This window comes from Strongylocentrotus purpuratus, unplaced genomic scaffold, assembly GCF_000002235.5.
Source record: "Strongylocentrotus purpuratus isolate Spur 01 unplaced genomic scaffold, Spur_5.0 spur5_scaffold_21, whole genome shotgun sequence".
Taxonomy (NCBI): domain Eukaryota; kingdom Metazoa; phylum Echinodermata; class Echinoidea; order Camarodonta; family Strongylocentrotidae; genus Strongylocentrotus; species Strongylocentrotus purpuratus.
Window position 1 is genome coordinate 10,190,079 of NW_022145607.1, and position 62,444 is coordinate 10,252,522.

General features: G+C 38.4%; 6 protein-coding genes across 7 annotated transcripts in view; all 6 read right to left on the bottom strand.

Annotated features, from left to right (window-relative positions):
* The window catches only part of LOC592282 (alpha-ketoglutarate-dependent dioxygenase alkB homolog 3), a 13,000-nt gene extending 6,202 nt beyond the window's left edge, over positions 1-6,798 (bottom strand). The window contains exons 1-5 of one of the 2 annotated variants that reach the window (XM_030995315.1): positions 6,737-6,798; positions 5,249-5,363; positions 4,084-4,283; positions 2,664-2,711; positions 1,448-1,551 (exon numbers count right to left, since the gene is read on the bottom strand). In XM_030995315.1, coding sequence (XP_030851175.1) covers positions 1,448-1,551; positions 2,664-2,711; positions 4,084-4,283; positions 5,249-5,317 — 421 coding nt within the window. In that variant the 5' untranslated portion in view covers positions 5,318-5,363; positions 6,737-6,798. The remainder of the gene's footprint in view (positions 1-1,447; positions 1,552-2,663; positions 2,712-4,083; positions 4,284-5,248; positions 5,364-6,736) is intronic. The other variant, XM_030995314.1, reaches the window with a different exon arrangement.
* Positions 6,799-15,115: 8,317 nt separating this feature from the next.
* Positions 15,116-17,828, bottom strand: LOC105439388 (toll-like receptor 3). The gene has a single exon (XM_030995242.1). It carries the CDS (start codon positions 17,759-17,761, stop codon positions 15,179-15,181), a length of 2,583 nt encoding a protein of 860 aa, XP_030851102.1. The 5' UTR covers positions 17,762-17,828; the 3' UTR covers positions 15,116-15,178.
* A 6,781-nt stretch (positions 17,829-24,609) lies between these two features.
* On the bottom strand, positions 24,610-28,310 carry LOC105445616 (toll-like receptor 3). The gene has a single exon (XM_011681372.2). It carries the CDS (start codon positions 27,014-27,016, stop codon positions 24,692-24,694), a length of 2,325 nt encoding a protein of 774 aa, XP_011679674.2. The 5' UTR covers positions 27,017-28,310; the 3' UTR covers positions 24,610-24,691.
* A 7,891-nt stretch (positions 28,311-36,201) lies between these two features.
* Positions 36,202-45,868, bottom strand: LOC105445615 (monocarboxylate transporter 12-like). Its single transcript, XM_011681371.2, has 4 exons — positions 45,533-45,868; positions 42,145-42,285; positions 40,607-41,524; positions 36,202-36,329 (listed from the first exon to the last, which is right to left on the bottom strand). The coding sequence occupies exons 1-4, from the start codon at positions 45,702-45,704 to the stop codon at positions 36,202-36,204; spliced, it is 1,359 nt and encodes a 452-aa protein (XP_011679673.1). The 5' UTR covers positions 45,705-45,868.
* Positions 45,869-50,496: 4,628 nt separating this feature from the next.
* Positions 50,497-53,256, bottom strand: LOC115927853 (toll-like receptor 3). The gene is made up of 2 exons (XM_030994129.1): positions 52,428-53,256; positions 50,497-51,899 (listed from the first exon to the last, which is right to left on the bottom strand). The coding sequence occupies exons 1-2, from the start codon at positions 53,254-53,256 to the stop codon at positions 50,596-50,598; spliced, it is 2,133 nt and encodes a 710-aa protein (XP_030849989.1). The 3' UTR covers positions 50,497-50,595.
* A 4,763-nt stretch (positions 53,257-58,019) lies between these two features.
* On the bottom strand, positions 58,020-60,593 carry LOC582609 (toll-like receptor 4). The gene is made up of 2 exons (XM_011681360.2): positions 59,637-60,593; positions 58,020-58,793 (listed from the first exon to the last, which is right to left on the bottom strand). The coding sequence occupies exons 1-2, from the start codon at positions 60,591-60,593 to the stop codon at positions 58,020-58,022; spliced, it is 1,731 nt and encodes a 576-aa protein (XP_011679662.2).
* Between the last annotated feature and the right edge of the window lie 1,851 nt (positions 60,594-62,444).

Sequence of the window (62,444 nt, forward strand, 5' to 3'; positions counted from 1 at the left end):
GCCATTTGTTTTCTTTCATAATATTTCACATATTTTTACAAACAAATTGATGCCATGTTGGTCTCTTTGTGACCATTAATAACAAGATGAGCGTCAATTCAAGATAAATGTCCGCGCGCGCGAGCTCTTTTAATACATAGTATATATGAGAAAAAACATGCCTATACAAAATCCATTGTAGCTCTTTAGGCTGCAAGGTGACCCCAATTTCGTTTTCATATTTTGATAGAGAATAAATTGGAGATATGATTTCATGTTTCATTTGACCCTCAATTAAATCATGACGTCATCATAATGGCCTCCAAACTCAAAATTTAAATTTGCATATTATGATGTCAGCATATTTATGGAAAATTGATTGTAGCTCTTTAAATATTGATCGGTTTTCTTCCAAATTTTGATATGTTCTAGCTGAGACAATTTTCTACAAATGCAGTAGCTATTATTCTTCATTTTAACAAAGGCATCATGGCGTATTTTTGCGATTAAAGGAGGCATGTCAATTTTTCACATTTTGCGTGTATTCTCTACGGGACATGACTTTTTCTCAAAACTGGATTCTACATTCCCGTCTTTCGCGAGCAATATCTACGTCCTTTTAGCTTCGATTACGCTGAGCTTCGAGTATGTTGTAGCTGAGACAATGAGATATATCTTAAATGTGCCCTTTATTTTGTCTCGATTTTTTGTTGGATCAGCCCACCTATACTTGTTCCAAACAAGTATTACAAATCTAGTTATTTTTGAAATCATCTATGAACAGTAGATTATTATACATCTTATAAAAGAGTGTTTTATCCCAAATCATTTGGTACCATTTTGTGTGTATTGTGTTCACGCTTGGATGAACAGGTGGCATTGTTTGCGAGAGTGCAAAAATCGACTTGCGCCAAAGTGATGCCTTCAGTATGTATTATGTTGGGATTAGCGGGAGAGAGAATGAATTGAATGTATCAAATAAAATGCATTGCATATGTTTTTTTGCAAAGGGCAAAGTCACACACCCACATACACGCGCACAAATGTTTGTTGATATTTAATATTCGATATTTAAAATGTGTGGCATGATTAATTTTGTTAGGGGTGTTATTTGGATCTGCAAAGACCGAATTAATACCCAAATCCCAATTGTTTTATTCAAACATCACACAGGCAACTTTGGCGCAATTCGATTTTTGCACTCTCGCAAACAATGTCTCCTGTTCATCCAAGCATGAACACATACCACACAAAAATGGTACCAAATGATTTGGGATAAAACACTCTTTCATAAGACATACAACAGTTTAATTTTCATCAAAGATTTTTCAAATAATTGGCAATTTTCTAGGTGTAAACTTTTTTTTGACTCACACTGTATACAATGTGGCACGGGGGGTGATAAGCGTGGCATGTAAAGGGTTAATTGTCATTCAAAAATGTAGAATAGTTCCCTCTTCTCACTGACCTTGTATACAATTCTGTTTCTGAGCCCATGGGATCTCATCTCTGAGTGTAGCAAACACATAATCAGCTTCTTCAGACAGCAGAAAATCCCTTGTTAAAGTGATCCTAAAAATAGAACATAAAAGTATACCACACAAAAAACGTTATGTTGCATGTACCTGCAACCTGGCAACCCTAACTCTTTATTTTAGCTGAAAAAAAGCATGGAGATACAAGCTGAAACAGGAGCACATATTGTCATTTGTTTCTATTCCAGTTTTGAATAGTATTAAGTATTTGGCGTCACCTGTGCCTGAGAGGGGTAGAGCGGACCTAATTACTGTAACCCTTGGGTCTCTCCTCCAGGTAAAACTGATTGGGGGTGTGCAGCTCGACCATTACACCGGAGTTTCCCTCTACTCTTATACGAATTGTGCAGTGGGGTATTGATGCGCAAAGGTGATGACTCTCCTCTACACAGGGCCTCCACTTAATCCTATCCGAAGGAAGGAGTATTTTCCACTGTTACCTGACCTGCATCTATGAAACAGGTTAACACACAACGCAGTCATCCATCTGGCTTAGATTCGAACCGCCTGATCTTTGGTTCGGCAGGCAGACGCTTTACCGACTTACCAACTTGCCTCCTCTTAGGCAACTTCATTTAGTGAATGCGAGGGGGGGGGGGGGTGCATGTTCTCAAGTAAAACCCCACATGTTCTCCCATGCTCAATATTAAAGGCGCTACAAATCATCAAAACTCATTTCAAAGTCAAGTTATCTAAAAAAAACTACACTAGTAATAGCTTAGCAAAAATAGTGGCACAAAATGATGCATCCAGTACGCAATATTTGAATTGTAAAAATCAAATTTTGAGGAAGAAAGATAGAAGGCTAGAAGCACCTCATTACGACATGGAGCTTGTAAAATAACTTTGATATATTAAAAGTAATGACATTACAAAATATTAAATGACTATTAATTCACAGATATCACTAAAATTATGCCTTTTGCATTCTGGACTCCTCTCTTTTTGCCACATTTTTGCTAAGCTACTTTACCATAACCAGAGCGAGCCTGGTTTCATGAAACATGTTATCACTATCACATTAGCTGTTATAAGCTACTGAAACCTTGGCATTTGATTGGCTGAGAGCAAATTTGTCATAGAAATTTAGCATTTGTTATTGATAAAAAGTTTTCTGAAACAGAGCCCAGATTTGATCATTTTAGTTACCTTGCCTCTCCACCAGGCTCCATACTGATCACATATGACCCGTCTTTTCTGCAAAAGAAAAAAACAACAACAACAGAGTGAGTTTTTGTACTAATTCTACTAAACACAAGTATTTTAGAGGACAATAACCTTGTTGGATTTATAAAACTAGGTCTGAGATAACTTAGAATAAGACCCACTGATAATTAATGCAATTTAATGTACATGTACAAGTAGTACATGTAGCTAATTACCATAATTGAGTGCAATTTCTTATTTGTCAAACTCAAAGGTTATGGTTCGTTCAATGATTATTCATTTGTGAGATTCGTTTGCCTTGAGTTTTGTCCTAAGGGGCTGTGCGATGGCCAATAATTCAACCTGCATGACCAGTGGCGTATCCAGACCTTTGCTCCAGGGGGCGCAAACAAAAGTCAAATTACTGTGATCCATAAAGATAAGCATACGCTTTTAGGTGGCTAAGCGAAATGTAGTGGTACTAAAAGACGCACACAGAACGCAAAAGGCATTATAGTTACCGGGGGGGGGGGGGGGGGGGGGGGTCACGCCCAGAAAAAACGTTGAAATGGTGTCTTTTCAGCTATATGGCGACATCAACGCTTTCCCTAAAAAGGTTTTTTTTTAAGTACTGATTGCTCAAAAACCACAAAAAGGTACCTTTTCAGGTTCATAGGTTTAGAAAATTTGCGATACATACACCATTAGGGTCCATTTCAGAGGTTGATTGACACGGGTGGGCAGCACTTACATGTATGTATGAGAGTGATCCCCCCAGATATAGTTAGTGATGTTTGTTAATTAAAATGTATTTTTGACAAATCTCAAGGAATGGCAAGGTACATTTGTAGTTCTACCTCTTATGTGATAAAATTATAATTTATACCAATCAAGCATTTTGCGTTATTTACAGGTTTTGTGCCACTACAGCTACCTTCGTAAGGAGCGCCCTGGTTTGCTTTACACGGGAAGGGGGCATCACCTAAAATAACTTATTTTAGGAAGAAAAATTTAAGAATTTTGAGAATATGTCTACACTTGGAGCCTTTCTTGAAATACAGTGATTCCTAAGTTGATTACTTCTAGTGTGGCTGTACTTCTCGTTCGGGGTCAGATATCAGTCAGAAGGGGTGCATTGTCCCGCTTGCCCCTCCTTCAAATACGCCACTTTATATGACAGAGAGAGACTAAAACCATGTGATTAATCTCACAATCTGTGGGAATTTACAATCTATTTCACTATCCCTCACGAACGTCAGTGGATTAACTGGATTTAAAAGTGAATTTGAGTCCTTTGTGATGTACTGAATGGTCATACTGAAGAGTCAAGAGTTAGCACTCCTACACAAATTTGATCTGCTCATGTCATGTGTGAGTGCTTTAATAGCAAGAACGATATTTCACTCTAAGCTTTGATACTTACGCAATCTCCTTTGGTTCTGGGACCCTTCTTATCAGACCGGTCTCTGTAAATGTTAATGTCTGTTGCAGACAATCTGACTGGCCTGATGTCAACTGCGACGTTGTAGACTCTGGGGTCTTACGCGTCAAGGACACTGCATTGGGATTGGGTCCTGTTCTATGTGGAGGCTTGGACCCAGGTCCTGCACCTGATCCTCTGGTCTGTGCATGGCAAATTTAAAAGGAGAAACATGCACAGTTAACTAGAGACATCACAATTAATCTTACCAGTACCATTATGGAATTGTACATGAGGTGTTGTCAAAAGTTGGAGATGACTACTACCGCACTAAACTAATCCAACTTGTTTTCTCTTCATCCTCTTTATCATTATCATCATCATCATCACCACCACGCGCACCACCGTCATCATCACCACCACGCGCACCACCGTCATCATCATCACCTCCACCATCATCATCATCATCATCGCCATCATCATCACCATCATCATCACCACCACCATCATCATCATCATCACCATCATCACCACCACCACCATCATCATCATCATCACCATCACCACCACCACCACCATCATCATCATCATCATCATCACCACCACCACCACCATCATCATCACCATCATCATCACCATCACCATCATCACCACCATCATCATCATCATCATCACCATCACCACCATCACCATCACCATCATCATCACCACCATCACCATCACCATCATCACCACCATCATCATCATCACCATCATCACCACCCTCATCATCATCATCACCATCATCATCATCACCACCATCATCATCATCACCATCACCATCATCACCACCATCATCATCATCACCACCATCACCATCATCACCATCATCATCATCATCATCATCATCACCACCCTCACCATCACCATCATCACCACCATCATCATCATCACCATCACCATCATCACCACCATCATCATCATCATCACCATCACCACCATCACCATCATCATCACCATCACCATCATCACCATCATCATCATCATCACCATCACCACCATCACCATCATCATCATCATCACCACCATCACCATCACCATCATCACCACCATCATCATCATCACCATCACCATCATCACCACCATCATCATCACCATCATCATCATTATTATGATTATGACTACATACCTTTGATACGGATGGTTGGCCAGCCCATGAGCCTTGAATTCTTGCTCTCTGTCTTTTGTTATCTGCCATTATAAGCAGTCAGATAACATTTCTGGTTGGAGACTTGCGTTAAACCCTAATAGGAAAACAAAACAAGAGAGTTAGAGAGAGAGGGCGTGAGAAAAATTACCTAAACATGCTAGACCATAACCTCATAGATTTGAGTATGAGAGATGAAAAAAGGGGAAATGTATTTTTAGTTATCCAAATCAAATGGCATGTTTCTGCAGGATTGTCAATGGGATATAGAGGCGGAAGACTTTCCCATTAATTAGCACATATATGCACGTAACTTGCAAAGTAGGCCTACACAGGACAACGTGCTTCTAAACTGGTAGCTACCTCACACACAATCAAAAGTAGACTAATTCAAGTTGATCGACAGCGTCGAGATGTCGTTGACCTTGTATTTTGGGCGCTTGTTCAGAAAGGTATCCAAAATTTGACCCGTAACTCCGGCGTGGAGATACCCTACTAAAACATACCCAAAATGAAGTAAATATTCATTAAATGTCCAAATAAAGATCATGAGTTAAAAGTTGATATGTTTATTACCTGTTTCGTGTCAATTTTCTTGTTATTTTGGGAGTATTTTTTGGAAAAACAATATTAGTAGACTACACACTTTTTCTCAGGTTTCACGGCAAACCGCTGCACAATACAAGTGCATATCGATGGTGGGTTGCGGGCGGACGCGCGCCTGTGTGAAGTTTTCTACCGTAATGTCTCAGATCCTCATCATGCAGCGGTTTGCCGTGAAACCTGAGAAAAAGTGTATAGTCTACTAATATCATCGTTTTTCCGAAAAATACTCCAAAAATAACAAGAAAATTGACACGAAACAGGTAATAAACATAACAACTTTTAACTCATGATCTTTATTTGGACATTTAATGAATATTTACTTCATTTTGGGTATGTTTTAAAAGGTATCTTGATCTCCACGCCGGGGTTACGGGTCAAATTTTGGATACCTTTCTGAACAAGTGCCGTATTGGGCAAGTTAACTTTGGATGGTTTTGTGAAACGTCCCGCAGGCCGGTCTCCGGTAAAGAAATGTGCTGAAAGACACATAGGTCTAGATCCCCACACAGCCAGTCCGGCTCCCTGAAACTCATATATAGACCTAGTCAAACACATATTAGATAGAGATAGATAGAGATCTAGATATATATCATCTAGTCAAACACACAGCACATCTGGCATGCGAGGTTTTGAGGTGAATTCAAGTCAACACGCAATGCAATGTGAATGTGAATCATTGAAAGTTGACTTGAAACATTTAGATCTAAGTCTATGTTCACTTCATTTTCCGCCCGGTGTACAGTCCTATTAGGGTTTTTGATCTATACTATACTTTTATTCAAGTCTCAGTTATACTATATGAATCAATCTACTTCCAAAAAAAACCCCAGAATAATAGACAACAATTAAAATAAGAAAAATCACCTTACTTAAGTGACTGTGTTGTTGGCCAAGCTCCGATCGATCCGATCTCGAAATCGTAATCTATTTTCAGTCGAAAAAGGTCTTTTTTTATCTAGAAATGAATTAAAAAAATAGAAGATATCTTATAAATTCATCAGTAAACATAATATAAAAATAATATTATCAAACATATTTAAAGCTAGTTAGTATTTGCACTAATTTTTGTCTCAAGTGCAATTTGAATTAAAAATAATACAAAAAAACATCTTAAATTACGCTAGGCAAAACAGAAGCAAAATTATTAAAAAAAAAAAAAAAAAAAAAATTGAATGACACACGCCCTTAAGACTAAAACAACAACAACAAAACAGGCGCATGATAGGTAGGTAGGGTACTTTGGTAAATATTCACTTATGAAAGATAAACGCCTAGTGTGTGGCAAAAACAGTCAACTGTGACTAGACTAATTGCCAAACAAAATTAAAAAAAAGAAAACACTAATAATACAGGTACGTACTACATAAAGAAATGGCAGGAGGAGTGAAGGGGTGTGAAAGGGGGCGGGGGCAGGGGCGGGGGGGGGGGGGGGAGGATCAACGGGGGAGGCGCGGGCGCGGGGGGCGAACACTCCTTTTTTTTTTTTTTTAATCACATTTGTTACTTTTTTTGGCCAGTGGGGAGGGGGGGGCCGGGCATTTTCATTTTTTGTTTCGGAAAAAAAAAGGTAAAATGAACGGTACCATCTTTTTAAAACCTGTTTTGTGCCAGGGGCGCCGGGCCCGTCGCCTCCTCCCTGGTAATTGTATTAGGAAAGAGAAAGTGTAAAAGGAGTAGGAAAATGGGCATGAGGAGAGATGGTTGGGAAAGTGAGAAAAGAGGAATGAGGGACTAAAGTGATTAAAGTAGAGAGGGAGACGTGTTAAAGAAAAGAGGAGCAGCAGGAGAAGCAGGATCGAGGAAGGGAGATAAAGAGAGAGAGAGAGAGAGAGAGAGAGAGAGAGAGAGAGAGAGAAAGAGTCATACAGAGAGAGCATGATAGAAACAGAAGAGAGAGAAATGTGGTATAGATCGAAGTCTCAAAAAAAATTACTTGAATATTGGCAGCAGTTAAATAAATTAGATAATAGTAAAAGAGTTATTATATATTTGGAGTTATGTTTTCTTTTCTGTGAAGTTTAAATATTTTGCATGTGCAGCCAAGCCCCCTACCCGACCGCTTAAACATTCAAATTATAGTCCTCTTCTATCTCTCTCTTCGTCGACCTCTCCCCCACTCTCTATTTCTCTCTCCCTCTTCACCATCTCTCTCTCTCTCTCTCTCTTTCTCCACCATCTCTCTCTTTCTCCATCATCTCTCTCTCTCTATTTTGATAATTATCTCCCGCTCATAATATCGATCTCTATATTTCACCTCCATTTTCTCTAAATCTGTTTTCCTCTCCACCATGATCCTCCCCTCTCATTCCCTTTCTCTCCCAATCCATTTCTCTTTCTCTTGATATCATGTTTCTATCTCTTCTAATTTATGCTGATCAGGCGCGGATCCAGGATTTCTTAGGGGGGGGGGGCCCAAATTTGAAATTATGCGAGCCAAATATTGGTACGTTATGGTGACCAACAGTGACGTAATGCGGGGGGGGGGGCGAGTTTCCCCCTCCCAGGCTTTGACGTTTCATTATATAATTAGAGAAAGAAAACGATCCTTTGTACAGTTCTCGAAAATAATTCTCGTCTGAATTTAGTTTTTCTCCTCCCGCGCGAAGCGCGGAAAATTTTACGATTTATTAAATTATTAGAGAAAGAAGACGATTCGTTGTACAGTTCTCGACTCTTAATCCTTGTCTAAATTCAGTCCCCCCCCCCCCTCCCCCTCCTGCGCGAAGCGCGGAAGCTTTGACGTTTTATTAAACTATTAAAGAAAGAAGACGATTCGTTGTACCGTTCTCGAAAATAATCCTCGTCTGAATTCAGGTTCCCCCCTCCCGCGCAAAGCGCGGAAGCTTTTAATCTTCATTTAATCATTAGAGAAGAAGACGATTCAGTGTACCGTTCTCGAAAATAATCCTCATCGGAATTTAGTTCCCCCTCCATCCCGCGCGAAGCGCATAAGCTTTTACGTTTCATTAAATAATTAAAGATTCATATTACCGTTCTCGCCTCTGAATCCTCGTCTCAATTAAGTCCCCCCCCCCCCTCCTCCCCTCCTGCGCGAGGCTTTGACGTTTTATTATTAGAGAAAGAAAACGATGCGTTGTACCGTTCTCTATACTCTTAATCCTTGTCTGAATTTCAAAGATGTTCTTTGTCTGCTCCTTTTTCTTCCTACGTCCTCTTCCGATTGGGGGGGGGGGACCGCCCCCACCCCCTGGCTACGCGCCTGCGGTCAGATAAACACATCTTGATACCTTGTCCGACCCCGCAAGCTCAGGGGTTTAAGGCAATAAATTACGGTCAGATAGGCATTCAGGGGCCCGCCTTAGGGCCCCTGGTGGGGTCGAGGCGGCGGAGCCGGCCACGGAAGCTGAGGGGCTTTAGGCGTTTAATTAAGGTCAGATGAGCATATTTTTGTGTATACCTTATTATTTTGTGACACTGGCAAGTCACTATTTGGCGTGGGGTCCAGGGGGCGGAGCCCCAAAAAATCAGGGGTTTTAGGCATTAAATTACCGTCAGATGATCATCTAAGGGCCCGTCGTAGGGCCCTAGATGGAATCCAGGGGGCAAATCCCCCGGAAGCTTATGGGTTTTAGGCATTTAATCACGGTCAGATGAGCATATTTTGATGCCTCGAGGCTCTCGATCCCCGCCGTACATCGGGCCCTAACATGTAGGAATCTCAAGAATCATATTTTTTGCCCGGTTGTAAATTTAGGATTTTTTTATTTTCCAACAAACACATACAAACGTATAATTTACTCAAAAGTGAGGAAAAATTTCGGAAATTATGTCATTCAGCATTTTTTGTAAGACACCGTTGTGGAATCAGAAATAAACCACGTTTGAATTTGATTTCCCCCAAGCCCCCCTTCCCCCCCCCCCTCTATCAGTACGCCAGTATCTCCTCTTTTCCTTTTTTTTTCTTTCCCTTTCCTTCCTTCTCTCTTATTTTGTTTTGATTGGGGGGGGGGGTGGGGGGGGGGGGGGGTTAACAGCCTGGGAGGCAAGGCCCTTTCGGCCCCCCCCCCCGATCTCCTTCTTCCCCCTTTACTTTTCTTCTTCCTCTTCTTTCTTTCCCTTTTTCTCCTTTTTCCCTTTCTCCCTTCTTTTCCTTCTTCTCTCTTTTTTTTTTTTGCGGGGGGGGGGGGGGCCAAGGCCCGCTCGGCCCCCCCCCCCTGGATCCGCGCCTGATGCTGATAACATTCACGAAAGGATATCATAGCCGCCATGGCTCTATAAGAGACCTACAAAGAAGGGGGTGATGATGTTAATGCCTCCCCTTCCCCCATGGCATTTATGGTAATATTTCTGCGTAAAAATAATGTCCTAAATTTTTCCTATAGTAAAAGAGGAAAAATCCCTCTCACTCTATATCCTTGAATATCTTCTGTAAGTTCGTTTCGAAAAGGAACAGATTGCTCGTTTTCAAGTTCTCGTGTTTCTTTCCAATATTTTCAGGTTTCCTTCAAGTGCTCACATCAATAAATAAAAAAGGGAACCAGGGCATGTTTCATTAAACTTGTCATCAATAACAAGTTAAAATAACAGTACTGTTATGAGCTACTGAGTCGTGGCATTTGATTGGCTGAGAGCCAATTTGTCATAGAAATTTAGCATTATTTTGTTATTGACAACAAGTTTTACGAAACGGGGAATGATTTAGCGCTTAGGTCAGTTTATTCGAAAGTGACTACAACGCTGATTATGATTTTAAAAAATACTCAAATTGGACGGGGACACCCCCCCCCCCCCACTCGGGGTCAAAGAGACCGCATGCGTGTTCCCAAAATCTCCGGTAAAGGGGTACTTTTTCGCGTGACAAAGTCCGGCCCTCCATTGACTTTTTACGGAGAAGGGGGGGGGGGGGGGGGGGAGTAGTTTAAAAAAGAGGGAACGTGCATACGCGTACCCTAAATAACACTGAGTGGGGAGGGGGGAGGACACCCCATCCTCTTCCTTTCTCGCTCCGTCCATCTATAGTTGTGACCTTTTCGTCTAAACTGTGAGAAACGCAGGTACGTATTCATTTTGCTGTAATAGGCCTACGATTCCTTTGACACAGCGCCTTACACTGAAAAGGTGAACTATCATACAACAATGTGAAGGTTTGTGTGAATTATTATTTTTTATATTAAAAACAAGCAAATGTTGTTGTGACTGGCATAATTTACAGAAAAGTACAACAATATATACATTTATAAAGCACTAAGCTATTCTACACTCATATTTACAGATATCGGTATTCTTGAGGAAATCTCATTGACACCGAGAGATTTAAGATTCGATTTTGTAAAATAGCAAATGAGACAATGAGAAAAGCCCTTAATTTTACCTCGAATTATCAATATAACTCCTTGTGATTTGTTCTAAACCGTAGTCTACAGAAAATGTTAAAGAGGTTTAATGGACATGGTATTTTGATTACCTTGTAAAGATTCACTTCTCTTTCTTGAAGAAATGGCAATTATATTAGTTATGGAGATGTTTTTCTGATTTCGATTGTAAATAATAATAAGAATATACTAACAACAATCAATGTAGTGCTTTTGAACCGTGCACAATTAATTCCGAATCGGCTTTAAATCGGAGACAATCGTCTTAATTACTGGTATTAAGATTCTGAGCCGATTTATCCTTTCCTCCGTCAAGTAAGCTTGAAATCTCCTAGAAGTTAGATTTGATTCATTTATGACTAAACATAGCCTCAATCATAAAGATTTTACATGCAGGAATGTTTATATTAAATGCTGTTGTATAAATTTTTCCAAATTCGGATCGCAGTCAGATCGTTTTATGTGCGCTTAGCCTTAGAGTAATAGGAATCAGTCAAGGATGACCACCCCTAGGATAACCACCCTCTAGGGCAACTACCCCCTCGGACAACTACCCCCTAGGGTAACTATCCAAGGGGGTATTTGTCTGGGGATAGTAATTGTCCTAGGGGTAGCCATCATAGGAGGGTGGGTGCCCTAGGGGGTTGTTGTCCTAAGGGGAGGTTGTCCTAGAGGGTGGTTAGCCTAGGGATAGTTATGCGGGGTGGATGTCCAGGGGTAGGTGTCCGGATACGCAAGAAGACAATTATGATTATATTATAATATAGGTTTTCCCGTCCAATTTCACCAGAGTTGCATACGTATTAAAAAAATAGTCGTTTAAGTTCGAACGATTTTTGTGAAGGCTCTGCTCTCAAGGTTCATTTTCATTATTTGAGCACTCAATTTCGTGTTATATGATTTGATTTGATTTCTGCATTTTTCCAAATATAATAACTGAATAAGAAAGATCATATAAACGTAAGGTTTAATACAAAATATACAAACAATTATAAATTCATGTCAAAATGTGTTTTTACATATCTACATATAATCAAGAAACTTCATATTTCTATAACATATTATTATAAATTTAAAGTATTATCCAAACATCTGTTGAAAAAGTGCTATTATAGGTAAAGTAGAATGTGGGGAACCTATTAAAATGCAATGCTTGTATAATACAGGTTCCTGGAAAAATCAGTAATGTATAGATGAAACACAGTAGCAGTAGAGAAAGACGAAATTTAGAAGGGAGAATTTAAACAACAAAGGACATTTGTATACAAAATAATGCATTGGCACCATTACCCAGAGTCACCCGGTTAAAATGCGTAATCACCCGAGCAATTTATTTAGCATAGCACAAAGTAGTTTATTTATAAAGGTATAGGCCTATACATAATAAAACCAGAACAGGCATCATTAATTAACATTAAGATTAGCATTGAAGAAAAAGGACTGTGGGAAGGGCAATACAAATTAAAATTAGATGTAAGAACTTAAAAGAAAAACTCGAAGTTTGCGTTTAAAGCAATTTAACGATGGTGCTTCCTATAACCTCCAAATCCAAACCATTCCAAAAAGTGAGACCGGTATACATGATTGTTTTTTGGGCAAACACTGTCCGGATTGGGGGAGATGGAAATTGTCTCTTTGTCTTTCGGGATGGGAGTGAATAACGTTGTTCAAAGCGAACATGGAAGGGATTATATTGGGCAAGTCATCCTTACTTAGCTGATACATGACAATTCCGAGGAAATAATTGCATAACTTAGATGCTTTCAGAAAACGATTTGCAAGAAATAAAACGTTAGTGTGTGCCTGTAAATCTTCCAGATTTGTTATTCTTATTGCTCTTTTTTGGATCATGAAAATCGAATTGAATTTTGTTTTTGAACAATTTCCCCACGCTACCACCCCGTAATTTAGATAAGGTAGCGACCGAGTTAAATATAATATTAAGACATGAGATGGAAAAAAAGATTTCAACTTATTTATTACACGTACGTTCCTAGACAACAGTTCGCATAAATGATCAAAATGAGTATTCCATGTTAGTTTACAGTCAATAAGATTAGAAGACCAATAAATTTAGTGGAGTTTATCTGGGTTAAGGGTAAGCCATTAACCAGAACTTGTCCTGGTAGCTCAAATAATAGTGTATTGCTGAAAATTATGAAATTAGTTTTGTTAAAATTCAGGGACAATTTGTTTGCTTGTATCCATTCAACTACAAACAGCACCTTGAACGTTCGGATCCCGGGGTTCGGATTAAATTAACATAAACAAGTTCTGTAGCTCTATGTAATTCTTACCGCAATTTTTTTGCCATAGTCATGTGTAAATGAAAGTATGCGGATGAAAATGGAGTTATACGAGCTCTTTCTTTTATGACGGTTTGTCAGAGGAATGAGATATTCAATATAAGGCAAAGGTCCCATTTCAAGGTACATACGGTTTGCATAATTTATTAAAACAGATACAGATTGCAAAGAACATAAACAGAAAAAAAAAAAAAAAAAAAAAAAAGACTGCCAAAATGCTATTAATGCTTGCCTATTCGAGAATCGTGGCGGTGCGGGTTGCGAATTTGAAAGCATTTACGTGCATTTTTAAAATTTGAACGCGCTTTTTTACACGTTTATGTGAGGAAAAAAAAAATCATCAAATCGCATGGTAATGCAATTAAATTGAATGAACTAATTAGCTTTTTGAATGTTGATCTCGGTTATCATTCAAATTCGCTCGAAATAGAATGATCGCATCGTTAAATCGGATGCAACTCTGATGAAATTTGGGCGGGAAAACCTATAGTAACAATATAAGGTAGCGCGATTATACAGTGCGTCCCAGAAAAAACGAAACCGAGAAGTATCGATGTTCTATCATAACTTAATCACAACTATAATTAATGAATGATACATATTTGGAAAGCTTAGAGTCTCCTCTTTCGTGTGATGCTACTCAGATATTGCATATTTCACGCATGAGTGATTAAAAGCAATTTGAAGGAAGGAAACCAAAAAGACATTTGGCGGGCGGTATCTGAATTTCAAAGAAAAATTCACATTTCTAGAAAGTTGAGTTTCTGCCCTTTCGTATGACACCTCAATCAGGAAAATGAGCGAGGAATGACAAAGTTCTGTTTGTTTAAAGTGGTGCTTGCATTTCCATAATTTTATTAAACGAATTCGTTTTCACTGGCTGCCTGCTGTATCAATAAACGAAATTAACAAAAGACTTAACTCCGTTTCGTTAACAATCAGCCGTAGACGAGAGTTTTCATGCATGGCTGATTGTCAACGAAACAGAGTTAAGTCTTTTGTCAAATCTGCTTTTTGCTACGGCAGGCACACAGTGAAAACGAATTCGTTTGTTAAAATTATGAAAATGTAAGGGCTACTTTAAACAAACAGAACTTTGTTATTCCTGGCTCATTTTTCTTGATTGAGGTATCATATGAAAGAGCAGAAAATGAACTTTCTAGAAATATGAATATTTCTTTAAAATTCAGATATCGCCCGCCAAATTACTTTTAGTTTCCTTCTTTCAAATTGCTTTTAATCACTCATGCGTGAAATATGCATCACGTGAGTAGCACAAACTGAAAGAGGAGACTCTAAGCTTTCCAAATATGTATCATTCATTAATTATGGTTGTGATTAAGTTATGATAAAACATCGATACTTCTCGGTTTCGGTTTTTCTGGGACACACTGTATACTACCACACTACTACTACTACTACTACTACTATTAAAACTACCAATATACTACTACTACTTCTACTACTACTACTACTACTACTACTACTACTACTATTACTGCTGCTGCTGTTGCTGCTGCTGCCACTACTACTACTACTACTACTGCTACTACTACTGCTGCTTCTACTACTTCTACAACTTTTGAAACTGGTGCTACTACTACTACCACTACTTTCATTACTGATAACCATCACACGTATCTCTAGGTTCCTATATGACTGTTATGCTACTCGTTTGGGATCAAGTCATTCGTCCTTAGATTAATGGTCAGATTTTTGGTCAATTTATCCCAGAAATATTCCTGTCCTCTCACGTTCTCATTCCAGTGAATATAGGGTCTGCCATCATTTAGGTACAACCTCGCCAAGAATGGCATTTCATCATCTGGGATGTCTTCGAGAAAGACTACGACTACGAATTCAGTCAGAGTGTCACTCACGTGGTCCATGGCCGTCCGGAACTTGAGTATGAACCAGTGGTCTTGCACTGCAGCTCTACTAAGCACTATGATGGTCTTGTAACTGTGGCTCACCACGTAATCGACGGAATCTAAGTAATGCATACCCAACACAAGGTCTTGGTCACCATAGACGTTCCTCTGAAACTGTGGTAGCCGTTCTTTGAGAGCCGGTCGGAGCTGTTCGCGAATCCATTCTTCGTCATCTTCGTCATCGTCGTAGAAAATGATGTTCACGTCAAACTCGTAGTCGTTGTGGTCTCGAGCGTTTCGCATCTCTTTATAGCCCACTGCGGCCAGTTTCAAGAGGAATAGTTTGTACCTCAACTGCCATCGGTAGTGATACAACAGCACGCTGATTACAACCAAGCTAATGGAGGCGAGGGGAATCAGAGAGAATAGACCATAGTTTATTATACAGAGTTCATTTGGATCAAAATCAAGCAGGAGTTTCTCACGAAGAGGCTCTAGAGATGCTGGCGAACAGATAGTGTCTTGCTTGTTTTTCAGGCGTGTAGGTCCATTTAACCAATCAATGAGCCACTTTAGATCACAGTTACAACTAATTGGGTTCGTTGATAGATCGAGTGATAAAATGGAGGAAAAGATCGGCTTGAAAGTGCTTTGATTAAGGCCCGTTAATCTGTTGTTGGCCAAGGAAAGATTTGTGAGCTTCAAGTTATTTGAGAACATTTGTTCCTCCAAGAAGTCGATACGATTTTCTTTAAAACTAATACTCTTTATTTGACCCAACCCCGACAACACATCATCATGAATATGCTGGATGAAGTTTCCCTCCAAAGTCAACTTCTGAAGCGATTCCAATCCCGAGAAGACAAGAGGATGTAGATTTCTAATTCCGCAATAGTCTAGATTTAGCCATTGTAAAGCAGAGAGTTGCCGGAATATCCCTGGCGGTATATCGCGTATAAAACTCAGGTGAGGGTTAATACTCAAGTCCAAATGACTAAGATCAAATAATCCATCGAATAGAGACGCGTTTGTAGTTGCATTCCATAAAATCAGGACGTAAAGGTCAGAGTGTCTCATGGTTAAATTAACAAGAGATTGTAAATGTTGAAACGATTCTCCTGGTTGAAAAGGAAGGAAGTCTGTAGGAAGAGAGTTAAGGAAAAGTGACCTTAATAATGGGGCGTCCAATTCAAAAACAGTTAATCGACTTCCGGTCAAATCAATGGTTTGAATATTGTCAAGTCCCGAAAAGGCCGTCAGCTCAAAGACAGAGAGGAGATTGTTCGAGCTCATGTCTAATAAAGTTAAATTTCCTAAACCGCGAAATACAGATGCAGATATTTCTGTAATCAGATTACCGGATAAGTCGAACTCCGATAAGTCCACTGTCCAAATCTGATTGTGAGTATTTATTTGTCTTACTTTGTTGTCGTTGATTGCCAGTACTTTTAATGCATTCATGCCGTCGAAAAAGTCTGGTTGAATTTCGAATATGGGGAGTTTGTTATCACTGAAACTGAGTTCTCTCAGTTTTGTCAAATTTGAGAAGACTAAATGATGGAGGCTATTCAGGTCGTTGAATTTTAGGTCCAGAACAGAGAGAGAAGAATTGCGTAGAGGATCAAAGAAACCTTTAGGAAACGCACCAACAGAACCATACTCGATTGTTAGCTGTTCGATGTCAGATTTTGAGATTCCGAGGACGATGTTCGCTAGCACCTCGAAACTTAAATTGTAGCGACCTAGCACCAAAGAGCGAACATGTAGTGATGCGATCACATCAGGGTCTACTGATTTGATATGGTTTCCTCCAAGATCTAGAGTATCAGTGTGGCACACAAAGGTGAAATCTCTCGACGTAAGGTGTTGTATCCGATTGATCATCATGTTTACAGTGCCGACCATGCCACAAGAACTTAAATTGATGAAGGAGAGCGAGTTGTTCAACAGATATGCAGTATCTAGATGTGGACTCCACTTTAGAGTGTCATTGGGGAGCGACTTCAAGTTTGATGACGTTAAATCGAGAATGGAAAGCTGTGCAGACATCATAAAAACGCCTGTTGCTGGAAGCGCAAGACGCTGGTTGTAGGATAGGTCCAAGTGCATCAAACCCCTGAGGGGGTAAAAAGCGGCGGATTCTATCGCTCTTATATCGTTAAAAGAAATGTCCAAGGAGTTGATTAGAGGGTATACTTCAAACGAGGAGTTCAAGAGTTTGGTGATATTGTTATGAGACAAGTCAAGCACCTCGGCATCCCCAGAAAGATTCTGGGGAACCGTATTCAGGCCTTTATTGCTGCAAGAAGCTTTTTTCAGTTCAAGGTTCTGATCGCATCCATGAAAAGATTTGTCCATGTCCAGACTTAATGATGTCATCGCCGAATCTCCATCGTGTCGATGTAAAGATTGAAAGGACGAGCTGACGAGGAGACAAGCGACAAGCAATGGGTACAAGATTGAGCCTTTTGCCATGACGTCAATAAATCACCTCTAAAAAAAAAAGGAAAGATACACCTTCGTAAGATGATAATATATCGCTCTTGAATATAATGCTAACACAAGCTCATGGAAGCATAACAAAATTGCTATCCTTTGCTGCAAACAGTCAGCCTCATTTTTGAGCTGTGCAAAGGCGCTCAGATTTGTTTTCCTTAAGAAATTGTGGCTATGATGTTCTTAATTTGTAATTAAATATAGGTTCGGGAAACAATTATGAACGTTTTCAGACGAAACTAAAAGTAATATTGCATTTCCCTTAAAACAATTAAACATTTACAAGTAATAAAATCCCACGCAAAACCAAATGAGATATTATAACGGTTATGTGTTAAAGAATACAAAGGAAAATATTTGATATCAAATGGAAGTTAACACCGACATTAAATATAATTGGCCTACTAGTAGGCAATTAAAACCTGAAACTCTTTACACAGAAATAATACAGAAATATCAATATCATTACACGCTCTTTCTACTTTCAGATATGTTGAAGTGGTATAATGAAATACCACATTTCTTAACATCGCAAATATTAATTAACATAATTATATGATTAATGTGATAGAACGGACAAAGTTCCTGAAGTAGGTGTTCCCGTCTTACGCTCATATGACATACCTGATCACGCTCACGAAGGTGAAGAAATGGTAAAGTTGTGAGAAAGTTGTGAAATGGTGGGGAATTATCCAAACGTATTCTGGGATAACTATATTTATCCATCACCCTTCTCCAATTAAATAATGAACTGGTAATCACAACGCAAGAATTCCATTCATATTAATTTAAAAAGCTAGCCCATTTCGTACACGACAAGTATGAATATCGAAGACTGGTATAGTATATAGTATCGCCCACATATTGAAAAGCTGCTACGATACTGTAATTTTACAACTCTAAAAACTGTTACACGAGTTATCCTATTGATGCAAGTTATTGATATGTTCAAAATGAAGTTTAATTGAGTTATATTAATCACAGAAACTAATCATGAAAACAATTGATGAAAGACATCATAAGGACAGAGCTGAGACTCGATTATAAGGTTTCTGATGGCCAGGCTGAAATGAAGTCATCTTCAAAATTATAATTTTAACAGGATTACTCTGCCCAACAAGTGCGTGCTTGGTAGCTAACATCTGGGCTCTCAGCTTGTAGTAGTATACTCCGTGTGATCGTGAATCAAGCGTCTTCTCTAAAGCTGCAGACGGCGAGGGACGTGCTCTGATTACTCAAGCTCAGTGGCGTAATGAGCAAAACTTTTTTTTTGTGTGTGTGAGGGGGGGGGGGGGGCAGACAATTTTTTTCTCGCATCACCCCCACTCTTACATGCAGGCTCCGCTGAACGTTATTCAAAGTGGGGTCTAGGGGCAAAGCCCCGGCGGGGGTCAAGGGGCGGAGCCACCGAAGCTCAAGCAGGAGTGGGAATCAGTAACAGTTCCAGGAATTTCTTACGAGGGGGGGGGGGGGGCACAAAATGGTATGGGGTGAAATATATGTAAAGCGATGAGCGACAGAGCGAGGCTTTAGCGGCGAGGGAGCGGAGTGACCCAGCAGGAGTGGGTCTGGGAGGGGGTTGCTGACCCCCTCTCAGAGTAGGAAGTATTTGCAATTTTCAGGCATTTCCTGGAGTAATAAGACGTAAAATTGCTTTTTCCTTCCCCCTCCAAGAGAAGGGATCTTTTGCAAATTGAGAACCACATTTGTCGCATTAATGTCCACCGGCACTTCCCGGAAAAAACGAGGCCTTCTAATTGGTTAGAAGTTAAGAGAAAAGTGATCTGTCACGTCGTGAGACGTTGTATATGCTTCGTTGCCGTACAATGCTTATTGGTCCGGCTCTTCACCAGTAGTACTTGCAAGCATTATCTCGAGTGTATAAACTGTGTTGTTATCAGGGGCGTCGTTACACCTTATTCATTGGGGGAGGAGGGGGGGGGGGGGGCGGGGGGTGTAAAGGTCACCGATTACCGACAAAACTAGCCATCAATTACCGTAAAATATATTGATGCCAATGTTCCAATGTCTGTAAATTTAATTTTGAAGCTTCGACACTTCATTAAATTATTAGAGAAGGAAGACGATCTCCATTCTCTCTGAATCTGTTTTCCTCTCCACCATCTACCTCCCCTCTCATTCCCTCTCTCCCCCCAATCCATTTCTCTTTCTCTTGATATCATGTTTCTATCTCTTCACGTTTAAACTAGGGGCGGGGGGGGGGTGTTTAGAGAGAAAATATCTTTGCAAGGAGAAATTAGGATATCATAGCCGCCATGGCTCTATAAGAGGCCTAAAAAGAGAGGTGTGATGTTAAAGATACTATGTCCCTTTTGCAGCCAACATCAAATTCTGTAGAACTTTGCAGGAGTATATGAATATTTCATGTAGGCCTATGTCCTATCTGTGAAATCAGTGTCCTAATATTCAAATTATGCAAGGAAACCTGTTTACTTGCTAGACTTCACTATCAGACACTATTGAGTGACTGACAGGCCTTTTTCTTCTTTGGTAATAACATACATAACATGAGCTGTAAATGGTACATGGGCATTTGTCTATCAATAACCCACTTCTTGTAATGGCCAAAATCATACTGATTGAATCTGTGCGCAGCAGTAAACGTACGACCATTCCGTACAATTATTGGCTGAAAATCAGACTATTAATTATTGGCTCTATAGCTCTTAAGTCGATTCGACAGCTGTAAGTCGTTATTTTCCCACTTAAAGACATTAATGTTCATATTTCCGGGTAAAAATAATGTCCTAATTTTTCACTGGTTGTAAGAGGATAATCCCTCTCACTATATCTATGAATATCTTCTGTAAGTTTGTTTCGAAAAGGAAGCAGATTGCTGGGTTTGAAGTTCTCGTATTTCTTTCCCATATTTCCAGGTTCTCAAGTTTCCTTTAAGTGCTCACATTAATAGTTAAAGAAAGGGAACCAGGGGCCTGTTTCACTTGTAATCAATAACAAGCGCATAGCCAGGATTTCATTTTAGGCGGGGGGGGGGGCGGTAGTACAGTGAGCACTTACAGAGACGATTCGTTGTACCGTCCTCGACTCTTAATCCTTGTTTGAAACAAGTTCCCCTTCCTCCGCGCGTAGCGCAGAAGCTCTGCCGCTTCATTAAATTATTAATGAAAGAAGACGTTGTACCATTCTCAAACGACTCTTATTCTTAATCCTTGTCTGAATTCAGTTTCCCCCACTCCCGCGCGGAGGCTTTGACGGTTTATAAATTATTAGAGAAAGAAGACGATTCGTTATACCGTTCTCGACTCTTAATCCTTATCTGAATTCAGTCCCCCCCCCCCCCCCCCCCACCCGCGCGAAGCGCGGAAGCTTTGACGTTTCATTAAATTATTAGAGAAAGAAGACAATTCGTTGTACCGTTCTCGACTCTTAATCCTTTTTCTTCCTACGTCCTCTTTTTTTTTTGGGGGGGGGGCGACCGCCTCCACCGCCCCCCCCCCTGGCTACGCGCCTGATCAATAACAAGTTGAAATTGCTGTTATGAGCTACTGAAATCGTGGCATTTGATTGGCTGAGAGCCGATTTGTCATAATTTTGCATTGGTTATTGATAACAAGCTTTACGAAACGGAGAATGATTTAACACCCAGGTCAGTTCTTCGAAAGTGATGACAACACTGATTATAATGTTAAAAAATACTCAAATTAGATGGGGACACCCCGCTTCCTCCCACCACCCACTCGGATTAGGAGGGACCGCATGCGTGTTCCCAAAATCTCCGGTAAAGGGGTACTTTTTTTGCGCGACAAAGTCCGGCCCGCCATTAACGCGTCCCGAGATAGAGGGAGGGAGGGGGTTAGTTTCAAACAGAGGGAACATACATACGCGGCGTACCCTAAATAACACTGAGTGGGGGGGGGGGGGGGAACCAAATCCTCATTCTTTCTCGCTCTGTCCATCCATAGTTGTGATTTTTTCGTCTAAACTGTGAGAATCACATAGGCACACCTTAATTTTTCTGAAATACGATATAATAATAATAATAATAATATTTAATTTTTATTTAGCGCTTAATGCAAAATCTCTAAGCGCTTTACAAATATACTATTACGCCGGTCAGTGCTTTGACACAGCATCTTACACTGAAAAGGTGAACTATCATACAACAATGTGAAGGTTTGTGGGAAGTATTTTTTTTATTTTATTGCAAACAAGCAAATTTTGTTGTGACTGGCATAATTTATAGAGAGTACAACAAATGTATACATTTATAAAGCACTAAACTATTCCCCACTCGTATTTGCAGATATCGGAATTCTTGAAGATCCTCAATCAAGATTTTATATGTTGGAGTGTTCATATAAAATGCTGGTGTTAATTCTTCCAAAATCGGATCGCAGTCATATTGCGTACTGTGCGCTAATCCTTAGAGTATAATAGGAATCAGTAAGTAGAAGCCCTTAAATGCTAATTCTCTTATTCAGCAAATATGAAATAATCATGATACAGCTGCAGTCATGGTGATTGCAATCCTTATATTGAAAGAAGAAAGAAACTGCCGATACAAGTACTATAAAGATTTGTGTTCAACCATTTCATAAAGTCATCATACCACTATAATGTCCTAAATTGTCCTAGCCGTAAGAGGGAAATCTCCCTCACTCCATAACTAATTTCATAATCTCACTTTCTATCTCATATTTTCAGGTTCTCAAGTTTCTCCAAGTGCTAACGTTATTAGACAAAGAAGGGGAACCAGGGGCCTGTTTCATAAAACTTGTCATCAATTAATGATAAGTTACAATAACTGGTATGAGCTACTGGAATCGTGGCATTTGAATTGCTGAGAGCAAACTTGGCATAGAAATTTAGCATTTGTTATTGATAACAAGTTATATGAAACAGGGCCCAGGTCAGTTATTTCGAAAGTGCAATACAACCCTGATTATTATGATTAAAAATGTTCAAATTAGACGGGGACATCCCATCCTCTTCCTTTCTCGCTCCGTCCATCCATAGTGTTGTGACCCTTTTGTCTAAACTGTGAGAAACACAGACATACATTAATTTTGCTGTAATACGATATTATGTTCCTTTGGCACAGCGTCTTACACTGAAAAGGTGAATTACATGTATCATACAACAATGTGAAGATTTGTGTGAAGTATTTTTTTTATTTTATTGAAAACAAGCATTTTTTTCTTGTGACTGGCATAATTTACAGAAATTACAACTAATATATACATTTATAAAGCACTAAGCTATTCCACACTCATGTTCGACATGTTCGATGGCGAGAATTTCTATATTTTCAGATATCGGTATATTCTTGAGGAAATCTCATTGACACCGAGATATTTAAGATTCAATTTTGAAAAATAGCAAATGAGACAATGAGAAAAGCCCTTAATTTTACCTCGAATTATCAATATAACTCCTTGTGATTTGTTCCAAATCGTAGTCTACAGAAAAAAATCACCATTAAAGAGGTTTAATAGACATGGTATTTTGATTACCTTGAAAAGATTCACTCCTCCATAAACACTTACACTTACAATGTACGTTTGCCGGCGCACACAACATGATCCGACTGCGAACCCATTTTTGAAGGACTGATTTCATTTATATTATTTATTGAAATGTAAACAAAGAACGTTTGGCTGATTTCGATTGTAAATGATAATAAGAATACTAACAACAATAACTGTAGTGCTTTTAAGCCTTCTAGACACAATTAATTCCGAATCGGCTTCAAATCGTAGACAATCGTATTACTGGTATGACGTCACTGAGATTCTGAGCCGATTTAGCTCTTTCTACGTCATCATCATCTAGTGCCGTCCCTTTAGAAGGGGTTGGCGGCTATGCACCTCCAAAAAGTCCCCTAAAAGTTAGATTTTATCAACTACATGAATAAAAAGATCCTCAATCATTAAGATTTTACATTTCGGAATGTTCATATAAAATGCTGTTAATTGTTAATGCTTCTAAAATCGGATCGCAGTCAGATTGTGTAGTGTGTGTTTATCCTTAGAGTAATAGGAATCAGTAAGTTGAAGCCTTTACATGCTAATTTTCTTATTCAGCAAATATGAAATAATGATGATACAGCTGCAGTCATGGTGATTGACATCCTTATATTGGAAGAAGATAGAAACTGCCGATACAAGTACTACAATATACATACATACATACATACATATTGGTATTTATTCAGCCCCTTTACATGAACATGCTCAAGGCGCTTTACATTTTAAAATACAAACATAGTAGTTATATACTCTCCAAGTGCATTACACTCTAAAAAATGACAATTACAAAGAAAACAAATGAGTTTTTAAATGTTTCTTAATATATACAGATTTTTCTTCAAGCATGCCATAAAGTCATCATATCACGAGGATAAACGCTACGTCTATGATTGCCAATTATCTTACCGATTTTCTAACCGGAACAGATTTTATTTTCAATGTATACCTAATAGCAGAAAGAAGAACAACAACATCAACAACAACAATGGTGATGATGATGATAACAACAATAATAATAATAATAATAATAATAATAATAATAATAATAATAATAATAATAATAATAATAACAATGATAATAATCATTAATGATCGTGCATATAAGAATATTAAGATGACAATTATTATTGTAACAATATTATTAGGGCGATTGTACTACTACTACTACTACTACTACTACTTCTACTATTACTACTTCTTCTACTACTACTAATACTACTAATACTACTACTACTACTACTACTTCTACCACTTTTATTACCGATTACCATCACACGTATCTCTATATTCCTGCATCATGCTGCTACTCGTTTGGGATCAAGTCATTCGTTTTTAAATTAATGGTTAGATTTTTGGTTAATGCATCCCAGAAATATTCTTGTCCTCTCACGTTCTCAGTCCAGTGGATATAGGGTCTGCCATCACTGAGGTACAACCTCGCCAAGAATGGCATTTCATTATCAGGGATGTCTTCGAGGAAGACCACGACTACGAATTCAGTCAGAGTGTCACTCACGTGGTCCATGGCCGTACGGAACTTGAGTATGAACCAGTGGTCGTGCACAGCAGCTCTGCTAAGTACTATGATGGTCTTGTAACTATGGCTCACCACGTAATCGACGGAATCTAAGTAATGCATACCCAACACAAGGTCTTGGTCACCAAAGACGTTCCTATGAAACTGTGGAAGCCGTTCTTCGAGAGCCGGTCGGAGCTTTTCGCGAATCCATTCCTCGTCATCTTGGTCATCGTCGTAGAAAATGATGTTCACGTCAAACTCGTAATCATTGTGGTCGCGAGCGTCTCGCATCTCTTTAAAGCCTAGTACCGCTAGTTTTAAGAGAAAGAGTTTGTTCCTCAACTGCCATCGGTAGTGATACAACATCACACTGATTACAACCAAGCCAATGGAGGCAAGGGGAATCAGAAGGAATAGACCATAGTTTATTGTACAGAGTTCATTCGGATCAAAATGAAGCAGGGGTTTCTCACGAAGAGGCTCCAGAGATGCTGACGAACAGATAGTTTTGTCCTTGTGTTTCAAGCGTATTGGTTCATTTAACCAATCAATAAGCCACTTTAGATCACAGTTACAAACAATTAGGTTCATTGATAGATCAAGTGATAACATGGAGGAAAAGATCGGCTTGAAAGTCCTTTGATTAAGGTGCGTTAATTTGTTGTTGGCCAAGGAAAGTTGTGTGAGCTTACAGTTATTTAAGAACATTACTTCCTCCAAGTACGCAATACGGTTTCCTCTTAAATTGATACTTGTTATTTGACCCAACCCTGACAATACATCCTCATGAATATGCTGGATGTAGTTTCCTTTCAAACTCAACTTCTGAAGCGATTCCAACCCCGAGAAGACAAGAGGATGTAGAGTTTCAATGTGGCAGTAGTCAAGATTTAGCTCTTGTAAAGCAGAGAGTTGCTGGAATATCCCTGGCGGTAGGCCTGAATATATTTCCCAAATGTTACCTATCCAACGATTACTACTCAAATCCAAATGATTGAGATCCAATAATCCATCGAAAAGAGACGCGTTTGAAGTTGGATTCCATATGTCCTCCCAGTCAAGGAAAGATTCTATCATGCTTAAATTAACAAGGGATTGTAAATATTGAAACGATTTTCCTGGTCGCAAAATAAGAAACCATGAATCAAGAGAGTTAAGGAAAAGTGATGTTAATAAAGGCGTGTTCAGTTCGAGATGAGCTATACTACTTCCGGTCAGATCAATGGTTTGAATATTGTCAAGTCCCGAAAAAGCCGTCAACTGAAAGACAGAAAGGTGTTTGTTCGAGCTCATGTCTAAGAAAGTTAAATTTCTTAAACCGCGAAATACAGATGCAGATATTTCTGTAAGCAGATTGCCAGATAAGTAAAACTCCGATAAGTCCACTGTCCAAGTGTGATCGTAAGGATTTAATAGTCTTATTTGGTTGTTGTTGATTATCAGTACCTTTAATAGATTCATGCCGTCGAAATACTCTGGGTGAATTTCGACTATGGGGAGTTTGTTATCACTGAAATTAAGTTCTCTGAGTTTTGTCAAATTTGAGAAGACTAAAGGATGAAGGCTAGTCAGATTGTTGCCTTTGAAGTTCAGAACAGAGAGAGAAGAATCGCGAAGGGGATCAAAGAAACCTTTAGGAAATGCACTAATAGAACCTTCTACGATTGTAAGCTGTTCTATGTCTGATTTTGAGATTCCGAGGATGATATTCGCCAACACCTCGTAACTCAAACGGTAGTAACCAAGTATCAAAGAGCGAACATGTAATGATGCAATCACATCAGGGTCTACTGATTGGATAGGGTTATCTTTAAGATCTAGAGTATCAGTTTGGCACACAAAGATGAAGTCTCTCGCCGTAAGGTGTTTTAGTCGATTTTCAGTCATGTCTACAGTGTCGGCCATGTCACAAGAACTTAAATTGATGAAGGAGAGCATGCTGTGGGACAGATCTGCAGTATGTAGATGTGGAATCCAGTGTAGAGTGTCATTTGGGAGCGACTTCAAGTTTGTATACGTTAAATCGAGAGTGGAAAGCTGTGAAGACATCCTAAAGACACCTGTTGCTGGAAGCACAAGACGCTGGTTACCGGATAAAGACAGGTACATTAAGCCTTTGAGGGGGTAAAAAGCGGCGGATTCTATCGCTCTTACATGGTTAAAAGAAATGTCCAAGGTGTTAGATTAGAGGGTATACTTCAAACGAGGAGTTGAAGAGTTTGGGTATCTTGTTCACAGACAGGTAAAGCACCTCGGTATCCTCAGAAAGATTCTGGGGAACCGTGTCCAGGTCTTTATCGCTGCAAGAAGCTTTTTTCAGTTCAAGGTTCTGATCGCATCCATGGAAAGATTTGTCCATGTCCAGTATTAATGATGTCATCGCCGAATCTCCATCGTGTCGATGTAAAGATTGAAAAGACGAGCTCACGAGGAAGCAAGCGACGAGCAATGGGTACAAGATTGAGCCTTTTGCCATGACGTCAATATATCACCTCTGATAAAGGAAAGGTACACCTTCGTAAGATGATAATATAACGCTCTTGAATATAATGCTAACACAAGCTCAAGGAAGCATAACAAAATTGCTATCCTTTGCTGCAGACGGTCATCCTCATTTTGAGCTGTGCAAAGGCGCTCAGATTTGTTTTCCTTAAAAATTGTGGCTATGATGTTCTTAATTTGTAATTAAATATAGGTTCGGGAAAAAATTATGAACGTTTTCAGACGAAACTAAAAGTCATATTGCATTTCCCTTAAAACAATTAAACATTTACAAGTAATAAAATCCCACGCAAAACCAAATGAGATATTATAAAGGTTATGTGTTAAAGAATACAAAGGAAAATATTTGATATCAAATAGAAGTTAACACCGACATTAAATATAATTGGCCTACTAGTAGGCAATTAAAACCTGAAACTCTTTACACAGAAATAATACAGAAATATCAATATCATTACACGCTCTTTCTACTTTCAGATATGTTGAAGTGGTATAATGAAATACCACATTTCTTAACATCGCAAATATTAATTAACATAATTATATGATTAATGTGATAGAACGGACAAAGTTCCTGAAGTAGGTGTTCCCGTCTTACGCTCATATGACATACCTGATCACGCTCACGAAGGTGAAGAAATGATAAAGTTGTGAGAAAGTTGTGAAATGGTGGGGAATTATCCAAACGTATTCTGGGATAACTATATTTATCCATCACCCCTCTCCAATTAAATAATGAACTGGTAATCACAACGCAAGAATTCCATTCATATTAATTTAAAAAGCTAGCCCATTTCGTACACGACAAGTATGAATATCGAAGACTAGTATAGTATATAGTATCGCCCACATATTGAAAAGCTGCTACGATACTGTAATTTTACAACTCTAAAAACTGTTACACGAGTTATCCTATTGATGCAAGTTATTGATATGTTCAAAATGAAGTTTAATTGAGTTATATCAATCACAGAAACTAATCATGAAAACAATTGATGAAAGACATCATAAGGACAGAGCTGAGACTCGATTATAAGGTTTCTGATGGCCAGGCCGAAATGACGTCATCTTGAAAATTAGAATTTTAACAGGATTACTCTGCCCAACAAGTGCGTGCTTGGTAGCTAACATCTGCGTTCTCAGCTTGTAGTAGTATACTCCGTGTGATCGTGAATCAAGCGTCTTCTCTAAAGCTGCAGACGGCGAGGGACGTGCTCTGATTGCTCAAGCTCAGTGGCGTAATGAGCAAAACTTTTTTTTGTGTGTGTGAGGGGGGGGGGGCAGACAATTTTTTTCTCGCATCACCCCCACTCTTACATGCAGGCTCCGCTGAACTTTTTTCAAAGTGGGGTCTAGGGGCAAAGCCCCGGCGGGGTCAAGGGGCGGAGCCACCGAAGCTCAAGGGGTATAGGCATCAGTAACAGTTCCAGGAATTTCTTACGAGGGGGGGGGGGGGGGGCACAAAATGGTATGGGGTGAAATATATGTAAAGCGATGAGCGACAGAGCGAGGCTTTAGCGGCGAGGGAGCGGAGTGACCCAGCGGGAGTGGGTCTGGGAGGGGGTTGCTGACCCCCTCTCAGAGTAGGAAGTATTTGCAATTTTGAGGCATTTCCTGGAGTAATATGACGGAAAATTGCCTTTTCCTTCCCCCTCCAAGAGACGGGATCTTTTGCAAATTGAGAACCACATTTGGCGCATTAATGTCCACCGGCACTTCCCGGAAAAAAAACGAGGCCTTCTAATTGGTTAGAAGTTAGAGAAAAGTGATCTGTCACGTCGTGAGATGTTGTATATGCTCCGTTGCCGTACAATGCACAAAGACTCTTTAACCCTATAAACCCGGGGAAAGGAACTACGTTTTTTTTTCCTCACTTTTCCCCCGGAAGCTTTTGACACTTCATTAAATTATTAGATAAAGAAGACGATCCGTTGTACCGTTTTCGACTCTTAATTCTTGTTTCGCCCCTCCCGCGCGAAGCGCGGAAGCTTTCTCGTTATTAGAGAAAGAATTACGATTCGTTGTATTGTGTCATTGTCTGAATTCAGTTCCCCCCTCCTGAGTGAAGCGCAGAATTAAGCTTTGTCTGAAATCATTTTCGCCCATCCCGCGCGTAGGGCGGAAGCTTTCACGTTTCATTAAAATATTAGTAGTCAGATGAAGGTATGGTATGACCCCAAAAAATTGCAACAAAAGGTGTTTCGACGGTTTCTGGTAGTATGTGACCTCGGAAAAAACATACTAAAAGTATACGGAAATCGAAGGTTCAGAAAGCTGTTATTTTCGAAATGGCGTCCAAGATGGCCGCCGACACTTTAAAATGGCCATAAATCACTTATTATCCATCCTAGAGACATAATTTTGGTGTGTATCCCATGGTTTCGGGGGTCAGAGAATCCATTAGGATAAGTTAGATGTTAAGCAGTGGTTCAGGAAACCACAAAATCCAATATGGCGTCCTAAGGACCACAAAACCACTAAGATTTCTCAATAGAGGGCACTTTTAATAAACAGGAAATGAACTTATAATGTTTCTCTCTCACCCTTATGGTGTCACCGACCCCCCCCCCCCCCAGGAAAAGGGACAATTCAACTAATGAAAGGTCATTGTCAGCACTGAGGTAGTGGCCGAGCGGGGGGGGGGGGGTGACAAAGACAAAGTAACAACTTAAAAATAATATCTAGACACACATTCCGTCCTTGTTTTCACGAAGTGACGGTAGTGAGGAAAATCGTCACGCAAAGTGAATGCAATTTTTTTTCACTACCGTCACTTCGTGAAAACAGCGACGATTCATAATACCTACCATACAATTACAAATGCCTAAAACTTTGTGATGTTCATGTCATCTTATAGCGAATACAAATGCAGATCTTCATGTTCCTTCATTTTGATGAAGAATGTACTTTAGTAAGGAAAAATCATCTTCTGCTTCACTATCAAGTGACTCGTTATATGGATTGTGGCATACATCAAATTGGCAAGGTCCACGCACACATGGTTTAAATACATGATAGTCTGTAACATCTGCAGGTACAGCAAGGTGTGCTACAAGCAGTACAGCAGTTGCAATGAATAAACTTAAGATTATAACTTATAATTCACTCTCCATCCATGCCATGACTTGGTAGTATGTTCTGAGGGAGAGGAATTTGGTGGAGGCTGGCGTAGGAGGGAGTCGCATTGGCAATTTTTTTGACAAACAAGTTGTATCGTAATGATGCAACTGAGTCATTACAGCAGCAACCAAACATGAAAGACATTGCTTTGATACCAAGTTCCTCTATTAGTTCGTGTGGCTGACTTGGAAGAAGGAAAGTACTAGCACTGGATTTTTAAGTGGGGCTGTATTTCACAAGCTTCTGGAAGACTGCTCTCTTTCCGATTCCGAATATCCTGGAAGTCGAATCGCAACCAGTGTAGGCATGTCGGAAAAGTAGTTGTGAGCATAGATCTTTACCCAGGTCCACTTTCAACTGCTTAATGTTCTACACCTTCAGAGCCTTGGCTGCATAGTAAGAGTGGAAGTATAGTTCCCTGCAATCTGCATCCGCGTAATGCAAGAGTAACACCAATAGGTCAGTGCCTCCTCAAATCAGACTAGTAGTCTGACGGCGAGAAGAATTCAGAGGGTGTATAACATTAAGCAGTTGAAAGTGGACCTGGGTAAAGATCTATGCTCACAACTACTTTTTCGACATGCCTATACACTGGTTGCGATTCGACTTCCCGGATATTCGGAATAGGAAAAAAAAAGCAGTCTTCCAGAAGCTTGTGAAATGCAACCTCACTTTGGAATCCTGTGTTAGTACTTTCCTTCTACCAAGTCAGCCAAAGTAACTAACTTAGAGGAACTTGGTATCAAAGCAATTACCGTCATGTTTGGTGGCCGCTGTAATGAATCAGTTGCATCATTACGATACAACTTTTTCGTCAAGAAAATTGCCAATGCAACTCCCTCCTACGTCAGCCTCCACCAAATGCACTCCCTCAAAACATACTACCAAGCTCGGGTTGGGGGGGGGGTTCGATTAGAAACCCCTACCTATTTTTAGGGGTAATTTTTCTCTATGTAAAGCCCACTTTTCACAATTTTCACAATGCAAACATCCGAAAATTTCGGAAATTTTGAAACCCATGTTTAGGGATTCTTGGTGACTCATTAGAGCGGCACACGCCTATATGTCTTAATATGTGAGTACCCCCCCCCCCCTCCCGGGCTACCAAGTCATGGGATGGGTGAAGAGCGAGAAGACACGAACGTCACAGACTGGGGCTGGAAATTAGACGACAATCATCTGGTTCCACTAATGTCAAATACGGAGGCTGCACCTAGTAATCTTCTTAATTTGATTCATTGCGACTTCTGTACTGCTTGTAGCACACCTCGCTATATCTTCAGGTGTTACGGACTACCATGTAATAGTGTGTGTGTGGACCTTGCTAATTTGATATATGCCACAATCCATATAACGAGTAACTTGATAATGAAGCAGAAGATGATTTTTTCCTTACTAAAGTACATTCCTCATCAAAATGAAGGAACATGAAGATCTGCCTGTGTATTCGCTATAAGATGACATGAACAACACGAGGTTTTAAAGATTATTTTTAAGCACTGCAACTGCTCCGCTCTTACGAATCGCCTTTATACATGTATGTGGCGTGTTATTGGATTAAAAAAAATGTATTTGCTGCACGATAAAAGGGCCGATACAAGAATATTATAATAATAATGTTATTTAATTGTTGTGTTCATGAATGAACATGGGAAGAAAAAAATCAGATGTAATTACAATGTTTTTTGTTTGTACGTGTTCATACGTGGCAATTAAATTCATGATATATAATAATAATAGCTACTCATAATACGAGAAGAGGGCTCGAACCTATTCAAAATATAAGTAGAGGTTCTCCAAATTTTTGAATTACTTAACACACAAATGATCCAGGACATTAACAAAGCACATGCTGTACAAGTTACAAAGAAATACAAGAATTATATCCTAAAACAACACAAAAATATGACAAAACTAAGAACACATAATGGAAGGCGGTCACGCAGGGCGTTCACTCACTCTATGAGTAATGTATTATTTTTGTTTTAATTAGGGGAAAGGGAAACTTTTTATTTCTTAAAAGGGTGCCGTGAACATGAAAACCCAGGTCGAAAAACCAGTAGGCTACTAGTCAACTGGTACCGGTTAAAATCAGTACATTCAACTGGTCTTTCATATGGAATTTAAAACAACGCTCTCTGGGACCAGTGAAAAAACCAGTTGACATCTGAAGATTCTGAGACCAGTTGAAAACCAATTGAGTATCAGATGAGACCATAACCAACTGATAATATATAATCAATACTGGCATCTGGCCACCAACTAGCCATATATACAGTGCGTCCCAGAAAAAACGAAACCGAGAATTATCGAGGTTTTATCATAATTTAATCACATTTATAATTAATAAATGACACATATTTGTAAATATCCTCCTCTTTCATTTAATGCAACTCCTATGATGCATATTTCACGCATGAGTGATCGAAATTAACTTGAAGAGAGGTAACCGAAAAGTCATTTGGCAGGCGGTACCTGAATTTCAAAGAGAAAATCACATTTCTAGAAAGTTGGGTTTCTGCCCTTTTATATGACACCTCAATCAGGAAAAAAGTGCAAGGAATGAAAAAGTTCTGTTCGTTTAAAGTAGCCCTTACATTTTCATAATTTTAGCAAACAAATTCGTTTTCACTGGCTGCCTGCCGTAGCAAAAAGCAGAATTGACAAAAGACTTAACTCCGTTTCGTTGACAATCAGCCATGCATGAAATTTTTCGTCTACGGCTGATTGTCAACGAAACGGATTTAAGTCTTTTGTTAATTTCGTTTGTTGATACGTCAGGCAGCCAGTGAAAACGAATTCGTTTAATCAAATTATCGAAATGCAAGCACTACTTTAAACAAACAAAACTTTGTTAAACCTGGCTCATTTTTCCTGATTGAGGTGTCATATGAAAGGGCAGAAACAGAAACACTTTCCGGAAATGTGATTTTCTCTTTGAAATTCAGATATCGTCCGCCAAACAATTTTTTGTTTTCCTCTCTTCAAATTGATTTTAATCACTCAGGCGTAAAATATGCATTATATGAGTTGCATCAAATGAAAGAGGAGGATCTAAGCTTTACAAATATGTGTCATTTATCAATTATAATTGTGATTAAGTTATGATAAAACATCAATAATTCTCGGTTTCGTTTTTTCTGGGACGCACCGTATAAACTCTTGCAATTACCCCATCACAAAGATCATATGAAGTGGATTAAAAATGAGTATCTTATTAAGTAAGCAGTTTAAAGCTCGTACATATAAAGCTCGAACATGTTTCCTGATTAGTAATTACATATATCAATATATATATGTTTACGTCTTAAATTAGATGTAAAATATGATCAGACATAATATATTTGTCAACGATTGACTAAGAAAATATAAACCAGAAAATTGATGTACATTGTCACATTTGCTTGACTTATCATGATAATTATATTTTCTGTGAAAACATGCAAATTAATCATGAATATGCATAAGATACAATGAACTGGTTTTTCAACTGGTGTATCAACTGGTATTCTACTGGTTTTCAACTGGTAAATCAGCTGGTAATCATCTACTGGTTTTCAACTGGTAAACCAACTGGTAATCATCTACTGGTTTTCAACTGGTAACTCAACTGGTAATCATCTGTGGTTTTCAACTGGTAAATCAACTGGCCTCATTATGTCAACTGGTAAATCGACTGGTCATCATATACTCGTTTTCAACTGGTAATCATTTACTGGTTTTCAACTGATAAATAAACTGGTAAACATTTACTGGTTTTCAACTGGTAAATCAACTGGTAATAATCTACTGGTTTTCAACTGGTAAATCAACTGGTAATCATCCGAACTGGTACCAGTTAGATACTGGTTTAAACTGGTACTGGTTTTATTTTCTACTGGTTTCCAACTGGTACCAGTTGATACAAGTAGTCTACTGGGCCAAGTATCAACTGGTATTCTATTTGTCCGACATTCAAATTGGTATTTCTACTGGTTTCCAAATTGTATCAATGGGTCTCAACTGGTACCAGTTGAGACCAGTCCAAACCAGTAGATACCAGTTGGAAATCTTTACTGGTTTCAACTGGTATCAACTGGAATTTCGACCTGGGAAATTTAAAAACGCTAGTTATCATGGAATCGTTTCAATTACTTTTTTTTGTTGAAAAAAACTTTCCACGAAGACTGCGCTATGGCTCAGTGGGAGAGCAGTGCAGGGATTGAAACCAAGTTGATTTTTAGTGCCCTTTGATAAAGCATTTAATCCTCATTAATACCAAGTCCCTCGGAGAGCACTCAATGCCGTTGATCCCCTGGCTGCTTATTACAAGCAGTGGCATTGAAGTAAAACAAACCATTAAACCCCAAGCGGTCACCATGCGTACTAACCACGGAGTTACAAAGTTTTATCTTGCAATGCTTCTTTGGATTATGATCTAAGATGATGAATCTTCCCATGGAGTAGGCTAAGCAAAAGAACTACGACGCTGAATATATCTACGCATCCGAGGAAAAGAAAGGAAGTGTCCATGGAACCAGTTAGGTCAAATATTCGTCCTGTAGAATCGAATAAAAGAAAATGAATTGTGAGAGACTCGATCCCGCGTTTTTAAAAATTATGAATTAAAGCATTTTTTCTTTCATTCTTTCATTAGATTAGACTTGTGCTATACACATGAACATATCTACTATTATATCCTGCATCAAACATTTGTTGGCTTTTGATTGGTTGAGAGCTCGTCACATGACCAGAAATATTTGACCTATTTTTAGAAAGTACTATATGAGAATACTATTTTGGTTTACTATTTGGGAGTTGAATAAAAAAATGTGAATTTTTATTTAAATTGAATCAATTTTTTTTCTTCAAATCGTAATTTAATGAAAACAAAATATTTTAAATCTTTTTAGATAAAAAAATTGAAATTTTTTTTTGTTCTAAATTTTTTCTCTCCCAAAAATGTTTTTTTAACTTGTTTATAATAAATGTTTGATGCAGGATATAAAACAAATAGACCATGCCTTCTATTCGATGTACTGGTTAAAATATGGGCCTCGGTGACTCCAAAAGTACCATTTGCTTCAGGGCTGGGCCCCTCAGAAAATAGTACTATTGGAGTCACCTCTTGCGCATAGTTTTAACCAGAACCTCTCAAGGCAGTGTATATTTGTATACTATAAATAAAACAACAACAACTACTAGTACTTCTATTTGTATTACTATACTACAGTTACTACTACTATTACTACCACTATACAGTGCGTCCTAGAAAAAATGAACCCGATAATTATTGATGTTTTATCATAACTTAGTCACAATAAATTATAATTAATAAATGACACATAATTGTAAAGCTTAGATCCACTTCTTTCATCTGATGCAACTCATATGATGCATGTTTCACTCATAAGTAATTCAAAACAATTTGAAGAGAGGGTACCGCCCTTTCATATGACACCTCAATCAGGAAAAATAAGCCAGGAATAACAAAGTTCTGTTTGTTTAAAATAATGCTTGCATTTCCATAATTGTATTAAACGGATTCGTTTTTAATGGCAACACACAGAGTTGACAAAAGACTCAACTCCGTTTCATTGACGACCAGCCATGCACAAAAATGACGAACAACCTGACGATAAAATATCGATAATTCTCGATTCGTTTTTTCTGGGACGCACTATATTACTACCTTATGATCTAAGATGATGAATCTTCCCATGGAGTAGGCTAAGCAAAAGAACTACGACGCTGAATATATCTACGCATCCGAGGAAAAGAAAGGAAGTGTCCATGGAACCAGTTAGGTCAAATATTCGTCCTGTAGAATCGAATAAAAGAAAATGAATTGTGAGAGACTTGATCCCGCGTTTTTTAAATTATGAATTAAAGCATTTTTTCTTTCATTCTGTCATTAGATTAGACTTGTGCTATACACATGAACATATCTACTAGTATATCCTGCATCAAACATTTGTTGGCTTTTGATTGGTTGAGAGCTCGTCACATGACCAGAAATATTAGATCTATTTTTAGAAAGTACTATATGAGAGTACTATTTTGGTTTACTATTTGGGAGTTGAAACAAAAATGTGAATTTTTATTTGAATTGAATCAATTTTTTTTCTTCAAATCTTAATTTAATGAAAACAAAATGTTTTAAATCTTTTTAGATAAAAATTGACATTTTTTTTTGTTCTAAATTTTTTCCCCCAAAAAAGTTTTTTAATTTGTTTATAATAAATGTTTGATGCAGGATATAAAACGAATATACCATGCCTTCTATTCGAGGTACTGGTTAAAATATGGGCCTCGGTGACTCCAAAAGTACCATTTGCTTCAGGGCTGGGCCCCTCAGAAAATAGTACTATTGGAGTCACCTCTTGCGCATAGTTTTAACCAGAACCTCTCAAGGCAGTGTATATTTGTATACTATAAATAAAACAACAACAACTACTAGTACTTCTATTTGTATTACTATACTACAGTTACTACTACTATTACTACCACTATACAGTGCGTCCTAGAAAAAATGAACCCGATAATTATTGATGTTTTATCATAACTTGGTCACAATAAATTATAATTAATAAATGACACATAATTGTAAAGCTTAGATCCACTTCTTTCATCTGATGCAACTCATATGATGCATGTTTCACTCATAAGTAATTAAAAACAATTTGAAGAGAGGGTACCGCCCTTTCATATGACACCTCAATCAGGAAAAATAAGCCAGGAATAACAAAGTTCTGTTTGTTTAAAATAATGCTTGCATTTCCATAATTGTATTAAACAGATTCGTTTTCAATGGCTGCCTGCCGTAGCAACACACAGAGTTGACAAAAGACTCAACTCCGTTTCATTGACGACCAGCCATGCACAAAATGACGAACAACCTGACGATAAAATATCGATAATTCTCGATTCGTTTTTTCTGGGACGCACTATATTACTACCACTACTACCATACTACTACTACTACTACTACTACTACTACAAGTTTACTACTCTTACTACTTCTATACTACTAGTATTACCACTTCTATAGTACTGCTATTACTACTACGTGTACTACTAGTATTACAGCTACTTTTACTACTACTACTACTACTATTACTACTACTATACTATTACTACTCCTACTACTACTAGTATTACCACCACTACTACTACTACTACTAATACATGTACTAATATTACTGCTGCTACTACTACTACTACTGCTGCTGCTACTACTACTACTATTACTACTACTATACTATTACTACTCCTACTACTACTAGTATTACCACCACTACTACTACTACTACTACTAATACATGTACTAATATTACTGCTGCTACTACTACTACTACTGCTGCTGCTACTACTACTACTATTACTACTACTATACTATTACTACTCCTACTACTACTAGTATTACCACCACTACTACTACTACTACTACTACTAATACATGTACTAATATTACTGCTGCTACTACTACTACTACTGCTGCTGCTACTACTACTACTATTACTACTACTATACTATTACTACTCCTACTACTACTACTAGTATTACCACCACTACTACTACTACATGTACTAATATTACTGCTGCTGCTACTACTACTACTACTACTACTGCTGCTGCTACTACTATACTACTACTACTACGACTACTACTACTACCACTACTACTACTACTGGTATTACTACTACTACTACTACTACTACTACTACTACTATACTACTACTACTACTACTACTACTACTACTACTACTACTACTACTAGTACTTATACCGCTGCAACTATTACTACTATACTACTACTCTTCCTCCTCCTATACTACAGTATGACTATTCTTCTACTACTACTGCTACTGCTACTGATAATATTGCTACACTATCCTTGGTTTAAGCATTATTGTTTACCCTTATAGATTATTTGACTATTGCCAACCATCTTGAATTTATTTTGTCCAAACTTATTCATAAGTTATTCCATGTCAAAGCACAATATTTAGTGAGTGCAATCAGAGAGATAGAGAGAGAGAGAGAGGGAGAAAGAAATACATTTCCTTTTCCACTATTGTTCCGAGGGTGTTTGTTTGTAATAGAATAGGCCAGTTCGTAGTTAAAACATGGTATAAATATGGGATAATAACTGATCTTTTCCACATGAGGTAGTATTCCCACTTTGTGCATTTTAGAATGTTCTCTGTCAAAGACATAGATGTGCTTCATGAATGCATTATATTTGCCCTCTAGAGAAGAATGATTCCATCCGTGTATCACAGAATGTACCATTGCGATGGTGCATGAATGAATATTGATTACATAACTTTCATGAGCAGGGTATCCAGTATTCGTCTCGGTGGGTTATACAATTTTGGTAAAAATGACTTTTATCTGCCCATGCGCAGATTGTATTTAGGTACGTGCTTATTCGAATGATTATTTTGTCATTGGAAAAAAAAAAAGTATTTCATCTTGTTTATCCGCACACATTGACCCATGCCCATATCATTGATCTAATTGCTCTGTTCTTCCTAGTCGCTGTCTTCTTCTCTCAATTCATATAATAACCTGAGAAAATCAAAGGAGAGAAATATTTTGGGACGCTTTTCAATCGTTCCTCTTCACTTCCTTCCTTTTGTTTGTGAAAATAACTGCAAAGTTTGCTGCAAAGGCTCTGTACACGTAGTGTATTAACCACTAGACAACGTAGACGGATTGAGTGGTATTCGGCTACTGCAGATACAATCACAGATAGATAGCCTCTCCAACCTCTTAGCAATTAATTTTATTTTGAGTACCAGGGGAGTATTAATCAAAGTCAAGCCCCATACCTAGTTAGATCTATGGTCGATTCATGAATCAAAATTCGATTTCTCGGCTAAACATTGTTTTTAACCTTTGCACAATTTTTCGAAAAGGTTGGTTAGCAATGGGGAAATTTTTATTTAAGTTACGCAGCCATTCTCACGAGGGACTTTTAGATTTACACGACGAGAGCGTGGACTGCTGTGTGTGACATTGTGTTAAAGTAGATATTCATTGAATTTAATAACTAATTTTATGTTCATTATTGCAAAGTTGAAACTTTGATTCGACAAGGTTATCAAAATTCAATGCTTGGAAACATTCGAAGTAATGATTATTATAAATTACAAAACGCTTAAATACAGCCTCGGCATAGTTCATGAAGAGCTCTTCGAACGCTGCTGAGATGTGTGAGATCACAGTATGGACATGATTTGCACAAGCAGACGATGTCCCATGACATTTCACACATTTTCAGTGCCTGTGTTTTCATCTTCTCTTGAGTTCTTTCTCTTACTTCACTACCGTCAGGCTAAATGTATATTCTATTGCCTCACTCTAAACCCCGCGCATGGTTTTATTTTGATGACAAATGCAGTGATATAAAAATAAAGGAATCTGTCGCTTGTAAACAAAATAAGACGCCATTGTATATTCAGCTGCACACACCGCGGTATGTTCGGCGTTCCAAGAGGGAAAAAAATGTCGTCCTAAGTATCATTCCGGGGGGTTTTCAATTTGAAAGTCTGGTTTCTTTGATTGTTAATTAACCCCTATCCTGTGTATTTACAAGCAAAAGATTTTAGTTTTCAGAATCGGGTCATATCCCCTTTTGAATGGTTTGACATGCCATTACATTTATATACACTAAACTCATTATAATTTGACAAATAATAGCTTTGCAATTATGTTCATTCTTTATGGGATGTCGTCTGCTTGGGCAGTAGTGGTCCATATAGTTCCGTCATTAAAACATCGATATTTTTCCGGCGAATATCTCGTATATCCCAGCTGCTATGAAGGTGGTTGTATTTGTATTTTTATAAATCACCCGATATGTAGTTGACCTAAAACTTGTACGATGGCCATCTGTTAGCTTACCAGTTTCTAGTGATACATTAGTTGACACATTTGTGATTTTCTTTGAATTTCACCTTTAAGGCACTGGGCCGTGCCCGGTAGTGCCTTAAAAGGACGTCACATTACCTTAAAAGGATGTCACACGTGGCGGTCCACGTTCTCGTCGTGTAAATCTAAAAGTCCCTATTATCTAATGTCCTAGCATACCTGTCATCCAGCCACCTGTTATTTCACCGAGCCCGGAACAAATCATGGCGAAAGGAAGAACCGTTGACGACAAAGATGGCGGAACTACGTCTACCACCGTGGTATTCTTGACGATCGTCTTCGCTCCTAAGGCTAGACCATTGAGCGTAGCAAATACGCATAATGTTGAGAAACGAGACGCTATCCCATTCAAACAAAGCGGTAACGCACCAATGATACCGAAAAGTATGAATGAATTCCTTGAAGGAAACATATCTTTATTTAGATAGTTCAAGAGTCCTGGCATCAGGCGTCCTATGATGTTTCCTATTCCAGCAACAAGAGAGAGAAACACAGCAATTGATTCATCAAATCCTTTCGCTTCTGCATTCGAAATAACGAAGACGGTCCAACCAATATACGATACCCCATGAAGATACGCAGCTAGTAATGCATACATGATTATAGGATATTCACTGAAAACCCCCATACCCGCTCCTTGACGAGCAGCCCTAAACAGTTCCACAGTCCTGCGGGAACACCGAAATAGCCATGAATCGCTTTGTGAAGCGTGGTGTTGCACTCTGTCGCCATTTCCAACACGATGTAGATCGCTCGTTGAAGAATCTTGCTCGTACGAGGCATCACGAGTCTGAGGTGTTTCTTGAAGATCACTTTGATAAGGTGGTGATTCTTTTTGCAATATGGCTTTTTCAAACAATGCCCCAGATACAACCACATGTAGGTTTATTGCTCCGAGAATAAGGAGAGCACCTTGCCAAGTGTAGGCCTCCAGGAGTTTCTGGGTGAGAAGAGGTAATATCATCATTCCCATCCCGCCACCCATTAAGCCGACTGAGAAAGGCAACATGTATTTGTCCCCAAAGGCATACATCACTGACACCATGGACGGGAGGACGGCCATTGAAAATCCGAGTCCTGCATAAAAAAGGACGAATTGTCAATCACTCATAGCGCTTGCACACGAAGCGTCGGTTCAAGCCATAGCGTATATTAAGAGAGATAGTTGTGACACGCGCATACGTATGTGAAAACAGTTCATTTCATGGAGCTCCAAATAGTTCCCTCCCATGTAGATAGTAAAATGGACCGCGTACGTGTGCGAGTGTCACAACAGTACTATCTCTTTCAGTACGCTATGGTTCAAGCGATTGATGGCATATAGTACATACACAAAAAAACAATTATTACAGGGTTATAATGTGTACAATTAAAAACAGAAATTAAGAAGTTTAGGGACATTCCATTATTATGAAAAGAAAAAGTAACGATATACCAACATTATAAAAGGTAAATAGTTAGTTCAAACCTTAAGAAATTGATACAAATATAAAAATGATTCACCAAGTTGAATCAATTCTATAATATCAAATCCCTTATTCCGTCTTTGGAAAATTATTTAATCCGCGTTTAAATTCCGCCACATGTACATCTAATATCTATCGATATATTAATCGCCGCATTCGTATGTTAAAAAAAAAAAGATTTAAAAAAAAAATTAAAAATCGTGTTTATTTTGCTTAGAAAGCATCTCTTACCTGATATAAAAAGACAGACTGCAAAGTAGATAGGTTTGGTAACTTCAGAGCATATCATAAGGCCTAGAGAGCCTATCAATCCACCAAGCATAGATAGGGAGCGAGGGGAATACCGATTAAGAAGAGCCTTTACAACAATACCTGTATTAGAGATAAACAACATTGCTTCATTCTAACACTGAAAAATGAGATAATTGTTTTCGAGAACCGAGATTTTCTTTTTACATCAGGGGGCATTTTTGGGGTAATGAAGGGTACCCTTGCTAAAATCCTTGCAGAAATACTAAGGAATAAAATAGCAATTGATGCCTCGTGCATGTTCTGATACTACAAATGCAATTTTTGGCTCATTCCCCCCCCCCCCCGATTTCTCCCAAATCACATACAATATTTGTCTAGCCTTGTTTTATATTTGACTGGTCTACTAGTAGTTGTAAAGCGCATATCACATCGAAATATAACGTCCCTAATGCGCTTCCAAAGAAGTTTCGATGTAATTACTCCGGCTTTAGCTATGTCAGCCAAAATCACCGCATAATGCATTTCAAGTAATAAATCCTGCCTGGTGACCATTTAGTACCTGGGTGGAGAGTGGCAAAGTTGTATTTATGTCTTTCCAAAAGGTGTGAGTGCCGGGCTGGAATTCAAACCCTAAACCCTTGGATTAAGAATCAAGTGAATGTTAACCGCTATATACCACCACACCTCTAGCCTTTGTCCAGCCTTTGTGAATAATATGTAGTTTCTTAGTTTTGATATTCCAACCATGGCAGAGAAATTAAAATATTAAGCCACTGCCCGATGGGAACCAGATATGTTTGGTATTAATCCTATAGAAATTAGAGACTCCAGTATCCATTGGGTAAGCTATATAGCTTAACAGCGATATAGATAGTTATGACACGTGCACACGTATACACGTACGCAATCAAAGGTTCCAAACAGCTCCCTCTAACATGCACATACAATGATAGATGCACGTGTCGCAACTATCTCTCTCAATAGACCAGTACACGGTTGGCACCTTACTGCAATGACCCCGAATATCTACAGATCTTCAAAACATGAAGAGGTCCCACTTTGTACATTTTTAAATAATCACTCCTACAGCGATGGAGGTGCTATATGAATAGCCTTTGTTCCCCCTTTTCAAAGAATACTTCCACCTGTGTACCATTGAGTGCACTAAATGTGCATCAACTTTGAATAATGTTACATAACTTTCATGAGCACGTATTCAGTATTTCGTCTCCGTGTATTTCAAAATTTATTCTGCAATGACCTTTATCTGCTCATGCTCAGACTGCAACCGTGAACTGGCTTATACGCCATCGGTTAAAGACCGTCAATACTACTGGGCCAGAAGAGATTATACCACACAGCGAGGTTACTGACAGGTGGCTATCTCATTAACATAGCTCTCTACTAGGATCATGGGGGACCAACAGGCACCGATTGGGGGAGTTTTTTTTTATATAGAGGGAGCAAGTAGCTACAAGTAGGACAGTGGGGATTTAAAGTGACTCGGTAACATTGTTGAATGTTGATGAAAAAAATTGCTTCATTTGTGTATAAAATGTTACTTACTATATTCCTTCTACTATACTAACCCTCTGACATGCAAAAAATCCTGAACAAATTCTCAAACCACAAAGATATCTATGGTTTTCTTTGAAGGCGTCGATGTGAGGCACCCTCTAACAGTGATTTAAAGTAAATTCTCCCAACCATTTTTGAATTTTCCCAACCGTTTTTCCATGACAAAAATACATAAAACAGGCTATAAACATCTGTCAACACTTAACTGTCGATCTGGAATGGAATTTAGTGCCATTTTATTGCTTTGTGACGATTTACATTCACCTAAAATGTAATTAAATTGTCCTTGTTTTGATGCTGAACAGGCTTTGACAAGTAGCAGAATAGAAGTATAATAATATAGTTGGGAGAATTAAGGAATCGATCGGATCAGTTTTTCCCAATTTGTACCATGAATAATGATCCGTTCTCACTCAAATTTTCAGATTATCTTTAATTGTACATCTAGCATTGAAGTCACTACCTTAGCACCACTATCTCTCATCTGAACAATGTTACAAAGTCCCTTTAAAGGTGAAATTCAAAGAAAATCACAAATATGTCAACTAATGTATGACTAGAAACTGGTGAGCTAACAGATGGCCATCGTACAAGTTTTAGGTCAACTACATATCGGGTGATTTATAAAAAATACAAATACAACCACCTGCATAGCAGCTGGGATATAAGAGAGATTCGCCGGAAAAATAACGATGTTTTAATGACGTCACTATATGGACTAATACTGCCCAAGCAGACGACATCCCATAAAAAATGAACATAATTGCAAAGCTTTTATTTGTCAAATTATAATGAGTTTAGTGTATATAAATGTGATGGAATGTCAAACCATTCAAAAGGGATATGACCCGATTCCGATAACTAAAATCTTTTGCTTGTAAATACACAGGATAGGGGTTAGTTAACAATCAAAGAAACACGACTTTCGAATTGAACCCCCCCCCCCCGGAATGATATTAAGGACGGCATTTGAAACGCCGAACATACCGCGGTGTGTACAGCTGAATATTCAATGGCGTCTTATTTTGTTTACAAGCGAGATTCCTTTATTTTTGTATCACTGCATTTGTCATCAAAATAAAATCATGTGCGGGGTTTGGAGTGAGGCAATAGATTATACATTTAGCCTGACGATAGTGAAATAAGAGAAAGAACTCACGAATAGATGAAAACACAGGCACTGAAAATGTGTGAGATGTCATGGGACATCGTCTGCTTGTGCAAATCGTGTCCATACTGTGATCTCACACATCTCAGAAGCGTTCGGATAGCTCTTCATGTGCTATATGCCGGGCTGTATGTATTTAAGCGTTTTATAATTTATAATAATAATTACTTCGAATGTTTCCAAGCATTGAATTTTGATAACCTTGTCGAATCAAAGTTTCAACTTTGCAATAATGAAATTAAGTTAGTTTTTAAAATCAATGAATATCTACTTTAAGATATTTAAGACAATAAGCCTTTTTCGTAAATACTATCTGCGCAAGGGCAGATAAAGGTCATTTCTGATTAAATTGTAAACCCACAGACAGGAATACGTGCTCATGTTATGTAATGATTATTCATGTGGGAACCTACGGTACATTCTCATGATACAAGAGGGCAAACAAAAGCTTTTCATGAAGCACATACATGACTTTGACATTGATTATTCTAAAATACACAAACATATGCAAAGTGAGACTTCTCCATGAGTAAAAGATATGTGGATATTTGGGGTCATTGTCAAATGAGCTAACTACGAAATGGACTACGAATATTGAATCAATCAAATTCCGTCTCTTACCTGACATTATTGTGACTGCATGGTACAGTCCAATATACATCCCTAGTCTTCCTGTGGTGGATTCGAGGTCTCTTACAATATGACCAAGAAGGACAGCAAAAGACTTAATCGTCCCTACCTCGAGAAATTGTATCAACCAACAACCAAGAACAACAAGGAATTTGTTTGCCATCTTTCTCTTCAATTCGTGTTATTGCCTCCTTGATCGTACTCTCCTCCTCCTCCTGAATTTTAATCTTGCTATAGCCTACTCTCAGGTTTTCATTTCAAAATGGCGGAATGGGACAGACGCCGGAATGCACTTGGACCACATTCGCCTCGTTATTCCAACAAATCTCCTCTAACAAAATGCAGACTTTTACACGTTTTGGTACACACGAGACCCTTACATATGGAAGTTTAACCAAGCGGGGAATCAAATATTATACCCGTCTATTGTATCCCACAGATGCATGTGTATATAGAAATGGAGGGTTGAGCAACAACAATAGACATGGACAAAGCAGATTGGTACATTGATCTACAAATATATTATACAGATATTGACTGGTAGGGCGTGTAATATAACAGGTTTTGGACCGCCGAAGGGCTTTATTATTTTCCAAAGAGAGCAGCGCTGAGGGCTGTCCAAAAATGTTATATTACACACCCTACCATTCAGTATCTGTTTTATTAGGTAGCCGTGATTACACTTTGTTATATGAATTTAAGGGTAGGCCTAACTGTAATCAATACAAAAATAATTGCCGTTGCCATGAAAGCGAAAGTCCAATGTACATCCCTAGTCTTCCTGTGGTGGATTCGACGTCTCTGACAATATGACTAAGAATGACAGCGAAAGACTTAATTGAATTGAATTGAATTTCTTTATTGTCATGCACAAAATAAAATGAAGGCATAAAAATCGTTTTACAGCTCACATTTGTATAAATATAACAATACATTAACATATCATAGACAGTAAGTACAAATAACATAAATAACATAACAATGTAATATAATTTAACCTCTCTGTTGAGAGCCAGGGGAATTATTTGATTATTTTTACTCCCCTGACTCCCAACAGACAATACTAACTTAAATAAATAGCAGAAAATGTACATGACAACAATCAATGTCATATAACATATAAATATAACAAGTCACAGCAAAGATCTAAAAATCAATTATGCATCAATTGTTAAAAAATTCAGATAAAAACTGTTTATTTTGAGTAGCAGACATAAACTAAAAGTACATCATACTGGATGGCAAAGAGGAAAGACAAGAGAAAGAACGAGAGAGAGAGAGAAAGGGAGGGAGAAATGGAGAAAGGGAAAGGGAAAGAGAGAGATAGAGAGAGAGAGAGAGAGAGAGTAGAAGAGAGGAACAGTTCAGTGTGAGATGATGCATATACAGTTTCATTCAAAACATTGCTTTGTAATAGACATTATTTATATTGCACCTGTGCTTAGTACTGTTACATTTATGAAACACTGCTATGCATGCCAAGAAATACAAATACAACTGTATGCTAGTACATGTACAGTACATATAGATGGTGGATACACTGTACAGTTGAAAGAAGAAAATTGATGCCAGATAGAAGAGGCTAGTGGAGAGACAAGAAGGAAAGAAGAAGAAGAAATGGAGAAAAGGGAAGAGAGGGAAGAAAGGAAAAGGAGGAAAAGTGAAGTGTGAGATATTGAAAATATTGTTGAAATAAATTGAACTGAATTGATGAGTCCACATGTCACTTACACACTACCAACCACCCAACCATAACAGCAGGGAAGACCCCCTCCCCCTTCAATGCCCTTGACCTTATACAAGCTGACCCATCTTCACCCCCTGTACTTCCAGGATATGAAGAGAGAGAGAGAGAGAGAGAGAGACAGACAGAAAGAGAGAGAGAGAGGGAGAGATATATGTAGGATAGAGAGAGAGAGAGAGAGAGCAGAAGAAGACAGAGGAGAGAGAGAGAGAGAGAGAGATAGAATGAGAGGGTAGGGGATCGTACTCGGGGGTGTACAGGGTCATTCATCTACAGAAATTGTTAAACACTTTCATTGCACTTGGGAGAAAGGACCTGCCGAACCTATCAGTTCTTATTCTTGGTAACCTAATTCTTCCTGATCTATTGAAAACCACTTCATTATGCAGAGGGTGATTAGAATCCTTCACAATCACTTGCAGCTTAGCCAATAATGCCCTTTCTGCAACATCTTCCAGCTCTTTCACAGAGACCCCAATTACTCTACTGCCATGTTTCACTATCCTATTCAACTTTGCTCTGTTTTTCCCACTAAGGCTGTTAAACCAGGCTAGACAGCAGAAACAGATGACTGACTGTATGACACATTGGTAGAACAGGAACATTGTATCACTTTTCACATGTAATGCTTTCATCTTTCTTAGAAAATACATACGCTGGTTGCCCTTGCTTAGTATTACCTTGGTATTACTATCCCACTTCAGTTTGTTATCAATTACAACTCCTAAGTATTTGCATTCAGCCACCTGTTGTATGGCTTTCCCATCAATGTACAGGGGCACGTTATTTGTGCCACCATTTTTCCTGTAGTCAAAGATCATTTCATGAGTTTTTGTGGCATTTAGAACAAGTGAATTCTCTTCGCTCCAAGAAACAAACTTATCAACTGTATCCCTATATGCAACTTCATCGTTGTTGGTGATCAAGCCAATGATACAAGTATCATCTGCATACTTTACTACGTGACAAGATGAAGCAGTCGAACAAGAGAAATCACTAGTAAGCAAGGTATAATGGATGGGCGAGAGCACACTTCCTTGTGGAGTGCCTGTGCTAAGTCGTCTAACTTGGGACATAACATTTCCAAAACGTACTTGTTGCACCCTGTTTGTCATGAAATCCCTTAACCATTGACATAATTTGGGATTCACAACACTGCTTAGTTTTTTCACCAAGGTTCCAGGAACTATATCGTATTAAATGCAGAAGAGAAGTCTACAAAGAGCACCCTAGCATATGCACCAGTTCTTTCCAAATGTTTACAAACTGTATGTAGAAGCTAGTAACCAATAGCATCCTCAACACTCCTGTTTGGTTGGTAAGCAAACTGGAGGGGATCTAAAATATCTTTTTTTTGTTCAACCAAGATGTTTCTCACAATTTTCTCAAAACATTTCATGACAATAGGAGTGAGGGCTACTGGTCTATAATCGTTGAGTACTTTGGGTTTTGGAATTTTGGGCACTGGGATGATTGTAGCCCATTTCCAGAAACTAGGAATACTAGAAGTATCTAGCGACCATTGAAATAGTACCTGAAACACATCAACAAGCTGTTGGGAACATGTTTTCAGAGTTTTTCCTGATACACCGTCTGGTCCTGTAGCCTTATCAGTTCTAATTGACGCAAAGACTTGTTTGACCTTTTCACGTACCTTTTACAATTATCCTTTCATTCACTGGGGTACTCTCTTGTGTACCTTCTTGCGTACATTCCTGACATTGCAAGTTATCAGTAACATTATTAAGGCAATCAAAACGACAGTAAAAATCATTTAAATCCTTTACAAAGACAGATACATCATCGTTGAGGCTTACACCTTTACCCCTCCTTCTACTTTCAAAACCAGTTATCAGTTTCAGGCCTTGCCAAGCTGCTTTGGAATTACCTTCCTTAAATTTATTTTCTACCTTACTACAGTACTGGCGCTTCATATTTACAATGTATTTCCTGAAACTCTTATTTATTGCTTTTACTGAATCTGGGTCATTATTCTATCTGCTTTGTTATTTAGAAAGACTTTACACTGCTTGTCTACCCATGGTTTGTTATTTGGATAGATTTTGATTGCTTTCTCTGGCACTATCATGTTCTCACAAAATTTGATATAATCAGTCACTACCTCTACAGCTGCTTCAAGAGATGTAATCGTCACTACCTCCAGTAATAGTACCAACCAAGCACCAAGAACGATAAGGAGTTTGTTTGCCATCTTTTCCTTCAAATCCCCCTGGCTCGCAAGGGGGGGGGGGGGGTGCGATTAAAGATGGTTTGTATTTTATTTTTTTATTTTTTACTATAGAGGTGAGAAGACATGAGCCCCTGCACACTGGCGTACTAATGGGCGGGGGGGGGGGGGGTGCTATTATAATTCGATACCAGTGATTTACAAATGTTGCTGAAATGACATGACCTACTAATATCACAAATGAGATATCAAAATATGCTCATCTGACCGTAATTAAATGCCCAAAACCCTGAGCTTACGGGGGCTCCACCCCCTTGATGCTCATCTGACCTTAATTAAATACCTAAAACCTTTGAGCTTCCAGGGGATCTGCATGTAACATGTAAGAGTGGTGGTGATGTAGATTTTTCTTCTGCCCCCCCCCCCGAAACGAAACGTTTTTGCTCATTACGCCACTGCCCCTGGAAACGTGAGCCCCCTGGAAAGTTTGCCCCCCCCCCAATCCGAAACTGCTTCCGGCGCGCCTGGTCGCTCCTACCCCCCCCCCTCCCCTAGCCCCTGACCAACCAGGCTACCTTTTCATCACCCTAAAACAATCCTACCCATGCAGGGCCACTAACAACACACAAAAAACCTCATGCATGCATGTTTTAACTTTAGAAATACCACCAATCATCATGATCATGACTACACAACAACAAACACGCCAAGCCCAAGGCCAGACCATTGAGCCGAGTACACGTTAATTTTACTTTTTTGGGGGAGATGCCCCCCCCCCCTGGCGATCAAGGAGGGGGGGGGGTGCGATTTTTCGAGGCCCCCTCCCCTCCCCAAAAAAGTCCTCTACTACTACCCCCCCCCCCCCCCCCCCCCCCCCCCCCCCCCCCTCAGTGAGCGAAATAATTGGCCGGCACGATTTTAAAATTTCATAATACTAAATTTCAAATTGATTTCAAATTTGGCCCCCCCCCCCTCCTAAGAAATCCTGGATACGTGCCTGACTACTACTGCTACTACTACTTCTGCAGCTGCTGGTACTACTACTACAACTACTCCTACTACAACCACTTTCATTACTGATTACCATCACGCGTATCTCTAAGTTCCTATATGACTGTTATGCTACTCGTTTGGGATCAAGTCATTCGTCCTTAGATTAATGGTCAGATCTTTGGTCAATTCATCCCAGAAATAATCTTGTCCTCTCACGTCCTCAGTCCAGTGAATATAGGGTCTGCCATCACTGAGATACAACCTCGCCAAGAATGGCATTTCACCATCTGGGATGTCTTCGAGGAAGACCACGACTACGAATTCAGTCAAAGTGTCACTCACGTGGTCCATGGCCGTCCGGAACTTGAGTATGAACCAGTGGTCGTGCACAGCAGCTCTGCTAAGCACTATGATGGTCTTGTAACTATGGCTCACCACGTAATCGACGGAATCTAAGTAATGCATACCGAGCACAAGGTCTTGGTCACCAAAGACGTTCCTCTGAAACTGTGGAAGCCGTTCTTCGAGAGCCGGTCGGAGCTGTTCGCGAATCCATTCTTCGTCATCGTCGTAGAAAATGATGTTCACATCAAACTCGTAGTCATTGTGGTCTCGAGCGTCTCGCATCTCTTTATATCCTAGTACGGCCAGTTTCAAGAGATAGAGTTTGTACCTCAACTGCCATCGGTAGTGACACAACAGCACGCTGAGTACAACCAAGCTAATGAAGGCAAGAGGAATCAGAGAGTAAAGACCATACTTTATTAAACAGAGTTTATTTGGATCAAAATCAAGCAGGGGGTTTTCACGAAGAGGCTCCAGTGATGCTGACGAACAGATAGTTTCGTCCTTGTTTTCCAGGTGTATAGGTTCATTTAGCCAATCAATAAGCCACTTTAGATCACAGTTACAATCGATTGGGTTCATTGATAGATCAAGTGATGAAATGGAGGAAAAGATCGGCTTCAGAGTGCTTTGATTAAGGCTTGTTAATCTGTTGTCGGCCAATGAAAGATTTGTGAGTTTCCAATTATCTGAGAACATTAGCTCCTCCAAGTACGCGATACGGTTTCCTTCAAAGTTGATACTTTTTAATTGAACCAACCCCGACAATACATCATCATGAATATGCTGGATGTTGTTGCCTTTCAAACTCAAGTTCTGAAGCGATTCCAATCCCGAGAAGACAAGAGGATGTAGATTTCTAATTTCGCAATAGTCTAGATTTAGCTCTTGTAAAACAGAGAGTTGCCCGAATATTCCTGGCGGTAGATCACTCAGGAAACGGTTACTACTCAAGTCCAAATGAATAAGATCTAATAATCCATCGAAGAGAGACGCGTTTGCATTTTTGTTCCATAGGTCCGAAATTTGAAGAAAAGAGTCTCTCATATCTAAATTAACAAGGGATTGTAAATGTTGAAACGATTCTCCTGGCCGCCAAGGACGGAAGAATGAATGAAGAGAGTTAAGGGAAAGTGATCTTAATAAACGAGTGTTTAATTCCAGAACAATTATACAACTTCCGGTCAAATCAATGGTTTGAATATTGTCAAGTCCCGAAAAGGCCGTCAGCGTAAAAGCCCGTAGGTCTTTGTTCGAGCTCATGTCTAAGAAAGTTAAATTTCTTAAACCGCGAAATACAGATTCAGATATTTCTCTAAACAGATTACCGGATAAGTCAAACTCCGATAAGTCCACTGTCCAAGTCTGATTGTGAGAATTTATTTGTCTTACTCGGTTGTGGCTGATTGTCAGGACCTTTAATGCATTCATGCCGTCGAAAAAATCTGGTTGGATTTTTTCAATAGGGCGAGTATTATAACTGAAACTAAATTGTTTGAGTTTTGTCAAATTTGAGAAGACTAAAGGATGGAGGCTATGCAGGTCGTTGCAGTAGAAGTCCAGAAAAGACAGAGAAGAATCGCGAAGAGGATCAAAGAAACCTTTTGGAAACGCACCAACAGAACCATCATTGATTTTAAGCTGTTCGATGGCTGATTTTGAGATTCCGAGGATGATGTTCGTCAACACTTCGTAGCTTAGAGGGTGGAGACCTAGCACCAAAGATCGAACATGTAGTGATGCGATCACATCAGCGTCTACTGATTGGATAGGGTTTTTTCTAAGATCTAGAGTATCAGTGTGGCATACAAAGGTGAAATATCTCGCAGTAAGGTGTTTTAGTTGATTACCACCCATGCGTACATTGTCGGCCATGCCACGAGAACTTACATTGATGTAGGAGAGCTGGTTGTATAATAGATAAACACTATCTAGATTTGGACTCCATTTTAGAGTGTCATTGGGGAGCGACTTCAAGTTTGAAGACCTTAAATCGAGAATGGAAAGCTGTGAAGACATCATAAAGGCGCCTGTTGCTGGAAGCACAAGACGCCGGTTGTAGGATAGATCCAAGTGCATTAAACCCCTAAGGGGGTAAAAAGCGGCGACTTCTATCACTCTTATATCGTTGTAAGAAATGTCCAAGGAGTTGATTAGAGGGTATGTTTCAAACGAGGAGTTTAAGAGTTTGGTGATATTGTTGTGAGACAAGTCAAGCACCTCGGTATCCCCAGAGAGATTCTGGGGAATCGTCTCCAGGCCTTTATTGCTGCAAGAAGCTTTTTTCAGTTCAACGTTCTGATCGCATCCATGGAAAGATTTGTCCATGTCCAGTGTTAAAGATGACATCGCCGAATCTCCATCGTGTCGATGTAAAGACTGAAAGGACGAGCTGACGAAGAGACAAGCGACGAGCAATGGGTACAAGATTGAGCCGTTTGCCATGACGTCAATAAATCACCTCTAAAAAAGGAAAGGTAGGCTTACACCTTTACCTGATGACAATATCTCGCTCTTTAAGTATAAACAAATTTGTATCCTTTGCTGCAGACGGTCAGCCTCATTTAGAGCTGTGAAAAGGCGCTCGGAATCAGAGATGAACAATGTATATTAATCAATGACTACAAAATATAGCTTTATAGGTCAACAGGAAGAGCACATCATCCATTGTACATTTCCTTTAGTAATCAAAATCGAAAGTACAGGTTCGGGAAACAAATATCAATGTTTTCAGACGAAACCGGAAGCACGGTCATATTTCATTTAGGATATACACTTTAATCAGTAATAAAATCACGCGCGAAACCATATGAGATATTCTAACGGTTATGTATTAGAGAACACAAGGGGAAATATTTGATATCAAATGGAAGTTCAATTTAAACTACTTTGAATTTCCGTGAACTAGTATAATAGGCCTACGAAGTCTACTTATACAAGTCGCTCATTCCTTTTTAATTTCGACAATAAAAACCTGAAACTCTTCATACAGAAATCATACAGAAATATCAATATCATTACACTCTTTCTGTTTCCAGTTATGTTGAAGTTGGATATTAAAATACCACATACCGAAAAATCGCATATAAGAACTAAAAGAATTAACACGATTAATGTGATAGAATGGATACAACTTCTAAAGTAGGCTTTCTGATCTTACGCTCGTATGATCTACCTGAGCATACTGATGAAGGTGAAGAAACGAGAAAATTTTGAGTAAGTTGTGATATGATGAGGAATTATCAAAAAATATTCTTGAATAAATATCTTTATCCACCACCCCCCCCCCCCAAAAAAAAAGCTCTGGCTTTATTTATGGCAATTAGTTAAAGCAGCAATTAAATCATTATAAGGATGTACTGCTATAATTGTATAATATTGATTTGTATTGTATTGTATTGTTATAATGATGATAATAATAATGCTTTCCAAAGAGATTCATAAAGCACCAATTGTTTGTATTGTACTGTATTGCACTGTATTTTATTGTGCCGGATTGGATTAGTTAATTGATAGAAAAATCACTAATAAATGCTGTTAAAAGTATCATGATACCATGGTTACCGTCATCATCATCTTAGCAGTCATAACCATCACTACATTAATCATCATCATCTTCTTTAAAAGAACTATCATTACTTTTATCTTATTATCATCATCACCATCATCATTATCACCATCATCATCATTATCACCATCACCATCAACATCATCATCATCATCCTCACATGCAGTTCTTCAAAGAGTTTCCAGGGTTTGCACAAAATAAGACTAAAGACAACAATGATTTCAATTTTCCATGGCTTTTTTCATTATTATTTGCATAAATATGTGAATAAAATACTGGCATAACTTGTGGCATTTTAATTCTGTACAAATACTTACGAAAATTGTGGAGCCACCATGTGGCATCCATGTACAAGGCTTATAGAACTTCTACAACAACTGCCCTATACATTCAATCTTAAAACGGTTAGAAAGGATAAAAGCTGTACACTTATACATAATATGTACAATAGAAAACCTATACATATCTTGCATTATATTCTCCCTCATATCATCTTATCAAAGAAGCATACATTTTGTTGTCATGTTTGATATAAAAGTCTAGTTGTTTTTCGTCAAAATGAGACAAACAACTTACAAAAAACGATTTGTCATGAAATGTGTATAAACAACATGCCAAAGGAGTAACAGATAGTTAAGAATATTGCATACATATTCATAGTTATATCTGTACGAAGTATCTGTGTATGATCATGGCAACTCTAAAAACATACATAAAATATTTGATTTCACATGATCACAAGAAAAATGACAATTGAGGGATAAAAATCACAAATTTCTCTGTTCATTCAAAGCATGAACTGACATGGATAATAATGATAAAAAGAAAACAATTTGTCTTGAAAGTTGAAACTAAATTTTCCCCTCTGCATTTTTTGCAATAAAATTGTATGAAGGAAGGAAAAAGAATTAACAGATTTTTTTTTTTAAATCTTGAAATTCATATCTGAATATATATTTTTTAAATCCAACACAGCTGGTTGTATCATTGAGCAATGAACAAATTTGCAAGTCATTCTCACGTCAACTTGTCAAGTTTATATTGAACATTAGAAGATTTGGAAATACAATGTATTACATACATTGAATTTACCATCCTCTTATGTATTCCACACAACAGTCCTTAAAAAAAAAGATTTTTCTGAATATTTGATCTTTGCCCTTCCAAGGTGTCCAACAAACTTTAAAAAAAGTTGTAGAACTAGTTGGAAGGTTTTTTTTCCAGGCCAACTTTGCATATTGCTTTCCACACGTGGAAGAGTTGTATATTATTCAATGACTACAAATGGTTGTATAGGTCAACAGGAAGAGCACATCATCCTGTCTTAAATTTCCTCAAAAAACAAAAACATCTCCTTTCATAAGTTGCTTCTCAAATATTTAAACTTCTAGTATCTTTGTGTAAAAAGGATTTGATATATTATTTCATCTTTACAAGGAGTATGATATATACCGTCATTACATGTATTTCAATTCATAGAGGACTGACTTAAAAACGTAAGTTTCTATCACAAATGAATTTGTATTTGACAATAATGAATTACATGTAAGAACTGTATCATCATGAAGTATATATTTCTTTACTGCTATTCTATGCTTAAAACCTATCTGATATATCAAAACAGTAGCAATTTCCTATTGACATGTACACATCTAAAGAAATCAGAATATTGTCATGGTTTACGACCAAAAAGAGATCTTTGAGCAATTAGGAACGTTGTTCATACATACATCATGGTCACTGGTATAAAAAGATCATACGAGCTTAAGGAGAATGAGGTAGTTGGTATTTATTATTCTTTACATCTTATGTAGTTTCTATCTATTAACTTCTAACTGCCCAAAGAATTCTCTTGTATTTCTTCTATGTGAAAGAAATATACCACCCCTTCTATAAATGACTGGGTTTGCAGCATAAATGGTAATAAATAGAAAATCAATGCTCATACATAACGAAAACCCATCTTTGTCCACAGAGCTAGTTTCTGTATTTTTCCTATGCTGTTTACATTTGAAGTGCTGTGGGGCTTCTTTGTATATGGCCTTCACATGAGGCTTGAAACAATTATTACAAAGAATTTATCAAAATTAGATTGTTGTATGTGCATATCTCTCTTTCTTTGATTCTGCAAGTTATTTTAACCATCAGTTGTGCTTTATTACACACACTGAATGGTATACCACTGTTGGCTTGTGGAATTGTTGTACAAAGAGTATCAAGAAGGGTAAAACATTGAAATATAGGAAAGTAGAATTTTGGAAATGGCCAAACATTTCTCCATCTCATCTTTACAAAAAAGAATGATGACTGAATGCTGTATTGACTTGTCATATTATCAATGGAGAATGTTAGCTATATAAATGCAACATCGCCTAGACGATCCAATAATAATTCAACATGCAATTAATGACATGTAGTATATGAACTTACAACAAGGTGAGATCACTAAGCATAAATTGTTCTCTATGATATTATCAGACGATCCTGTTGATCGTCTGATGATGGAGGGAGCTAACTCTGTGTTTTAGATGAGTTCACGCCCTTCGGGCTCTGAACAGACGTTATAACATATTATATATTAAAACTAAATTAGTTTTAAATCCTTGATTCTGGATTGTTTATCCTGATCCTGATAGATAGTTTGTTTGAACCAATGAATGCAGAAAAACTTACTGGGCATCATCTTCCATGAAAAAAACAACACAACTCCCATTTGCACATAGTGACATACTGACATGTGTTAAGCAAATGGTTTCGGGCTTACTTACCCGGATTTCCTTTTTTTTTTATGCTCATTACTCAACCTCTATACATTTTCTACCAACATTGTTTTGCACAAGTCATTTATTTGTAATCTTGAACATTCAGTGTAAGTATCGTTGAGAATATATTTACTATATTCACCAGAACTTAAGTTTATCTTTAAGAATGAGCTCCTTATCAGCCAAGCTTACACTCATCCACGTGTAACAATCATGACCAATATTTAAACAAGCGTGAAGATTTGGTTTGATTTTGGTATGTTGTATTTGTGTTTAGAAGCTAGGTACTAGTCACAAGTAGGGAGCCGCGTAGACTAACGGCGCCAGAGCATGGGCGCACTAGTGAACTAGCTCCATTTTGAATTCTTTCAACAATATTCCTCTACAAACGCATTTATTTGGAACATACTTGCGGAAGTGTGTGTTATATGACAACCTCCTTCACACCATTCGACGATTTCAGTGAAAGTTTGCCATAAATTATTGTTTGGCAAAGTTTGGGCTCCGAACATTTTAGATAGGCTTTAAGTCTGTGAAAGCCAATTAACTAACTGATTTTCTAACATATTAATATTTCAATGTATACCTTTAACAGAAACAAGAACAACAACATCAACTACAACAATTATAATGGTGATGGTGATGATGATTATATTAATGATAATCATGATACTAATGATAGTGAAAGAGAATATTGAGAAGACAATAATGATGACAGAATAATAGTAACAATATTAGTAGCGCGATTAAACTACTACAACTACTGCTACTACTACTTCTGCAGCTGCTGGTACTACTACTACAACTACTCCTACTACAACCACTTTCATTACTGATAAACATCACACGTATCTTTAGGTTCCAATATGACTGTTAGGCTACTCGTTTGGGATCAAGTCATTCGTCCTTAGATTAATGGTCAGAGTTGTGGTCAATTTATCCCAGAAATATTCTTGTCCTCTCACGTCCTCAGTCCAGTGGATATAGGGTCTGCCATCACTGAGGTACAACCTCACCAAGAATGGCATTTCACCATCTGGGATGTCTTCGAGGAAAACCACGACTACGAATTCAGTCAGAGTGTCACTCACGTGGTCCATGGCCGTCCGGAACTTGAGTATGAACCAGCGGTCTTGCACAGCAGCTCTGCTAAGCACTATGATGGTTTTGAAACTATGGCTCACCACGTAATCGACGGAATCTAAGTAATGCATACCCAGCACAAGGTCATCGTCACCAAAGACGTTCCTCTGAAACTGTGGAAGCCGTTCTTCGAGAGTCGGTCGGAGCTGTTCGCGAATCCATTCTTCGTCATCTTCGTCATCGTCGTAGAAAATGATGTTCACGTCAAATTCGTAGTCATTGTGGTCTCGAGCGTCTCGCATCTCGTAATACCCAACTGCGGCCAGTTTGAAGAGAAAGAGTTTGTACCTCAACTGCCATCGGTAGTGATACAACAGCACGCTGATTACAACCAAGATAATGGAGGCGAGGGGAATAAGAACAAATAGACAATTATTCATTAAACAGAGTTCATTTGGATCAAACTTAAGCAGGGGTTTCTCACGAAGAGGCTCCAGAGATGCTGACGAACAGATAGTTTTGTCCTTGTGTATCAGGCGTATAGGTCCATTTAACCAATCAAAAAGCCACTTTAGATCACAGTTACAACTAATTGGGTTCATTGATAGATCAAGTGATGAAATGGAGGAAAAGATCGGCTTGAAAGTGCTTTGATTAAGGCTTGTTAATCTGTTGTCGGCCAAGGAAAGATTTGTGAGCTTCCAGTTATTTGAAAACATTAACTCCTCCATGTACGCGATACGATTTCCATCGAAGTTGATACTTTTTATTTGACCCAACCCCGACAATACATCATCATGAATATGATGGATGTTGTTTCCTTCCAAACTCAACTTCTGAAGCGAATCCAACCCCGAAAAAACAAGAGGATGTAGACTTGTAATATCGCAGTAGTCTAGATTTAGCCATTGTAAAGCAGAGAGTTGCTGGAATATCCCTGGCGGTAAATATCTCAGGAAAGGGTTATAACTCAATTCAAAATGATTAAGATCCAATAATCCATCGAAAATAGACACGTTGGCAATGTCATTCCATAGGTTAAATATGTAGAGATTGGAGTCTGCCACGTCTAAATTAACAAGAGATTGTAAATGTTGAAACATTTTTCCTGGTCGCAAAGGAAGCCTGGCTGAATCAAGAGAGTTTAGGGAAAGTGATGTTAATAATGGGGCGTTAAATTCCAGAACAGTTAATTGACTTCCGGTCAAATCAATGGTCTGAACATTTTCAAGTCCCGAAAAGGCCGTCAGCTCAAAGACAAAGAGTTGAACGTTCCAGCTCATGTCTAAGAAAGTTAAATTTCCTAAACCACGAAATACAGATGCAGATATTTTTGTAAACAGATTACTGGATAAGTAAAACTCCGATAAGTCCACTGTCCAAATCTGATTGTGAGAATTTATTTGTCTTACTCGGTTGTTGTTGATTGTCAGGACCTTTAATGCATTCATGCCGTCGAAAAAGTCTGGTTGAATTTTGTCTATGGGGCGTTTGTTCCAACTGAAACTAAATTCTCTGAGTGTTGTCAAATTTGAGAAGACTAAAGGATGGAGGCTAGTCAGGTTGTTGTATTTTAAGCCCAGAACAGAGAGAGAACAATCGCGCAGTGGATCAAAGAAACCTTTAGGAAACGTACCAACAGAACCATCATTGATTGTAAGCTGTTCGATGGCTGATTTTGAGATTCCGAGGATGGTGTTCGCCAACACCTCGTCACTCAAAGGGTAGCCACCTAGCACCAAAGAGCGAACATGTAGTGATGCGATCACATCAGGGTCTACTGATTGGATAGGGTTTTCAAAAAGATTTAGAGTATCAGTGTAGCACACAAAGGTGAAATCTCTCTCCGTAAGGTGTTTTAGACGATTATTACCCATGTGTACAGCGTCGGCCATGCCACAAGAACTTACATTGATGAAGGAGAGGTGGTTGTCGCACAGATATGCAGTATTTAGATGTGGACTCCATTTTAGAGTGTCATCGGGTAGCGACTTCAAGTTTGATGACGATAAATCGAGAATGGAAAGCTGTGAAGACATCATAAAGACGCTTGTGGCTGGAAGCACAAGACGCGAGTTAAAGGATAGATCCAGGCACATTAAGCCCTTGAGGGGGTGAAAAACGGCGGATTCTATCGCTCTTATATCGTTAAAAGAAATATCCAAGTCGTTGATTAGAGGGTATACTTCAAACGAGGAGTTCAGGAGTTTGGTGATATTGTTATGAGACAATTGAAGAACCTCGGTATCCCCAGAGAGATTCTGAGGAACCGTATCCAGGCCTTTATTGCTGCAAGAAGCTAGTTTCAGTTCAAGGTTCTGGTCGCATCCATGGAAAGATTTGTCGATGTCCAGTGTTAAAGATGACATCGCCGAATCTCCATCGTGTCGATTTAAAGACTGAAAGGACGAGCTGACAAGGAGACACGCGACAAGCAATGGGTACAAGATTGAGCCGTTTGCCATGACGTCAATAAATCACCTCTGAAAAAGGAAAGGTAAACCTTTGTCTGATGATAATATATCGCTCTTGAATATTATGATAACACACGCTCATGGAAGCATAAATAAATTGTTATCCTTTGCTGCAGACGGTCAGCCTTATTTTGAGCTTTGCAAAGGCGATCAGATTTGTTTTCCTTAAACATTGTAGTTATGATATTCTAAATTTGTAATCAAAACTAAAATATATGTTCGGGAAATATTTATGAATGTTTTCAGACGAAACCGAAGGTCATATTGCATTGTCTGTTAAAACATTTTCAAGTAATAAAATCCCACGCAAAACCTAATGAGATATTATAACGGTTATGTGTCAAAGAATACAAAGGGAAGTATTTGCTATCAAAGTGTAGTTAACACCATAATTGACCTACTAGTCGGCTATGAAAACATAAAACTGTTAATACAGAAATCATAACGAAATATCTATATCATTACACACTCTTTCTGTTTCCAGTTATGTTGAAGTTGGATATTAAAATACCACATACAGAAACATCGCATATAAGAACTAACAGAATTAACACGATTAATGTGATAGAATGGATACAATTTCTAAAGTTGGCTTTCTGATCTTACGCTCGTATGATCTACCTGAGCATACTGATGAAGGTGAAGAAACGAGAAAATTTTGAGCAAGTTGTGATATGATGAGGAATTATCAAAAAAAATTCTTGAATAAATATCTTTATCCACCACCCCCCCCCCAAAAAAAGCTCTGGCTTTATTTATGGCAATTAGTTAAAGCAGCAATTAAATCATGATAAGGATGTACTGCTATAATTGTATAATATTGATTTGTATTGTATTGTATTGTTATAATGATGATAATAATAATGCTTTCCAAAGAGATTCATAAAGCACCAATTGTTTGTATTGTACTGTATTGCACTGTATTTTATTGTGCCGGATTGGATTAGTTAATTGATAGAAAAATCACTAATAAATGCTGTTAAAAGTATCATGATGCCATGGTTACCGTCATCATCATCTTAGCAGTCATAACCATCACTACATTAATCATCATCATCTTCTTTAAAAGTATTATCATTACTTTTATCTTATTATCATCATCACCATCATCATTATCACCATCATCATCATTATCACCATCACCATCAACATCATCATCATCATCCTCACATGCAGTTCTTCAAGGAGTTTCCAGGGTTTGCACAAAATAAGACCAAAGACAACAATGATTTCAATTTTCCATGGCTTTTTTCATTATTATTTGCATAAATATGTGAATAAAATACTGGCATAACTTGTGGCATTTTAATTCTGTACAAATACTTACGAAAATTGTGGAGCCACCATGTGGCATCCATGTACAAGGCTTATAGAACTTCTACAACAACTGCCCTATACATTCAATCTTAAAACGGTTAGAAAGGATAAAAGCTGTACACTTATACATAATATGTACAATAGAAAACCTATACATATCTTGCATTGTATTCTCCCTCATATCATCTTATCAAAGAAGCATACATTTTGTTGTCATGTTTGATATAAAAGTCTAGTTGTTTTTCGTCAAAATGAGACAAACAACTTACAAAAAACGATTTGTCATGAAATGTGTATAAACAACATGCCAAAGGAGTAACAGATAGTGAAGAATATTGCATACATATTCATAGTTATATCTGTTCGAATCATCTGTGTATGTCTATGATCATGGCAACTCTAAAAACATACATAAAATATTTGATTTCA

What these genes read in the sequence shown, in the direction of transcription:
- LOC582609 (XM_011681360.2), bottom strand. Translation starts at nt 60,593, where the DNA reads ATGTCATCTTTAACACTGGACATCGACAAATCTTTCCATGGATGCGAC. An exon ending in TGACAATCAACAACAACCGA is followed by an intron (nt 58,794 to 59,636) that starts GTAAGACAAATA and finishes TGTGATCTAAAG; the next exon opens with TGGCTTTTTGATTGGTTAAA.
- LOC105439388 (XM_030995242.1), bottom strand. Translation starts at nt 17,761, where the DNA reads ATGACATCATTAAGTCTGGACATGGACAAATCTTTTCATGGATGCGAT.
- LOC105445615 (XM_011681371.2), bottom strand. Translation starts at nt 45,704, where the DNA reads ATGGCAAACAAATTCCTTGTTGTTCTTGGTTGTTGGTTGATACAATTT. An exon ending in AGTCTGTCTTTTTATATCAG is followed by an intron (nt 41,525 to 42,144) that starts GTAAGAGATGCT and finishes TTTTTTATGCAG; the next exon opens with GACTCGGATTTTCAATGGCC. An exon ending in AACAGGTGGCTGGATGACAG is followed by an intron (nt 36,330 to 40,606) that starts GTATGCTAGGAC and finishes TCGATTCTACAG; the next exon opens with GACGAATATTTGACCTAACT.
- LOC115927853 (XM_030994129.1), bottom strand. Translation starts at nt 53,256, where the DNA reads ATGGCAAACGGCTCAATCTTGTACCCATTGCTCGTCGCTTGTCTCTTC. An exon ending in AATCAATGATGGTTCTGTTG is followed by an intron (nt 51,900 to 52,427) that starts GTGCGTTTCCAA and finishes CTTGGCGGCCAG; the next exon opens with GAGAATCGTTTCAACATTTA.
- LOC105445616 (XM_011681372.2), bottom strand. Translation starts at nt 27,016, where the DNA reads ATGTACCTGTCTTTATCCGGTAACCAGCGTCTTGTGCTTCCAGCAACA.